The sequence below is a fragment of the Pinus tabuliformis genome, chromosome 1_2 (genome assembly GCF_031772625.1).
Source record: "Pinus tabuliformis cultivar Carrire ecotype Pingquan chromosome 1_2, CPIR1, whole genome shotgun sequence".
Taxonomy (NCBI): domain Eukaryota; kingdom Viridiplantae; phylum Streptophyta; class Pinopsida; order Pinales; family Pinaceae; genus Pinus; species Pinus tabuliformis.
The window spans coordinates 859,438,584-859,510,672 of NC_142298.1; the positions used below are offsets into that span (position 1 = coordinate 859,438,584).

General features: G+C 34.2%; 1 protein-coding gene across 1 annotated transcript; it reads left to right on the forward strand.

The window, feature by feature from the left end:
• The first annotated feature begins 26,808 nt into the window (after positions 1-26,808).
• On the forward strand, positions 26,809-33,168 carry LOC149208634 (omega-hydroxypalmitate O-feruloyl transferase-like). Its single transcript, XM_089394110.1, has 3 exons — positions 26,809-27,046; positions 29,896-30,514; positions 31,952-33,168. The coding sequence occupies exons 2-3, from the start codon at positions 30,071-30,073 to the stop codon at positions 32,810-32,812; spliced, it is 1,305 nt and encodes a 434-aa protein (XP_089250236.1). The 5' UTR covers positions 26,809-27,046; positions 29,896-30,070; the 3' UTR covers positions 32,813-33,168.
• The last annotated feature ends 38,921 nt before the right edge of the window (positions 33,169-72,089 follow it).

A 72,089-nucleotide genomic window follows, 5' to 3' on the forward strand; every position in this document is an offset into this window, starting at 1 on the left:
ATTAGTCAAATATGTTCAACCATGGTCCAATGTCACTTTGTGACAAAGATTGTCTTAATATGAAAATCAACCATTGTCAACCATGGTCCAACATCGCATTGTGAGAAAGATTGTTTCAATATGAAAATGAATCATGGTCAACCATGGTCAGATTGCGACAAAAATTGTCTCATGTTCCAATGTCACATTGTGACAATGGTCATCCATGGTCAACCATGGTCCAACATCTCATTGAGACAAAGATTGTCTCAATGTGAAAATCAACCATGGTCAACCATGTTTAATTTACGGTTTATAATATTTATCTTAAGGTTTGTATACCTTGGGGTTTATAATATTAATCCCGTGGGTTTAATATTTTTCCCTTGGGTTTTTAGTATTAATCCCTTGCGTTTATAATATCAATACCTTGGATTTATTAATCTAAGGGTTTGTATTCCTAGGATGTAATATTATTCATAGGGATTATAATATTAATCCCAATGTTTAATATAAATCCCTTCAGTTTATATGGTCGACCATGATCAACCATGGACCAATGTCACATTGTGACAAAGATTATCTCAATATGAAAACCATCCATGGTGAACAATTGTCAACCATTGTCAACCATTGTCAACCATGGTCAATCATGGTCACTCATGGTTCAACATCACATTGTGACAAATATTGCCTCAATATGAAAATCAACTATCGTCAACCATGGTCCAATGTCACATTGTCATAAATATTGTCTCTATATGTAAATCAACCATGGTAAACCATGGCCCAATGTTGCATTGTAACAAAGATTGTCTCAATATGTAAATTAACCATGGTTAACCATGATCAACATGGTCAACCATATTTATTTGAGCATTTATAATATTTATCATAGGGTTTATGTATCTTGGTTTAGAATATTTATCCTAGGATTTATCATAGGATTTTCTCAATGTGAAAATTAATCATGGTCAATCATGGTTAACCATGGTCAACAATAATCCAACGTCACATTGTGATAAAGAATGTCTCAATATGAAAATCAACCATGGTCAACCATGGTCCAACATCACATTGTGACAAAGATTGTCTCAATATGAAAATCAATCATGGTCGACCATGGTCCAACATTGCATTCTGACAAAGGTTGTGTCAATATGAAAATCAACCATGGTCAACCATAGTCAATGATGTTTATTTTAGGGTTTATAATATTTATCTTGGGGTTTATATACCTTGGGTTTATAATATTAATCCATTGGGTTTAATATTATTCCATTGAGTATATAATCCCTTGGGATTTAGAATTAATCCCTTGGGTTTATTAATCTAACGGTTCACATTTCTAGGGTATAATATTAAACCTAATATAATCTTAGGGTTTAATATAAACCCCTTGTGTTTACGATCAATATGAAAAATATTTATATGAGTGTTGTACAAGTTAATTTATATAGTGATTTCGATAAATATATTATAGAAATTTAGTAATTTATATTTATGTTATATGTAAGTTAAAATTTATATTCCTAGGGCTTAATATTAAACCTAGGGTTTATAATATTAATCTTAGGGTTTATTATCAATCTCTTGAGTTTATCATACCTTAGGTTTATAGTAATAATCCCTTGGGTTTATTAATCTTAAGGTTTATATTCCTATGGTTTAATATTAATCCTAGGGTTCAATGTTTTTCCCTTGGGTTTATAATGCCTTTTGATTTTAATATCAATCTATTGGGGTTATAATATTAATCCTGAGGTTTATAATATTAATGTTAGGGTTTAATGTTTATTTTACGGTTTATAATATTTATCTTAGGTTTTATATGCCTTGGGTTTATAATATTAATGCCTTGAGTTTGTGAAAAATATTTTTTCAATATGAAAATAAATCATGGTCAATCGTGGTGAACATTGGTCAAACATGGTTGACCATGGTCATTTATGGTCAACCGTGGTCCAACACCACTTTGTGACAAAGATTGTCTCAATATGAAAATCGACCATTGTCAACAATGGTCAACCATGGTCCAATGTCGCATTGTGAGAAAGATGGTCTAGATATGAAAATCAATCATGGTCAACCATGGTCAATAATCATGGTCACATTGTGACAACCATGGTCCAATGACGAATTATGACAAATATTTTCTCAATATGAAAATCAACCATGGTCAACCCTGTTTATTTTAGGGTTTATAATATTTATCTTAGGGTTTATATACCTTAGGTTTATAATATTAATCCCTTGGGTTTAATATTATTCCCTTGGGTTTTTAGGATTAATCCCTTGGGTTTATAATATCAATCCCTTGGGTTTATTAATATAAGGGTTCATATTCCTATGGTATAATATTATTCATAGGGTAATATTAATCCTATGGTTTAATATAAATCCCTTTGGTTTATAATCATGGTCAACCATGGACCAAAGTCACGTTCTAGCGAAGATTGTCTCAATATGAGAATTAACCATGTTCAACCATTGTTAACCATCGTCAACCATCGTCAACCATGCTTCATTGTCACATTGTAACAAATATTGTCTCAATATGAAAATCAACCATGGTCCAACATCACATTGTGATAAATATTGTTCCAATATGAAAATCAATCATGGTCAACCATGGTTAATATTGGTCAAACATGGTTGACCATGTTCAATTATGGCCAATCATGGTTAACCATGGTCAACAATAATACAACGTGACATTGTGATAAAGATTGCCTCAATATGAAAATCAGCCATGGTCCAGCATTGCATTGTGACAAAGGTTGTCTCAATATGAAAATCAACCATGGTCCAACATTGCATTGTGACAAAGGTTGTCTCAATATGAAAATCAAACATCATAAACCATGGTCACATTGTGACAAATACTATTTGATGGTCCATCATCACACTATGATAACCATGGTCATCCATGGTCAACCATGGTTAACAATAGTTGACCGTCGCATTGTGAAAAAAATTGTCTCAATATGAAAATCAGTCATGGTCAACCATGGTCCAATGTCGCATTGTGAAAAATATTGTCTCAATATGGAAATCAATCATGGTAAACCATGGTCTAACGTCGCATTGTGACAAAGATTGTGTCAATATGAAAATCAACCATAGTCAACCATGTTTATTTTAGGGTTTATAATATTTATCTTAGGGTTTATAATATTTATCTTAGGGTTTATATACCTTGGGTTTATAATATTAATCCCTTGGGTTTAATATTATGCCCTTGGGTTTATTTTTCTATTGGGTTTATAATATCAATACCTTGGGTTTATTAATCTAAGGGTTCATATTCCTAGGGTATAATATTATTCAAAGGGTTTATAATATTAATCCCAGGGTTTAATATAAATCCTTTTGGGTTTATAATAATGGTCAACTATGGTTATTCATGGTCAAGCATGGTTAATCATAGTGCAGCACCATATTGTGACAAACATTGTCTCAATATGAAAATCAACCATGGTTAACCATCGTCAATGATCGTCAACCATGGTCCAATGTCATGTTGTGACAAATATTGTCTCAATGTGAAAATTAATGGTGGTAAACGATGGTCAACCATAGTCCAATGCTGCATTATGACAAAGATTGTCTTAATATGAAAATCAACCATGGTTAATCATGGTTAGCCATTTTCAATCATGGTCAATATGAAAATCAACCATGGTAAATCATGGTCAACCATGGTCCAACGTCACACTGTGACAAAGATTGTCTTAATATGAAAATAAACCATGGTCAACCATCATCAATCACGGACAATCATGGTTAACGATGGTACAATGTCACATGCTGACAAAGATTGTTTAAATATGAAACTCAGCCATGGTCAATCATGGTCAACCATGGTCCAATGTCGCATTGTGACTAAGATTGTCTCAATATGAAAATCAACTATGGTTGACCATGGTTAATCATTGTCAATAACATTGGTTACATTGTGGCAAAGATTGTCTCAATATGAGAATCAACCATGGTCCAACGTCACTTTGTGACAAAGATTTTCTCAATATGAAAACCAACCATGTTTGTTTTAAGATTTATAATATTTATCTTATGGTTTATATACCTTCGGTTTACACTATTAATCTTTTGGGTTTAATATTTTTCATTTGGTTTCTTAGTATTAATCAGCTGGATTTATTAGTCTAAGTGTTCATATTCGTAGGGTATAATATTGTTCATGGGGTTTATAATGTTAAACTGAAAGGTTTATAATATTAATCCCTTGGGCTTATTATATTAATAATCTCTTGGGTTTAAAATATTAATTGATAATATGTATAATAACATATCAGAGTTTATAATATTAATCTTAGGGTTTATAATGTTAATCCTAGGGTTGATAATCCCTTGGGATTATAATATAATCATATGGTCTAATATTAATCATAAAGTTTATAATATTAATCCTAGGGTTAAATATTAATCTCTTGGGTTTATTAATCCCTTGCGTTTATAATATTAATCCCTTAAGTTTTTAATATAAATCTCTTGGGTTTATAATAAAAATATCTTAGGTTTATTAATCCCTTGGGTTTATAATATTAATAACACATTGGGTTTATAATACTAATTCATTAGGTTTATAATGCTAATTCCTTGGGTTTATATTATTAATCCTTTGAATTTAATATTATTCCCCTGGGCTTATAATCCCTTGGGTTTATAATATTAATCCCTTGATTTTATTAATGCATTGGTTAATAATATTAATAATTCATTGAGTTTATTAAAATTAGGGTTTATAATCTTAGAGTTTATAATAGTAATCTTAGGTTTGATATATTAATCTTTGGGTTTATAAACTTAATCTTAGAGTTTATAATCCCTTGGGATTATAATATCAATTCTAGGGTTTAATATTAATCATAGGTTTATAATATTAAGCCCAAGGTTTAATATTAATTCCTTGGGTTTATAATATTAATCTCATGTGTTTATAATATTAACCCTTTGGGTTTATAATATTAATAATTCCTTAGGTTTATTAATCCCCTAGTTTTATAATGTAAATCCCTTAGGTTATTAATTCCTTGGTTTTATAATATCAATAATCCCTTGGGTTCATAATATTAATACGAAGGGTTTATAATGTTAATCCCTTGGAGTTATAATGTTAATTCTTTGGGTTTATTAATCCTTTGGGTTTAATATTATTACGATGGGTTTATAATCCCTTGGGTTTCTAATATTAATCCCAATGGTTTTTAATTCATTGGGTTTATAATATTAATAATATTAATCCATTCAGAATATTAACCCCTTGAGTTTATAATATTGATGATGCCTTGGGTCTGAAATATTAATAATACAATGGGTTTATTATATTTTTGACAATATCAATAATATTATTAAATAATAATTTATTAATTTTATTTTTTTTGTTGATCAGGAAACTTTCATTATATTATCAAAAAGGAGTTGAGTACAAAATTCATATCCATAGGCCCCTCTCCCTCATTCCGACCAAACGTTTTGAGATTAGGGCCTCGAGCAAAACATAGACAACTGAGTTCATCCTTTATTTCTGATAGGCCTATTAGCCATGACATTCATAAACAAAACATAAGAAAAATTAGACTAGGAGGCAACGTATTAAGGAGGCGAGTTGGGAGGAATAACAGGAGGAGCAGCAAAGTAGCCTACGTGTTCATGCATGTGGAAGTCTATATGCTCCACCCTCACTTCTAGACTGCGAAGGTGATTGTTGGTGCGTCGATGTTGTCATTGAAGGTTGTCTAGATGGTCCATGATTTCATTTTGAATATGTTGGATGTTGTTGATGTAGGCTACCAATGCTCCTGCAGGATATCCATATTCACCTAAATGTTGCACAGCTGAGCTGCAAGAGAATCCATGGTAGCTGGTGAAATCACATGGCTCGGGGAGCGGGCAGAAGAGATAGCAGTTTCTTCCTCTGTTTCCCTACTAGCAGAGGTGTCTGAAGACGAATGATTTCCCATATTCTTCCGCTCTTCGTTACGGGTAATTTCTCCCCCGCAACGAGGACAACCCCGTTGCCGCGACATGGAGCTGAGCCAAGACTGCTAGAAGGCAAGAGATGTTGGGTACCAGAGACCCCAGGGGCCTAGGTGGAACTAAAAAGAATGCCTGCAGAAAGACCTTCTCCTCGAATTGAAACACTAGTCAAACCACACATACACAAGTAAATTGGTAAAGGTCACTAAATTACTGTCCCAAAGCACACCAAAGTAGAAGGTGCTCCACCGTATCCCCTTCTGGTTGTGAGAAGCACCCCCACTCGTGAACGCATAGAATTCTCCCCACCAGGTTGTTGCCGAGCTGGCCGACGTACCACATAGAGTGTTGGAGAGCACTATCTCAAAGCAGACCTCCCTGGTGTTGTGAGAGACGAAAGGAATGGCTCCCCACCTTGCCCAAAGCCTAGGACAAACCCAAGTACAAAGTTGGGCACTCTAGGGGCTTTGATGCAAATTACATAAGGAAATAGACTGAATTCACAAGCATACCCCTCCCTCGTTAACAACACATATGGTTCAATACTCGAAACAGGATTCCAGACGAATATGCAAAGAACCTCTACCACCTCACTTGTGCCTGGATCCCAAGGGAAATCCATGGCCAAGACTCCCCATCTCCCTTGACTATCTCATTACACAAATTCCCTGTGTGCCCTCTGTCGTGACCTCGACAGAGCATTCAAGAACTACGTTCTAATTCCCTCTGTAACCTCACACTTCATCGCCCGGAGAAAACAATTGTTTGAATCGTTGTGCAGCCTAGATTATTTATAGTTGTCACATGTGAAATGGGCGTCCGCCCGTAGGCAATTAGAGATGCCTCGACTCATCATTATTCGAATTAAGGATCACGTGGAGGCCAGACAAGTTCTATATGCAGCCCATCTGCGAAGTGTTGGGTCAATTGAACACCCCATCGAGTGTCCAATATTATTATAATTATATAATTATTATGATATTTATAATATAATAATATTTTCCAAAATAATAATGATGTTTATAATAATATTATTATTATAATTATATATTTATAAATATTAGTATTAATATTAAATCCATATCATTAACACTTATCAGTTTATATCGACCATATTTATTAATGTGGTTGTGTTAATTTTAATTTAACTATAAACAATCAATATCATTTTATAAAAAAAAAAAAAAAATTGGAAAATTTTAAAATCATTTTTAAAAATTTCAAATTTAATCAATTTTGTTTGAATTTTATATTTATTTCTAGAATTAAAGAAAAAATGTTTAATTTAATATTAAGTATAACTTACAACAATATATTTATTAATTTATATTTAACATTATTTAAAAATTAATTTTACATTTCTTAAATTATTTTCATATTTAACTTTTTAAAATATTAAAAAAAATAACTAATCAAATAATATATAAAGAAAAGAAAGTGATTAATCTTTTTCAAAATTAATTATTAAATAAAATATATTAAATAAGATCATATTTTATTAGAAAAAGCAAAAAAATATTAAAGGAAAATATATATTAGATAAAATATATTAATTAAGATAATACTTTATTAAATAAATCTATAAAAAAAATTATTAAAAACAGAATGTATATAAATATAAAACGTAATTTGTAAATTATTTTAAATATCGATGAAATATAAATTAATTAATTTATGTAAGCACATAAATTCATAATAAGGTATTGGGATAAAAGTTACCTATATATTCACGGCATAAATGGCATAAATTCATAATAAGGAATTGAGAATAAAGGTTACATATGTGAAAAGTAAACTATTTTAAAAATTGTTATATAGACAACATTTTTTTATTAAATCACGCTAAAGATATATCGTGAGAGACTTTTTATATAAGAAAAATGGTCTCATTCCAATTAGATTTGTTGGCCTTTAAGTATATACAAAATAAGACTGAAGTAACAGAAAACTGGTTCGATTCTATCCATAGCCCATCAGGAAAAAAATCTATCAAAAAACTGCAAAAAACCTATTTTCATCATTCCATATGTTCTACATTGGGGTCATTAGCCTCATTACATCTATCAGCTGGACAGTGGGAGGCATCGTGAACGTGGGACTCCATATGATCCATTGTTGCCTCGAATCCATCCATACAATCTTGTAGTCGTTGTTGGTTCATGTAGAGGGATGAATGGCGATCGAGAATGCACCCCTGGTTATGCAAGATGTCTGCAAAGAAAATGACTAGGTCGACATGTTCATCTTGTTGCATTTGCGTAAGCTAGTCTACTGAATGTTAGAGAAGATGAATTTGAGCCTCGATAGAGTCAAAGGTGGCCAGCAGGTCCACATGTCCAGGTGAATCTCTGCGAGGGGCTACAAGCTCCCCTTCCTCCTCTTGGTTTCCTCTGCCCTAGTGGCCACCTCCTCGTCGAGGACAACCTCCGAATTGACGAAGCATCGTAAAAGTTTTGCCAACCCATCATGGTTCTCTAATTGTTGCTCCCCACAAGGGAATATCATGGCACCACAAACTCTTCACCTCGTCACTATGCAACCCACCTCCCAGGAAGCTACGAAGAGAGGTTACCCTAACTCTAAAGTCCAATTCCACCCTAGGTGTGTTCAATCTAAACAGTTCCAGAGATGTAAAATAGTCGAGTTAGGGACTAACACCCAAGGCAAGCCAACTCTCGATTCTCACTTTCCGAAATAAACAAAATATCAAATGCACCACCATTTCTTCCCTCCAATAGCAAAGCGAGGAAGATGAGGTGCTCTCTAATCTTCTGAGAGAGGATTTGTTATAGTGTATGCATACCTTAATTACCCAAATAAAACATAACAAAGAGATATCAAATAACTGCAAGACAAGTTGAGAAGGTATCATGCCCCTGTAAACAACTCGAACCTTGCTTTTCCACCACCATCTAGGCCTTAAAGGGGGAGTCATAGACCAAAAACCTCCCAACTCTTCATGTTTCCATAAATAATTCACTCTGTGGTCCCAAATGATGGGCATGTTGCAGACTCTTGGTGCTTTGTGGGCATCAATGTGCATAGTTTCAATAGGCTGAGTCTCCCTCCACCAGAGAACTAGGTAATGGCTCCAAGTGTAGAAATTCCTTGTAGATTCAAATTGCTTATGTAATTTTCTAAAACAAAAGACTTGAATCTACTCTGCTCATCAACGGAAACAATTAATCGATCGAGAAATAATGAAGCCTACAAGAGAAAGAATTCAATCAACACATTACACAATGATTTCCCAGGGAAATCCATAGCTAAAAACCCTTGCTATATGTATATTTCATTAGTCATAAAATATGAGAAGATTGCAATGCTTTTCTCAAGCCTGAGAAACCTCTACACTATCTCTATCTGTCTCACAACTTCCTAGACAAGCCTAGGCCAATACTTAACCAAATTTTGGCTTTCCCAAGTCCCTGTTTCATTGCATTGTTTCCTTGGGAATTAGTCCCCTATTAATTAGGGAAATTCCTCAATATGAATTGTGCAATCCTCATAGGCCTTTCTCTGACTGCATGCACCACATGTACAATTCAAATGATTATACAACTGATAGTACACTGCGTTTGAAATCCAATCTCAACTAGGTAACTCTCAGATCTAACATGCATGATTTATTTATGAGTGAATCATTAGTTAACTGGTTGAACACATGAAGCATCACCCCACTGTCTAACCTCCTACTAGTTCCTCCATCAATTAGAACTAGTTTAATTGACTTTATCTTAGTTAAATTGAATTAATTAATTGCAACTCAAAATAAACTCAAAAAGGGCTCCTATAAAGTAGGATACACTGTACATGACTCAAGTTAAACCCTCAACTCGAATTAACTAAACCAACTAAGTCAAATTAACTTAGTTAACTTGTACAAGTTTTCTTGTGATGTGGAACTACAATTTTATTCCTAATTTAATTCAAGGGGAAATTAAAACAGGATTTTCTTGTTGCATTTTCAACACTCCCTCTCAATAAGAAAGGGATTCACATCTACCCTGATCCAGCACCTTTGGAATGTATTACATGCAACACTTATGATTGTTGTTTTCTCTACCGCAACATCTGCAACTGAAAAGTATCCAAAAAAAATAAAAAAATAATCATTGAATCAATCTGCAACTGTCTACTGGGAAAATTGTGTTGTTGTTGACTTTGTTGCTGAGCCTCCTGCTCCTCTGTCAACATTTGTTTTCACTCCTTAGTATCTGAATGACATTGATCCTATTGCTACTGAATATTGTGGGCTCTTGTAGCAAGGTAATGATCCATGAAACAAACACACCTCCATAGATCCTACCCAATTTTTGAAACCCTTTGACTAAGTTTTCATATCGCCCCACCTCACACCTAGAGGTATGGATGCATGAGATCCCTCTGCCCACTTAGCTCGAAATTCCCCCCCACTAGAGGTCTTTTATTGAGTGGAGGTCTCCACTCGTCCTCCTCTTTGCTTCTCCATCTGTGGTTGCTACACAAGTTGGTAAGGCTGCTTATGAGGTTGCATGTTGAGAGGTAATTCATGCTCCCTCTCAACCACCAAGTCTCTAACCTTTTCCTTGCTCCTCAAGGCTTTGCATGCATCTTCGACCACAAGTGTATACAGTTTCTTGAATCGCACACCGATGTGCTTCACCTGTCTAGTGGCGATGTGTCTAAGGAAAACCTTCCCTTTTCTAAATTTCATATCGTAGCCACAGTCTTCCAATATCGCAATGGAAACAAGATTATTCTTTAGACCTAGTACATACATCACATCCTTGAGCCCGAGAGGGGAGATAAACTTCCTCTAAAAAGTAGTTGTATCAATATCGGTCACACTATACCTCTCATCATCTCCAAACTTAATATTATGTTTGAGTTCTTTCTCCTCCAAGTCACTGAAGAGATATCTATTCCCTGTCATATGGAATGAGGCACTGTTGTTGAGATACCACATGCTTCCCATTACAATTATTTCCATGCATGCAATGAGAGTAAAATCAAGCTCGAATTATGAATCTAGAACTTCACCCGATGTTGCAACTGCAGGCTCCTTCTTGCTTTCCTTCTTCTGTGGAAATTTTGTGGCATAGTTCCCGAATTCATGACAGTGAAAGCACTTGATGTTGGACAAGCCTTTCTTCTTTCCCTCCTCACCTTTGTACTTATTTCCCTTGGCTTTCTTTCCTTTACTGACTAATTCAAAGTCCTCTTCCACTTCTTTGGATGAGGTCCCATCTCAGTTGTCCCACCTTATCTTTTCTTGCACCAAGTCAGACCACAACCGCTTCCCACTTTAGTAGATTTTCTCTCCCATTTACCGAATCCTGGTAGTTGTGTCAGCTCTTGGGAAGGCCTAGAAATACTAGGCTGACTAGATCATCTTCAGCAACTATATTACCAACACTCCCAAGCTCATCCCGACATTGGGTGAACCTACTCAAGTATTGTGGTATTGTGTCTCCCTTGTCCATATTGATCTTCTGAATCTTGTCCTTTAGTCCCAACTTCTTGTGGTCATTGTTGTTCTAAAAAAATTCTATCAAAGCTTTCCACATTGCATATGGTGTACCCTTCTGTCACATACCCCGGTAACCTCGCATGTAAAAGTAGGGAGTCAGAATTTTTTTTATACAATTACCACAAGTAATTAACCAATTCACAACTCCACAAATCATCATTAACCATTAGATATAATATTCATTAGTACATCAACCATTGCATAACCTTTAACCACCACTGTAATAACATAAACTGTCTCATGAATCTTTGCATCTATTTCTTGATATCCTTAACCATATTAAATAATCATGTACTAGGACATTATGGTTGTCACATCAAATAAAGAACCATCAACATCAAGGACTCATCATTATCAAACTGACACAAAAGGCAATCACACCATTTGAACACCAATTTACCCTGGAAACCCCGTAGGGTGAAAACCAGCAAACGTTTAATCTTATTATTAAACGCTCGTGAGGGATTTCACCCCTCACTCAATGGTTTATAAGGGATTCCATCCCTTAACCATTGTTATAAAATCATTACAATAAATTATCATTAAGTTATCACATAACTTAGCTAAAAGCTAATACAATTTCCATGTAATCTTCCACTTACATAACGCCACATGCAACATTCCTTGTGGCATAATTGTTCTAGCATTGGACAATACTGCAACTTGAACTCATCTGCATGGACCAATAATCCTTTTCCTGCCATAATGTTTAAACATCACTTTCCTTTGGCACCAACCGCCATCGTTTCCTGTCAATGTAGTTGTCAACAAGCTTTGGCAACGATATTAGATACATTATTAATCATTTATTAAGCAACCTGTAAAAGCAATCTTTTAACATCTACTCATCTACATGAGCAAGCATGACATACTAATTAACTAGTACATATATTCAAGTAAATTCTCTTTCTACTTGTCACAAAGCTTATTCACACTAATGCATATTTCTCTCTAAGAGATCTAACCATTAGTTTTACCAGTCCATATTTCCCTTTGAAACATATAACTCATTAGTTATGTTTAAATACAGGTAATAAACTATTGTTTCTGCGCCTTTGCACATGCGTTCCTTCACATAGTTATTTTTTAAAGAAATTAACATAGTTTTTCTAACATATAAAGAACACATCTCCATAACACAATCACTTTCTTTGAGCATCCATTAGCTTATCTTACTGTCCCTTCTTTAATATATGCAATGCATATCCCCTTCTTTAGAACTTCTACTATTATTTCATGTAAGCAATTACTTACTTCTTTCTTGAAAGAAGTCATCATAACCCCATTTCTCTATCTTTCTATAAGTAAGTTTCTCATGCTTTCCCTTTCAAGAAACTATTAAAGATACCCTATCTTTATGAATAAAAAATCAAGAAACCATAACAAGGTGAATCTAACCTCTTATGCGCCAAAATCAAGAAGTCATTCCTACTCATACATAAAGTATGCATACCTTCCCTAAAAAGAACCTAATGCGGTTATTGAAGGGCTTTGCATCGAGAATTCAAGCTATGCATAACGAACAGAGTTTGGTGCTGGCCGAGACCACATTTCAAACTTAAAATTCATAACCATTTCCAATGCAAATATTCCTTTAAATTCTGAACAGTTCCAACATACTGTTCATGCAAGATTAGACAATGCGCTGAGCATTTACATCACATGTTTATTTCCAGGAAGACTATCGAATGACCCAAACCCAGATCTGTAAATACTTATAACAGAAATCAAGCCGATTCAAGCAGATAAAGTTTCCTACTCGTGCCAAAATATCCATATCAAATAACACAGCAGTAGATAGTTACAAATCTGGAAAACCTGGAACAAAACTTACGAGAATTATCTTCTCAAATGCAATATTGTAATATAATAACATGCACATATTTTAATTCAAGAGAATCGAGCAAGATACTTATCTTTTTCCTGGCAGTCTCCACACCGCATGATCCCGATGTCAAAACCGCTCTGCGATCTTCCTCTTCATTCTGTTATACCACCACGGAGCTCGACGAGGGCCTCACAGCTGAGAAATCACGAGTAATGCGAGAAGGATCAATTCCTTTAAAGGACACGCCTTTTGCTTTTCCTTGCGTTTCTCCACCTTGCAGCCCGGACCATTCTCATAGTACTTAACATCCTTCGTTAGGAGCAGCTCGCTCTGCTCGTCACAACTGGCCATTCTTTCTTCAAGATCAAAAGCTCAGAAAACACTGCGATAAATCGCTGAAATGCGGACCGATTTTCGCAGGTTTCTCGAAGTTTCAGTGAGAATTTCTTTTGGAGACTAAGTAGAATCCTCACAATCTAGCCTGTTTTCATGGTGTTCAAAATTTCACTGCCGGGTTTGATCGACCGTTACAGAGGCCGCCCACTCTCTCCACGCAAAACATGCATGCAGTGCCTACCGGCTTTCGAAACTGACAACCGAGTCGATGGCTTCCCCTATTAGACAACATAGCATAACGCCAGAAACAGTTGTCTCCCCTCGTTCAGTTCCATGGAAATCAAGAATCGGTTCAATAACTGATTCGTAAGTTTTTGTAACTTAAATTTACTTTTACTCAGGGTTAGTTACAATAGGGATATTACATACTCCCCCCCTTAACAAGAACACCGTCCTCGGTGTTCATCTCTCGTTGGAACTTTAGATTGTACTCATGGTATAATCATCTAAACCAAACAACATGTGATCCTTCCTCAATATTTCATTCCAAGGAATGACAATAAACAAAATAGTAATGATATAGTCATAAGAAACATCATTAGTTATAAGCATCAATAGTCATAAGCATTCGTAATTGCAAAAATATGCAACTTTTAATTGCCACCACTTGGCCCTTATTCAAATTTTAAAAACCAAACTCTATATCAACTTACCATTACTTACCGTCTACTCTTGAAAATCACGAGCACTTCCACATAAGCATTTTAATAGTGGTTGAACAACCCATCAACCCTCCATGGTAAGCAATCTTGTAATGTTTGACAAACAAATTCAATCGCATTAGTCATAATATTGTGAGTCAAATGAAATACTTTTAACTAGCAATCAGTTGTGCAATATTAGTTGATTTTTTTAAATCACAGTACTTTTACAAGCACTTAAGAGCTCATCACTGCTCCACATGCACACTGAAGTAACTCTCACTAAAGACATCCACTAAGTACTTCTAAAAGTACCGAAAGAGCACCTAGCTCTCTAATCATCAAAACAGTCAATCACTGCATCAAGCAAAAACTGTCTTAGCTCCCACTAAGATGTTCACAAAATTAATAATACAATAATGGAATTAAAATTTCCAATTACTCCTTATTGAGCACTAAGCTCATTTCTTGTTAAATGTGCATAATGTATTTTACACAACTATATGTAAAATTCATTTTTAACATAACATATAGCTGATTAGTTAATTCCTTTAGCTATGAGACCACAATAGGCTAAAGAATTCCCAACCCATAAGAACTACTTTCCACAACCAGATTGAGTCATTTTCACATCCAGACAGTTTCTTTGATAGAGACCTTACCAGGTCTAACATGGGATTCCACTGGCCAACCAGCTCAAGAATTCCAATGTCCCCATAAAATCTTTTCCCTCATTGAGATAATTTATCTCTAGGGAGAGGAAATCTGGGAAGACAAGTACCATCAACCCCTCCGGGCAGGTAACTGCCATCAACCCAAGGCATTCCAGCCTTTCACAGTCCGGGCAGACAAGTACCATCAACCCGTCTGGGCAGGTAACTGCCATCAACCCAAGGCATATCCGGGCAGACAAGTACCATCAACCCCTCCGAGCAGGTAACTGCCATCAACCCAAGGCATATCCGGGCATACAAGTACCATCAACCCCTCCAGGCAGGTAATTGCCATCAACCCAACTATCTGCAACTATCTGGCATGTTAAATTCCTCTTTTATTACTCTTTCTCAAAGTAATTTACGTAATGAATCATTTGAACATTATCATTAACAAAGTAATCATGCATGTACACCATGCATTTACACTTATCCCCCATCATGGGTCCACAACATCTAGATTGATGGGAAACATATCTATCATACATGTTGTATGCATGCAAATTTCCCAAATAACATAATTCATGCATATCATATAACATCATTCTTTCTCATTTATGATTGCAATTCACATTGCAGCAATTTACGTGATGAGTTTTCTTGTTGCCATTAAGCTACCACTACTTAATCCCATCAGCAACGTTAGTTATAAATATGCATCAGTTATCACGTATTCAATTTCCAAGAATTTTCATGCATACAATATTGTCATGTATAAAAGCATATGCAAATATTCATCAATGTATAAATGTCAACAACAGTTGAGTTAATAATCTAAACATTTCCAATTTTGCCATAGTCTGTTGTCCTAATTCAAATCATCATTAATGGAGTAATATCTTACGTTTACTATGGCTAGCTTTGGTCATGCATCGTTAATATAATTAAACATAATCTCTCTAACATAACTCTATATCACAATGACTAATCTTTGTGCATACCATTGCTTATCATATAAGCCCTTCACTAGAATACTACCATCATTTCATACAAAAAACTACATACCTCTTTCTTAAAGGAAGTCATTTTAACCTCATTCTTCTATCTTCCCTTTCAGGGAATTATTAAATATATCCATCTTTATGCATAAAAATCAAGATACAGAACAAGATTTACTTATCCATCCAAAATCAGGAAATCACACAACTCATCTAGCAAGACAATCTCTTCAAAAGATTACTGCCTTCAAGAAAGTTAACATGATTACTTCCTCTATGTACACACAGAGTCTTAATTCCAAAGTCACAATAGCTACCATTATGCAACATGTCTTTTCCTAACACAATTACTTTACTTTAATGCACATAGTTCTTTTCATGAAACAAGTAAGGATTTTGTTTCTTGTATGAACACTATTCTAATGTGTCTTTAAAGGAAAGAACCTCTATTTTTATTTTCAAGAAAACTCTCATAAAATCCTTTATCTTCATACATGAAGTATGCACACTCTTCTAGAATGAAACTATATTTATGTATATATATAATATACTCTTTCTTCAAAAAAAGTTAGAAATGAATATCTATGTGCCTAGAAGCACATCTTTAGCTATCTTTATCATGCATGTAATGCATAATCATTTCACTAGAACTTAGAAACTAACTAGAATCATAATGCAATTAGCATACATATATTTTCCAAGAAACTTTTATCAAATAAAAATACATATTTTAATTCAAGAAAACTTGGCCACCTTTCATGCTATGTCCTCAGGACGTTTATATGCCTCATCTTCTTTTCTCAAGAAGGTACTTTGGCTATATTTAGCAAGGATTTTGTTCCAAGAAAAATGACAAGAGACAAACATTTCTCACACAAGACTCACATGTAGTCCTTCTAGGAGGAACTACCTATTTTCTTTACTAAGAAAAACATATAAAATAATCAATTTTTTACTGCAAGTATTATCATATTTTCTCTACCAAGAAAACATATAAACAATCAATCTTTACTGTAGAAATCAACCCCATGATATTTCCAACTATTTAATAAAACACAACTGATTATTCTCTATAAAGAATAGAGTTACTTATCTTTTCCTTGGTTCAACATGCATAACTAACAAATTGAACCACCCTTACCGGAAGCAATTGCTCTACTTATGCAATTAGAAGCATGATTTCCTAAGTGTCACACATGCACCAGAGTTACCACTTGATGCTAGATGCAACAACTATCATAACACTACTGTGTGTCCATTTCAGAATAATGACTTCAAGGAGACATTACGAAAATCATTAACATCAACACACTATAGTTATCATTTTCCAACTCCTTAAGCATGGTCAAGGGAATACTCACATGCACATCGAGTGCTATCTAGTCATCCCCAGACTTAGAGTCTTCTGCAAGATTCTGACACCCAAAGCTTGCGCTATCTGGTCATCACCAGACTTAGCGATTTCTTTTCCCATCTCCGTCTGTCCCTACAACACGGTCTTCTTCCTTCTCCTTGCTTCCTTTTCCTTTGGAAGCATCTATAGTTGGGGAAGGTAGTTAGAGTTTAGTGACAAATGTATTAACACAGGTAGTCTATTTATGAATAATTATCACATGTAATTCTACCGTGAATGGGTCCTAGAAATGTTACTCACTGAACATGCCTCTACAATTAACTTCACACTGGAATGCAACATGCATAAGAAATCCATCATTCCCATAGTAGAGATAAATTCAACCATCATTAAATCAAGGCTCCAATGGTTTTTATCTCCCAACAAGTAATGATTAACATAAACACATACCATGCTAATGGATTTCAATTAATTAGAGGGTAACATCATTAAATCTATTAAGACATAAGCATATACTATTCATCATGCATTCTCATGGTGAATAAAATTAAGAACTCTTCTCATAAACAACTGGAACTATAGCACAGAGAGAGTAAGAATCTTCATACACACATTCCATGCATGTGACATCAATCAACCTTCACTTGTTTACGAATTGTAACAATCTTAGTCCAATTCAATTAATGCATATAAGTTCTATGGGTTAGTCATACAGCACTAACCAATCTAAACTACCAATCATCTTAATGAAACCATGGAAAAACTTAATCAAAAATTAGTTATGACAATCAAGTCTCGCTGCTTGACTCATTGCATGTTTTCAATATCTAAGGGGTTCTTCTAATGTCCTTTTTAAACAATTTTTCATCCTATTCAAGGATGTTCCCCATAATTTATGTTTATGCATTGACTCATTAAGTTTCGTTCATTGTAACTTCAATTTTGTTTAATAAATGAATCATTGTTATTGCCATATTTGCAAAGCAAAAGTTGGTAGTTGATTGTCACTTTCCTCAATGAGTGTTCAATATTGTTCTTAAGTGTAATGAGTGTTCAATATTGTTCGTAAGTGCGACAAAAGTTTCATTGTCTTTTATCCTCATCAGGAATCTAACGTTATGAACGTAGTTATGCAACAACTTATTACTTACTACTCAAAGCAGTTATAAACATGAATCACACCTATCATGCCAAAAGTAGTGTACTACATAAATGAATATGTGAATGATTAAACTCATACCTGAGTTAATGCCTACTGATGGCGTACCTCAATATCCTTTCCGCTTACCAATTCCCAAAGGCGCCAGTACTGCAACCTTTAGCTCTGATACCACTTGTCACATACCCCGGTAACCTCGCATGTAAAAGTAGGGAGTTAGAATTTTTTTTATACAATTACCACAAGTAATTAACCAATTCACAACTCCACAAATCATCATTAACCATTAGATATAATATTCATTAGTACATCAACCATTGCATAACCTTTAACCACCACTGTAATAACATAAACTGTCTCATGAATCTTTGCATCTATTTCTTGATATCCTTAACCATATTAAATAATCATGTACTAGGACATTATGGTTGTCACATCAAATAAAGAACCATCAACATCAAGGACTCATCATTATCAAACTGACACAAAAGGCAATCACACCATTTGAACACCAATTTACCCTGGAAACCCCGTAGGGTGAAAACCAGCAAACGTTTAATCTTATTATTAAACGCTCGTGAGGGATTTCACCCCTCACTCAATGGTTTATAAGGGATTCCATCCCTTAACCATTGTTATAAAATCATTACAATAAATTATCATTAAGTTATCACATAACTTAGCTAAAAGCTAATACAATTTCCATGTAATCTTCCACTTACATACCGCCACATGCAACATTCCTTGTGGCATAATTGTTCTAGCATTGGACAATACTGCAACTTGAACTCATCTGCATGGACCAATAATCCTTTTCCTGCCATAATGTTTAAACATCACTTTCCTTTGGCACCAACCGCCATCGTTTCCTGTCAATGTAGTTGTCAACAAGCTTTGGCAACGATATTAGATACATTATTAATCATTTATTAAGCAACCTGTAAAAGCAATCTTTTAACATCTACTCATCTGCATGAGCAAGCATGACATACTAATTAACTAGTACATATATTCAAGTAAATTCTCGTTCTACTTGTCACAAAGCTTATTCACACTAATGCATATTTCTCTCTAAGAGATATAACCATTAGTTTTACCAGTCCATATTTCCCTTTGAAACATATAACTCATTAGTTATGTTTAAATACAGGTAATAAACTATTGTTTCTGTGCCTTTGCACATGCGTTCCTTCACATAGTTATTTTTTAAAGAAATTAACATAGTTTTTCTAACATATAAAGAACACATCTCCATAACACAATCACTTTCTTTGAGCATCCATTAGCTTATCTTACTGTCCCTTATTTAATATATGCAATGCATATCCCCTTCTTTAGAACTTCTACTATTATTTCATGTAAGCAATTACTTACTTCTTTCTTGAAAGAAGTCATCATAACCCCATTTCTCTATCTTTCTATAAGTAAGTTTCTCATGCTTTCCCTTTCAAGAAACTATTAAAGATACCCTATCTTTATGAATAAAAAATCAAGAAACCATAACAAGGTGAATCTAACCTCTTATGCGCCAAAATCAAGAAGTCGTTCCTACTCATACATAAAGTATGCATACCTTCCCTAAAAAGAACCTAATGCGGTTATTGAAGGGCTTTGCATCGAGAATTCAAGCTATACATAACGAACAGAGTTTGGTGCTGGCCGAGACCACATTTCAAACTTAAAATTCATAACCATTTCCAATGCAAATATTCCTTTAAATTCTGAACAGTTCCAACATACTGTTCATGCAAGATTAGACAAAGCGCTGAGCATTTACATCACATGTTTATTTCCAGGAAGACTATCGAATGACCCAAACCCAGATCTGTAAATACTTATAACAGAAATCAAGTCGATTCAAGCAGATAAAGTTTCCTACTGCGTGCCAAAATATCCATATCAAATAACACAGCAGTAGATAGTTACAAATCTGGAAAACCCATAACAAAACTTACAAGAATTATCTTCTCAAATGCAATATTGTAATATAATAACATGCACATATTTTAATTCAAGAGAATCGAGCAAGATACTTATCTTTTTCCTCGCAGTCTCCACACCGCATGATCTCGATGTCAAAACCGCTCTGCGATTCTTCCTCTTCATTCTGTTATACAACCACGGAGCTCGACGAGGGCCTCACAGCTGAGAAATCACGAGTAATGCGAGAAGGATCAATTCCTTTAAAGGACACACCTTTTGCTTTTCCTTGCGTTCCTCCACCTTGCAGCCCGGACCATTCTCATAGTACTTAACATCCTTCGTTAGGAGCGGCTCGCTCTGCTCGTCACAACTGGCCATTCTTTCTTCAAGATCAAAAGCTCAGAAAATACTGCGATAAATCGCTGAAATGCGGACCGATTTTCGCAGGTTTCTCGAAGTTTCAGTGAGAATTTCTTTTGGAGACTAAGTAGAATCCTCGCAATCTAGCATGTTTTCATGGTGTTCAAAATTTCACTGCCGGGTTTGATCGATCGTTGCAAAGTCCGCCCACTCTCTCCACGCAAAACATGCATGCAATGCCTACCGGCTTTCGAAACTGACAGTCGAGTCGATGGCTTCCCCTATTAGACAACATAGCATAACGCCAGAAACAGTTGTCTCCCCTCGTTCAGTTCCATGGAAATCAAGAATCGGTTCAATCACTGATTCGTAAGTTTTTGTAACTTAAAATTACTTTTACTCAGGGTTAGTTACAATAGGGATATTACACCTTCCCATGGAGGTTCAAGACAATATGATCTCTAACTCCTTCTAGTATGATCCTCCTTCCCTTTGTAACACATTTCTTCCACTCTGCAAGATCTTGTGCATCTGTTGTTAGAGGCTTAGGAATATCATTGTCTATGAATTCCTTCAGCCTGTTGTCTTCCAACACTGCCTCCATCCTATCCTTCCAAGCAATATAATTTGAACTACCCTCAAGGGCATATTCGAGTCTCAATCCATAGAATGACATCCCACTGGCTCTGAAGAATGATACTACAAATTTTATTTCACCTGCAAAGACAAACTCATATTCTTCTCTTCTAAAATGATTTATGTTCTGATACCATGTAGAAATTCCTTGTAGATTCAAATTACTTATGTAATTTTCTAAAACAAAAGACTTGAATCTACTCTACTCATCAATGGAAATAATTAATCGATCGAGAAATCACGAAGCATACAAGAGAAATAATTCAATCAACACATTACAAAATGACTTCCTGGGGAAAGCCACTGTTAAAAACCCCTGATATCTGTACATTGCATTAGTCAAAAAATATAAGAATATTCCAATGCTTCGCTCAAGCCCAAGCAACATATGCACTATCCCTATATGTCTTACAACTTCCTAGACAAGCCTAGGCCAATAATTAACCAAATTTTGGCTTTCCAAAGTCCCTATTTCCTTATGTTGTTTCCTTGGGAATTATCCCCCTATTAATTAGGGAAATTCCTCAATATGAATTGTGCAATCCTCATAGGCCTTCCTCTAACTGCATGCACCACCTGTACAATTCGGATGATTATACAACTGATAGTACACTGCCCTTGAACTCCAATCTCAATTGGGTAACTCTCAGATCTGACATGCATGAGTTATTTATGAGTGAATCATCAGTTAACTGGTTGAACACATGAAACAACACCCCACTGTCTGACCTCCTACTAGTTCCTCCATCAGTTGGAACTAGTTTAACTGACTTTAATTTAGTTAAATTGAATTAATTAATTACAACTCAAAATAAACTCAACTAGGGCTCCTATAAAGTAGGATACACTCTACATAACTCAAGTTAGACCCTCAACTCGAATTAAATGTACCAACTAAGTCAAATTAACTTAGTTAACTCATACAAGTTGTCTTGTGATGTGGAATTACAATTGTATTCCTAATGTAATTCAAGGGCAAATTAAATCAGGATTTTCTTGTTGCATTTTCTAACACCTAGGAGACTCTCCACAACAAATGAAATTACCCCTGCAATTCCTAAATTTATCTCCTGGCTCGCCAACTTTGTTGTCATTCCCACTGCCCTTACCAATATATCAAGCATTGCATCAAGAAGGTTCTTTGAACCTCCTTCCAACGTCCATCCGTTATCCCTCTCTTGCATTATAATCAATGTGTGTGGGGAGAGTAATACTCCTTGCCATTTGATCATTCTCGGGACCCACCCCATTGAGGATATAAAATTATACTTTAAATAAATAAATAAAAAGCATTGAAAACAAATAATAAAAAAACATATACTTATATATTATTTCCAATATATTTAGATATATTTAAAAATATAAAAGTAAATACTTTTATATTTTTTAAAAAATTACATTTTAAATAAATAAATAACATGAAGCATGTTAATGTGTATCACTTTTTCCCTTTTTGTGGAAAAGAAGTTTTATAAAAATAAATGGAGTTGGAAAGTTTACTCTTAAATTTCCAAAATCATCAAAAATTAGGTGGTGGTAAAAGAAGACAGAACATGTCAATTTAAATTCAATTTCATGTCATATTTTTTCTAAAATTTAATACATGTTTTTTATCTAATTTATTCATTTTCTTTAAAAGATATCATTAATATTTTACATAAATTTTAAATAGTGATAAAACTGCGACCCCCCATTTCTCTATTGATTTATGTTTTTCAATTCCAATTTCTTTAAGAGATGTGTTGTAAACATTCTAAAGATTGCTAAACAAATTAAAAAATAAAAAGTAAGCATATTTTTTAATTATTATTAAAATACTAGTAAAAATGATCATCTTTTCGTATATATAAAACCGAGACCCAAGAAACTATCTTTTCAACTTTATAAAATCAATTTTTTTTAATAGAAATTTGAAAATAACATATAACAAAATGTTAAAATTATTTTTTGAAAAATTTTAAAATATATTTTAAATTTTTTATAATAAAATTTTTAATTATGATTATAATAACATATTTTATATTATTCAAAATATAATATATAAAATTATTTTTTTAGAAATTCTAATTCTATTTTTATATATGTTTTTAAAGAGTTTTAGCATTTCATTTAACTTTACATAAAGTCATTTATATTTTGTGAGTGACTAACCATAGTTTTTACCAATATTTACTATCAGTTGTCTTATTTGCAAATTTAGTATTTACTTTTTATAACATTATTTATATTTTCTAAACCCATTAAATAGGTTCACTATAGCTTTTACTAAAATTCATTGTGAGTTAGCTTTGTTACAAATTTAGCATTTATTTTTTATAATTAACAAGTATGAAACTCAACTCATTTAATTGATATTTTTATATTATTATTTTTTTATCTTTCTTCATTTGAGTACTTTTTTGCTTTTGCCATATCATGAGACACATTAGCATGCCTTTACTTCAGAACAAAGAAAAACATATACTTATAAATTTTTGTTCTAGCTTTATTTCTAGAAAATCATACCATCCATAACTAAAGATGGGATTTGTTTTAACTTCATATTTAGACAATCATATTACCCATTGTTAAACCTTTGATTATGGCATTAGAGAACTAATAAAATAGCAAAATCAAAATTACGATTTCAAGTCAAATGGATGTCTTTGTATTTTCTCCATGTAGCTTACAAGTGGAAAATATATTTATATAAAATAAATAAATAAAACAGTGACATTGTCACCACTTGGCTCTTATTAATAATTTAGTAGTGAATTTTATGTTTTGTTATTCATTAAGAGAAGTGTAGTACAGCATGTCATTATGCATATGGAGATAATTTATTATTAATTTAATAATAAAATTTTATGGTGTGTGCATTTATCAAGAAGTTATATAATTAAAGTAAATATTTAAATTATTGAAAATCTTAAAGTGATAAATTGTTACTTTACATTATCTTTACATTATCACACATAATTATAAATATTTAAAATTATTTATGTGACCTCCAATTAACACTTGGGGCTTTACTAGCAATTACTTTCTCTATATATATAAATTTGACGTAAAATTATATTATTTAAGGTAGACATTAAAAATATATATATATATATATATATATATATATATATATATAATTTGGCTGATGAAACATGTTCATGGAGATTGAACCAATTGTGTTATCACCTATAAAGGAATTTTATATATAATTGACATTAAATTTTATTATTATTATTATTATTTATATTTAATATTATTTTTTGGTTATTAACCTTTTTTAGTTTTTCTATTATTATGATGTTATGTGAAAATGTTTTTTTCCAAATTTAATTATTATTAATATTTATATTCAATATTAGAAAAAAAATCCAATTCAATTATTAATAATATTTATATTCAAGATTAAAAGTTTTTCAAGATTAAAAGTTTGTTTTTATTATTAACATTTATTTTTCTAGTGTAGACATCACTATTAATTTTTTAAAATTTAATTATTATATTGTTATGGCAAGACATTTTTAACGATATATAATAAAATAAATTTTTATTAATTTTTTTATATACTTATCAATCGTTATAATGAATATAGATATTTAAATTATTGAAAATCTTTAAATGATAGTTGAGAATTATAATTATTTAAAATCATTTCATACAATTTTAAATTATACATAAGGTTAATCTATCTTATTTAGGATATTGAATTAATAAATTTTAATTATTTAAAATCTTAAATATATACAACATTTTGTTAAAAATTTAGTAATAAAGTTGTATAATTTACGTATTTATTGTTAACTTGACAATAGATTTTTATGTTCGTTCTATTCATTAAGAAAAGTGAAATAAGGAGTAAAGTGGGTAGAACTCTTATATGGTGAAACAATTTATTATTTATTTAATATTAAACAATTATGATTAATATATGGCATAACTAAAGTAGTTATTGAATTGGCAGATAGAGACGTAGAGATCATTATAATTATTATAAATTAATTTATAATTGTATGAAAAGTATTGAATTATGAAATTTTATTATTTAAAATAGATATAATTAAAAGTAATTATTTAAATTGTTTATTGAGCATAGAGTAGATGGTGATGTGGTGTACTTTTAAGACATTTTGTGACATTTGAAAATTTTGTGGATAATAATCAATCATGTTAGGAGTTGGTGTAGCCCATACGAGGTGTTCTTGCTTAGATGCTCAAAGATTAAGCATGCAGTTATCAAGACTTCACACAACTTAATAAACAAACAAAGCAATTATTTAAATTATTGAAAATCTGGAAATGAACTTTAAATTATTCTATATAGATTTCAATTTACAACTTCTTACAATTTTAATCAATCTTCTAGCAAATATTGAATTATTAAATTCTTATTATTTAGGATTCTACATAAAATAATAAGAACTTACACATAAACAACATTAAAACTTATTTATCACTTATTTAATAAACAAAAAAATTTAGTTAAAAGTATATTTTTTGAAATGGTGAGAAAATCTATGTCAAACCGACACTAGGGACAACCATCATTGGGTGGTATGCACAAATGCAGATTGACACATCATTGTTATCCAAGGAAAACCAAGCTATCTGTTAGTGATGCAAATCGACACATCACTGTTATCCAAGAAAAACCACCCTAGATATTGGTGATCTTGCTATATGCCTAACATATTTCCTTAAGTCCAAGAAATATTAGTTCTTAACCAAGCGATAAATTTAAAAATATGTCTTTACCAAAAAAATTTGTCAATTTAAAAATAAATTCATTAATGAAATTTGAAAAATATACCTTTACAAAATAAAATGTTTTTAATTTATTTAAAATTTAATTAAAAATCTTAATTTTAAATAATTAAATCTAATAAAAATTAACTATTTAAAAATTTATAAAATTTCCCCATCAAAAAAATATCATATCCATTTTTATATTTGAGAACACAATTTAACCAATAATATAACAATCTCACCAACCCCGAAAACAACCTTAAACCTGAACAAATAAACAAACATTTTGGACTTAAAAATACATATGATAAAGAGAAAATTATATGTTATCAATCACTTTAGCAGTACACTCAGTGATGCTATTGGCATCTGAACGTTACATGCTAACAAATACTGCCAGCTATATGAACATATCTCACCATGTGCAGCATTAATGAGGGTATTATTCAGATGCTTGATGTTTGTCTGCAAGCAGTGGGCATTGTTCGGTGCTTAATGTTTATCAGCTGACTTGTAAAATCCTTCATTGGATCCTTCATGCTTGTCGGCGGGAGTTAGGTATTGTTGGTTGCTTAATGCTACTCCGCTGGCTTTTAAATTCCCCAACTCCCTGCACTTACCAACCGGTGGTTATGCGTTTCAAACGACGACGACGACTCCACTCCATGCACTCTCACCCTCAGGTTCTGTCGGCTCTGGTTGTACTGTTTCTCGCTTCGCCATTACAATTTAAGGACTGCCCATTCATTCCACAGCACAGCAGTTTCTATTTCTACGTAGAGCTTTGAAGACTCCAAGAGTGAAGCAATCTACTGAAGGTGTCATGATTTGTGGGTAGAGCCAGTTCACATCAGCCCAATCTTATTCAGGGATTTGAAATTTTGGGTGAGTATTTTCAAATAAATTATAATTTTTCAAAGAGGTATGGATGGATGGCTGGCTGGAGTGCCTGATTTGACAGTGTAGAAGTATCTTTGTAGGTGAGGTGAAGATGTTTTTATATTTTTTTACAAGTATCTCTGTAGGCGAGGTGAAGATGTCTCTATACTCCTTTACAATTTTGTTTATTTCTTGTTCGATGATTTCTGTTTCAAATTCAGTAAATTCTGATTCTGGTTATAAATTCAATTTTGATTACAGATTTCAGAAATATTTCAAAATTAAATACTAGATATCTGTTCTTCAGTATATGGGGTCTGCTCGGACATCTGTCATCTGTCTTTTGCTATTTTCTCGAATGTCCTGGATCGTGGCTTCTCTCACCACTTTTTATATCTTATGTCGAGTTTTATATTGTCTCAATATAATCCATGATGCTTTTTTTCTCTGGAAAAAAAAACTAAATTAACTAAATTCAACTTCTTCATAAAATTTGATCAAACTGATCAGGATCTGATAATTCAGTCAGACCCCTTGTGATCAGGTTGTGTTCTTAATCATTTTAATGTTATTTAGTTTTTCTTTCCTCTGAAGATGATTCACCTGAACATTAAAATAATGGTTGATAATAGGGAAGAAACTGCATCAAATTTGCCAGTATATTATGTAAACTTTTACCAATATGGGAAATAACTCTGAATATAATCTATAGACCGATCTGATACTTCAGTCAGACCCCTTGGGGTCAGGTTGTGTTCTTAATCATTTTAGTGTTATTTAGTTTTTCTTCCTCTGAAGATGATTCACCTGAACATTAAAATAATGGCTGATAATAGGGAAGAAACTGCATCAAATTTGCCAGTATATTATGTAAACTTTTACCAATAACTCTGAATATAATATATAGACCTTTTACTTTCGAGTGGAAAACAACTCTGAATAACATACCTCAGCATAAAGGCTGATCTGTGTAATCCTATTAAATTTGCATTTTGCCCTAACATAATTGTTGAAATTTAGTTTTAATGTCTTATTAAATGTGTACTTTAATTATTATAATTGGTTTCTATTCATTTGAGTTTGTTTTTGTTTTTATTATTATTATTATTATTATATGAAAAAACATATTTATTTTGAAATAGAGTTTTCATAATTTTAATTTAATTTTAAATAATTGTTTTATTTTATTTTAAATAACATAAATAATTGTTTTATTTTATTTTAAATAATATAATCATTGTCGTTATGGTTATTTTATTTTATTTTATTTTTTAAATAATTAAGTTTTAATTTTTTTTAATAAGCAAGAAAAATGAGTTTTAATGTGTAATGGAAAATCATATTAAATTTGTAGTTTATTTATTGTGTTGTGTATGTTTTTTTTGTTCTTTTCTTAGATTAAATTTATTTGTATTTTAATTGTTGTGATGTGTTTGTTTGTTATTTTTTTTTTATTATTATTATTATTATTATTTTATGAAAGACATATTTATTTTGGAATGTAGTTTCTATCATTTTAATTTAATTTTCAATTATTATTAGATAGATAAATTGTAGAAATTTAATCTCTATAGAATATTTTAGAATATTTTTAGTAGTATACACAAATCAAAGACTTTCTATTTATTTCAAAGTAATTATGCATTTTTTACCTTTTAATTAAATTCATTAATTAAAAAAAATGTCATATGATGGAGTGTTATATGAAATGAGTTATGATTTTTAAAACATGTGGTATTGAGAAGTCATAAATATTTTTCATGTCTGCTATGAATTATCTCGTATACCTTGAATTTCAAAAATTTTGGAATTTCATCATCTAGAATTTTTTGTCAAATATCATGATCTTCTTAGGTAAGCATTTTTATTTTTATTTTTTAAGTCTATAAATGCATGGAAAAGGAAAAGAATATAAAATAAATTATCTTATAATTTCCGTCATGGTATCCATTTATAAATAGATCATTTTTCCATTCAATATTTAGATTAGTTTTTACTTGAATTCAATTTAACTAGTCCATCTATATAAATTAAATGGTTGTTAAATACAATTAAATAACTAATAAATACAATTTAACTAGGCAAACCATATAAATTAAATAACTTATAAATACAGATAAACATTAATAAATAATAAACATCAAAATATTTCATCATACATTTGTTAAAATTTAAAATCATAAAAATTAATTGAATTATAACTTTATTTAAATAATAATAGAAACTATTAATGATAAAAAAAATTAATATATATCCATCATAGTATCCACTTATAGATAGATCATTTTTCCATTCAATATTTATATTAGTTGTTACTTAAATTCAATTTAACTAGTGCAGTTATATAAATTAAATGGTTGTTAAATGCAAGTAAACAACTAGTAAATATAATTTAACTAGACAAACCATATAAATTAAATTACTGATAAATGCATATAAACATCAATACATAATAAACATCCAAATATTTCATCATATATTTATGAAAATTTTAAAAACCATTGAATTATAACTTTATTTACATAATAATAATAATTATTATTTATATTGAAAATAATTAATATATAAACTAAGCATATATTTAATTATAATTTTATTTAAATAATAATAATTATTATTATTATTTATGATGAAAATAATTAATATAAACCATATATATATATAGTAATTTTTTTTAATATGTAAATAAATTTTGTGACAGTAACATGGATTAATAATCATTTTAATTTAAAAACTGTTCAAAGTGAAACTTAAATTTTTTTAGAATTTTTTCAGAAATCGTATTTCTATTACGTACTCTTTTTCTTGCTTTAATCTGAATCTGATGACATTATATTTGAAACATTGCGATGCAGACAAAGCAAATTCTGTAGGTGAATGACAGAAGAGTCTGAGCGTTGGGGACTCTGCAAATCTACGTAATAACGTGCCTGCATAGACATAAGTTCGTTCCATAAGGTCTACTGATTCCTGAAAAACTTTAACGTTTGAACTTTTCAGCAGTGCAAAGAATTAATTTGACCCATTTCCATGGCTGCCAAGTTGACGATGCAGGCAAGGTTGCCAGTGAAGTTGCAGAAGACAACTCTCATTGTACCAGCAGAACCCACCAAGAATCACGCATATTTTCTATCGAATCTTGACCAGAACGTAGCGGCTGCTGTGCAGACCGTGTATTGCTACAAGGCAAGCATGGAGAAGGGCGATGAGGAGCCAGCTGGAGTGATCAAGGAAGCACTCCGGAAGGTGTTGGTGACCTATTATCCTTTGGCAGGGCGGCTTGGGTTAAGCCCGGAGGGTAAACTGTACGTCGAGTGCAATGCCGAGGGCGCTGTCTTTGTTGAGGCAGAAGCAGATTGTCCGCTTGAAAAGATTGGGGATTTGAGCAAGCCAGATCCTGTTATGCTTGGAAATCTTGTTTATAGCGTGCCTGGTGCTAAGAATATTCTCGATATACCTCCAGTCGTTGCTCAGGTTTCAGTAAAAATCTTTATTTTATTAGTGTAATGTTATTTTCATTAAAGAGTTTGGGAATATTGGGGACTTTTATTAATGGAGGTAAGTCAAATAGTTGGTCAGAATCTTAAAAATAACACAGAGGTCACACTGGTTGTCTTTGCCAGGGTTAGATTTCAAAATATTTCCAGAATCCGCAATTTAGATAAATTCAGTATTCATACAAATGATTTTTTGATTTTATTTTTCAATTACTTATTTTAATTAACAAATATACATGTAGTCTAACTAATAAACGAAATGGTTTTTTTGGGGTAATTTTCGTGGTCAATCTTGCCCAAAATCAGACCATGATTTTTAAGAATCACAAGTTTAGGTTGTTTAAACTGGGAAGTTCAAGTGCTTGGTTTTTTAGAGTGTTGAATTCACTCATACATTCATAAGTGCATCTTAGATAACAAGAAATCACAATATTGTTAGAAATTGTATAAAAAAGTCATTTCATCTATTAGTTAGATTGTATGGTTTAGTCTAATTAATAAGATAAATGACTTTTTTGCTAAAATCGAGCAACACTATTTTTAGTAAGATTTGTGATTTCTTATTATTTAAAATGTACTTTTAAATACATAAATACAACTAAGGTACGTGATCTTTACAAATTAAACAAATTAAATTTATGATTTCTAAAAATCTGTCTAATTTTAAACAAAATCCATCAAATAAAATATTTGGAAAATAGTTATTTAATCTATTAGTTAAAGTAAGTCATAACTATATAAAAACAATAAAATTAGTTTTATCAATTCAACAAAATGTAACCCAATTTTCTGTGACCCTGTTATAATTGATTCCATCTCAATCTCCTTGACTCTGTTATAATTGACTGATTCTAAATTTAGAGAATATTTTAGACTCCCATTGAGAGAACCGAAATCAATTGTTTGATGTTGACTTTCCACCTTTTGATGAGATTTCAGAATATTTGGAAAACCTACAATAAAGATAATCATTTTTTTTGTGGATGGAGATGAATGAAATCAAGTGTTTGACGTTGACTTTCCACCTCTCTATGATATTTCAGAATATTTGGAATATTCTGAAAACCTGCCATAGAAATAAGAATCATATTTTGTAGATAAAAAGTCATCTTATTTTCTGGATGGAGATGAATGAAATCAATTGTTTGACGTTGACTTTCCACCTCTCCATGATATTTCAGAATACTTTGGAATATTCTGAAAACCTATCATAAAAATAATAATCATATTTTGTAGATAAAGAGAAGTAAAATCAACTGTTTATCATTCAGATTTCAGAATATTTGAAAACCTGCAATAAAGATAATAATCATTTTTTGTAAATTTACCTTTTGTGATAATTTCATTAGCAAGGATTAATCCAGTCCATTGCAATCGTTCATGGTTTTCTTCCCTGGTTTGTGATAATTAACAGGTAACCAAATTCAAATGTGGAGGATTTGTGCTAGGCCTAACCATGAATCACTGCATGTTCGACGGGCTGGGAGCCATGGAATTCGTAAATTCATGGGCCGAAACAGCACGAGGGTTGCCATTATCACTTCCCCCTTTCATGGACAGGTCAATACTTCGAGCCCGGTCCCCTCCAAGAGTTGAGTACCCCCACAACGAATTCTCTGAACTATTCAATGTCTCTGACCTTCTGGACACCTCCTGCGACGAGTGCCTGTCCTACAAATCCTTTTGCTTCACCCCAGAAAGACTGGACCGACTCAAAAAGCAAGCAACAGGGGACGGAATTCTGAATCGCTGTACCACATTCGAAGCTCTCTCGGCGCAGGTATGGAGGTGTCGCAGCAAGGCTCTGGAAATGGCGCCCAACCAGGAAACAAAGCTTCTGTTTGCAGTGGACGGGCGCAACAGATTCGAGCCACCGCTGCCCAAGGGGTACTTTGGGAACGGGATTGTTTATGCCCATTGTTTGTGCAGGGCAGGGGATTTAATGGAGAAGCCCCTGTCCTTTGCAGTGGGGCTGGTCCAGAAGGCCATAGCCATGACCACAGACAAATATATGAGGTCCGCCATCGATTACATTGAACTGAATCGTGCCAGGCCTTCGCTGACTGCAACTCTGGTGATAACTACATGGACTAATTTGTCATTCCATACTGCAGATTTCGGATTGGGGGAGCCTGTGCAGACGGCCCCTGTTACTCCTCCTGAGAAAGAAGTTGTGTTGTTTCTGTCTCATGGGAAGGAACGAAGGAGCATCAACGCTCTGCTCAGTCTTCCTGATCGTGCTATGAAGCGCTTTGAGGATTCCATTCATTCTTGATTATGCTGCATTCATGCTGTTGCAGGGAGAAGAAACTGATTGGCCTCAATAATGGTGAAAATCCATGGGTGCAAGAGTAGCTAGAGGTTATAAAAAAATGTAAATTAGTTTCCTTTCTAAGAAGGTGGTTAGATTGGGGTTTAGTTTTCAGATGGTTTACATTGTGTGGAGGTTTTTAATTTATTTGTCTGAGATGTAGGTAAGCTTTTTAATGGTTGTAATAAAATAGGCAGCTATGGCCTAGGTGAGGCATTTTGACTGGCTATGGCATTTTGATTTTTTTGTATTAACCATGTAAATATATGTAATATGTATTGTTTTATGAATTAAAATAATGAAGATATAAATTTTATATATTTTATTTTTTAAATGTATAAATTTATAAGTGGTTAGTTTACAATATATATTTTTAAATGTTAATTTATTTTTAAATATAGAATAGTTATAAATATAATTATATGTGAAATTTTAATGGTATTATATATATTTTATGGTAGATTTATTAAAATAATAATAATAATATAGTTTTAAAATTATGATTAAATTATAAGTTAAATTGGTATATCAAATTCCATTATTTATAACATTACTAGTATCATATATATTTTATGGTAAATTTATTAAATTAATAATAATAAAATTTTAAAAGTATGCTAAGTTATATGCTAAATGGGTAGATCGAATTTTATTATTTATAACATTCATTTTCACTAAAATACCTTAAATTATTAATTTATAATAAATTAATTAACTATAAATAAATAATGTAATCTCAATATTATTACTATAAATATAATATCACATTATAAATTGTGATATTTTATTAGAAAAATTTTACATTAATTTATAAAAGACCAATAATATAATTTGGAGTGTCTTCAATATCTTTCTTGATTCGAGGTAGATATATAGTTTTTGCAAGTAAAATCAGAGTGGATGCACTCACGTCCCTGCTACACATATATATGGGAGATATATTGAATATGTTAGCATATACGTGGGAGTTATATTGAATATGTTTGTTTTAAAAAGTATAAATATTAAAGGAGGAATTGCTTTATTCAGTAAATTCTAAGTTGTTTAAGTGAAAACTTTTATATTTATGGTTGACAATTTTTTATTAAAATTTCATGTAAATAAAATGAAATTATTTAATTTTTTTATATACTTCAATTTTTTTACTAAAATGCATTCATTTTTCATATCAAGAAATTAAATATTCTTGACCATTACTAATAATATCTACATGGTATAAAGAAGTGGTTTTAATCGGTAGTTTAATGGGTAACCCTAGGTCCTTGGTATTTGCTCATAGTGAAAACTCATTAATTATTTTGTTTATTCTGTTTCATGTACACCAATCAACAGTATAAAGAAGTGGTTTTAATTGGTGGTTTAATGTGTAACCCTTGGTCCTTGGTATTTGCTCATAGTGAAAACTCATTAATTATTTTGTTTATTCTGTTTCATAATACACCAATCAACGTCGTTTTCTATTTACAAGGGCACGGATATCAAGGTGGAAAATGAGATTTTTTGGAAGTTTTTCCGGTGGGTTTTTTGGTCAAATTTCTCTAAAATCCGGTAGCAATTTATTGAAATCGCAAGTTTGATAGCTAATTTTTGCACAATCAAAGAGTCTCACAGGTTTTTCAGGGTGCTGAATCCAAATATGCAGTTAAAAAACTATTTTAAATAATGCAAATCAAAATTTAAGCTCAATTTTTTCCGCCGGATTCCGTCACCAAAAATCACACTAAAAACAACTCCGTGGAAAATGACCCCAATAAGTGAATCAAGGGTGGAAAATTACACGAAGAGGGAGGGCATTATTCGGACAAACTTTAACTTAAAGAATGTGGAACCTAGTTCAACTTTACTTAACTTTCCAACCGGTGGTTATCGGTGTCGCACGACAACGAGGAGTCCACTCCATACAGTCTCACCCTCACGTTCTGTCCGTCCTGGTTGTACTCTTTCTCGCCTCGCCATTACAATTTAAGCACTGCCCATTCATCCCTCAGCACAGAAGTTTCTACGTAGAGCTTTGTAGATTCCAAGCGTGAAGCAATTTACTGACGATGGCATGATTTGCAGGTAGAGCCAGTTCACATCAGTCACAGCCAGTTCAGAGATTTCAGATCTTCCGTGAGTATTTTCAACGAATTTTATACTTAAATTCTTCTCAGGTGGCTCATTTTCTTGATCTTTGGCTGTCAACTGTAATGGTAGATTTTAGAAATATGATTTTAGAGATATTTTGAAATATGGTAGACAGGGGAGAAGTTTTAGAAATATGATTTTAGAGATATTTTGAAATATGGTAGATAGGAGAGAAGTTTCGGAAATTATAAGGCTTCTGTATGATGAGAAATGAATTGAGTTCTATTTTCCAAATGTATCACATTAAGAATTTGGTGTGCCACAGTTTCAAATTTTGAAATGAAATTAGTTAGAACTTTTAAATGAAGTTTATGTTTTTTTATAGGTTAGAAAATTTATTATAATTTAATTGTCAAATTAATAGTGCGGACAGTTATTTTTAGTTGTTATCTGTAAATGTAAGCAAAGTTATTACGGTTATTTAAGGAAAATCATGTCACTTGGAATAACTTAAGGGGCAGGCTTTCGCTCTTTCACTCTTGCCAGATGCCTTCTTGGGTAGTTAACCTGTTTCCTTAAGACAAGCTCCTAGCCAAGCAGAAGAAATTTAAGGCATACTCCAGGCCCAAAATGAAGTTCATTATCATTAACTTAATTGTTTGATTACACTCCTATATATTCAATATAAAATATTTTCAAAATTTACAATTAAAATCAAAATCTTCAATTTAAAATATTTTAAAAATTTACAATTAAAATCAAAATCTGCAATAAAAATAGTCATTATTTTAGATGATATTTCTTTTTAATAATAGTGGAAAACTTATCATAATTCAGTTGTCAAACAAGCAGCAGTGAGGACAACCATACTCCTATCCTTAAATGCAAACTGATTCATCACCCTTATTCAAGGAAAACTATGCCATTTAGAATTACCTGTGGCTGGCCCCTAAGGGGACAGGCTTTCACTCCGACCACATGTCTATAGGCATTGAGTTATTAACCTATTTCATTTCACTACTTCCTAATAAAATAAATTTTTAGCCAAACAAAAATAATTTTGAGAAATACTCCAAACCATTTAAATTTAAATCCACTCACTTTAAAATAATTAAAAATTAAATCAAAATTTTTTAGTGCTGCAATCCAGAAATGTGATAAAAAGAAATTTCATGCTCTCCTTGGGATTTGGTGTGAGAAAACCAAACAGATCAGGATCTGATACTTCAGATCCTTTGTGTTGTTATAATTTTAGAGCTATTTCGTTTTCCTTTTCTCTGCAATGATTCACCTGAACACGAGAATACTGGCTGATAATAGAAAATAGATCGCTTCAAATTTAAAAGGGTATTCTGTAACCTTTTTATCCATGTGGAAAATAACTCTGGATATAATCTATAAGTATTAACTTCTTTCTATTGGGACTCTGGACACCACATATCTCCACAATGGTATGATATTGTCTATTTTGGGCCTAAGCCCTCATGGGTTTGTTTTTGGGCTTTACCCAAAAGGCCTCATTCCAATGAAGATATTTGTTCATCCTTATATACCCATGATCCTTCCCACTTCTACCACTTCTAATCAATGTGGGACTTTGTTCATATACCCAACACTTTTAAGTGGAAAATAATTCTGAATAACATACCTCAGCATAAGGCTGGTTCTGTGCCATCATATTAAATTTGCATTTTGCCCTCACACCATTTTTGTTAAGTAATTGTAATTTTTTGTGGGTTAAATAATAATAATTATATAATTTTTAAAGCAGAGAATAGTAGGGAGTAGTAGTTTCAATGTTGAATAATAAATCATATTAAATTTGCATTTTTGGCAGAAAGCGATTCTATATGGACCCCACATGGATGTCTTTGGTCCCATTACAATTTCTGATTCAAGATCAAACATTTTGAATTTAGCTTTTAGACTTTTGACCCATAAAATCATCGTACAACTGTTGTATGAACGCAACTGATCATTGTAGATATGTTGTATGAACGCAACTGTTGTAATAAATTTCTTGTAATTTGCGGTTGGTGCAGGTTGCAGGTTCGAACTTAAGAGTCCAGGAAATTACAGTCCGTGATATTTTCTAATTAAATAAGAGATTTTCAACAGTACCTTGATATTGTCTTTTGGCTCCAGGCTTTTGGTTTTTTGCAGGTATCCTCTGAAGAGAAAATTTTCACTATCTAGGAATTTTCTCTTTCGGTTTTCTAATTCTATTATTGCAGATCCTCAATTATGCCTCTGTGTCTTATCGTTTGGCCAAAAGTTTTCCATATGATTTTGTTTAAAGACTGATGCATCTTGTGAACTTTTTTATGTAAGATTTCTTATATATGAAACGATGCCTCCTATGCCAATGCTATGGTCATCATAAAGCTGGTGGCAGGATAACAGTTTATGAGCTGTAGTTTTTCCTGGCAAGTCTGTCTTGCATTTTTTTGGTTTATGCTCCTCGCTCATACAGCTCTTGATAGACCTCTTTGGATATTTTTTCAGAATTATATGCAAATATAATACTGTGACTCTTTATATACCTTATATAATACAATCTTGCTTTTTTTGTCCTGGAAAAAAATGATTAACTAAAATGTAAAATTATATTGGGTTGCAAGCCCATATATAATTTAAATTTAAATTATTATAATATTTAATATGATTGGTAGGTATTATAAGTTGCAAATGAGTATAGTTAAGTAAAAAGAAAAATTGTTAACTTATTTTTTTTTTTTTCAAATGTTGTATGAGTTTTGCTCCCGTTCCAATGCTCCCCTGAACGAAGGAACTGTTATAATGGGTTCCCTAAATGCTGAGAGTGGTTTCCGGGTAACTAAGTTTATTTTTAATAAAAAAAATTAGTATTGGTGTTTTTAATATATTAAATAAATTATTTATAATTATATTAATATATTAAATAAATTATTTATAATATTATTAAATTATTTAATATATTAAATAAGTTATTTATAACAATATTAAATTATGGGTTCCCTAAATGCTGAGAGTGGTTTCCGGGTAACTAAGTTTATTTTTAATAAAAAAAATTAGTATTGGTGTTTTTAATATATTAAATAAATTATTTATAATTATATTAATATATTAAATAAATTATTTATAATATTATTAAATTATTTAATATATTAAATAAGTTATTTATAACAATATTAAATTATTTAAAATAATTTTAAGTAATATTTTTTTTAATATTTATTATCATAATTACATTAGTAAATTTAGTGAATATATGTCAATCATATTCACAACCACATTAATAAATGTGGTTGATATTCCCTAAAAGCTTATTATTATGATTAATTAAATCTAATTAATAAATATTAATAATAATTCATTCATTATTAATTAATTCATTAAATATTCAATTCATTCATAATTAATTAATAAATAATAATAATATTTAATTAATTATAATTATTATTTATTAATATTATTTTATTAATATAAATATTATTAATTAATTAAATAATTTGTTTCTTATTTAGTTCCTTATTAAGTTATTCATTAAATAATTTATTCATTCACTATTAATAATTAATTTATTCATGGTTCCGGAGAAAAATTTCGGCGCTGCAACTTCTCATGGAGCTAGGGTTTGGACTCTGCCTTCGCTTCCCACAGCTTTCGGCGTCAGATTCAAGCTCAGGAAGTGACTGTTGGAAGGAAAGAACACATCGACGCGTCCTCAGGAATGAACATTTGCGGCTGCCTCCCTCAATGGCTCTGTATTCTGCAAGATTGAGCGCAGCCGCGCGAGATTTGATGTGGAACCCTGACAAGCCAGATCTGATGCAGTGGATAAGAGACGAGGGCGGTTTCGTCTGCGTGGGTTTGAAGCTGGAAAAAAATGATCCTTCAGGCTTAGACCTGGTATCTTCAAAAGCTATATCCGCAGGTGCAGAGATAATATCGCTGCCGCGCCATATTCCCTTGGCTCTGCCGCCCCTAAATGCAGGTCCAAATCAAACTGATGCTATTCTTTTCCATCTCGCAGAGGCCGTGCCCTACAGGGAGGCGGACAATCTTCATCTGCAGGTCGTTAGCAACCTCGCGGTGAGGATAAGGAAAGCCCCCAGCCTCGGAAGACTTCTGCAGGCGGCCACGACTCTGGATGCTTTGAAAGGCAACAAATCAAATCTAAAGGGATCCAGTCTAACCCTGCATCCCAATAGCTTTTGGATCCAGCACGACTTCGCCAGGAACTCACGAGCAATAACAGTCATGGAGCAAGGATGGGATTTCTCTAGCCAGCCCCGGCTCCTCAACAGTCCATTGTTCCAGAGGACTACTAGGAACCCACGCGCAATATCTGTCATGGAGCAAGGCTGCGATTTTTCTAGCCAGCCCCTGCACCCCAACAGTCCATTGTTTCAGAGGGCCACCAGCTTCCTCTCGTCTCAGATTTGCAGAGGAAAGCAGAAGTCTGATCACTCTGCCTCGTTCTAGATCCAGATCGTGCTCCTTTCTGGCAAAACTCTGCTACAATGGGTGAGCTCTTCGGATCTAGTGCAGGACCTCAAGCAAATCCTGGAATTTAGGCTAGGGATTCCCTTTGCATCTCAACGACTCCTCCACGAAGGTAAACAACTTGAGGATCTTTATCCCCTTTCTTTTTACAGCATTAAGAGAAATTCCTCCATCATTTCTTCGTTTAAGAGGGGGAGTTGTTGGACAGTCATCTTCAACTGTGGCTTTTTCATACAAAGATGTTGTCCATGCTCAGATGCCCAAGAAAACAACTCCACCAGCTCAGGCTCCCAAACCTTTTTTGGTGGACAAACTGGAGGAAACCCCCTCCATTGAAATAATGCATCCAACGCTGGATGAGAAAATCCAAAAGTATGCAGAGCATGCCATTATTTGCAGGTTCAATGGGCTATGGCCATGCACAGCAGATCTCTACCAATGGATTCACTCTAACTGGACCAACAATTGCAAGGTTCTTCTCTACTCAAAGGGTTTCTTCATTGTAGTGTTTGCTTTCAGTGAGGACTACCAAAAAGCATTAACAGAAGGCCCATGGTTTTGGGGCTCAGCAGGTCTATTCCTCACCCCTTGGTTCCCAGATTTCGATCCCTCTACAGCAATCATCACCAAGCTCCCCATCTGGGTCAGACTTCCTAATCTCCCTGCGCATCTATGGCACTTTGTTGTATTCCAAGGGATCGACAATACTCTAGGCCGCTTTCTAGCCACAGACACCTCTAGAGGGGAAAAGGGCATATACACCTTCGCCAGAATCTATGCAGAAATAGACATGAGAAAAGGTCTACCTGATCAGATTAATCCCAAAATTGGAGACTTCCATTGGACTCAGACCCTGGATTACGAGAACAAGGCCTTTCGCTGCCGAAATTGCCATCATACATGGCACCTTCAGAGCACTTGTCCCTCGATGCCTGCTTAAAAGAAGAAAGCCAATCCTAAGCCAAAATCCAAAAGCTGGAAACCTCATGATCCTCCCCCCATGGATGATCCAGATGATTTTGATTCCAGCTTAGATGAAGAGGAAGGGGATGCGGAAGGAATGGACGCAAAGCTAGCATAGGATCCACCCTCGACTAGTCCTGAGGAATCTATTGGCCCACCTAACTCACAGAAAAGAACTCATGAGTCCTCTCCCTTGGATTCAGACAAGGAGACCTCTCCGTCAACCCAGCTCAGTTTGCAAATCATGCCAGCTCAACAGAGTCATCTTGGTTGGGTCAAAGTTGGTAAAAAGAAAGGAAAAAAATGCCGAATAGTTGATTCCACAAACGTTGGGTAGAATCCTTTGTTCTGCTCTTGTTACGTTGTTCTTCTTGTTACTTCTTGCTTAGCACTGCTCTCGTCTTGTTTTCTCTTAGGGGCCGAGGTGGATAGTCTATCCTTTCTGGCTGCCCGTTTTCTTGCTTCTCTTGGCTGTAACTTCATATTGTACCATACGTCCTCTTAATAGAATTAGTTTTACGGAGAAAAAAAATAATTAATTTATTCATTATTATTAATAAATAATAATAATAATAATAAACTTATTATTATTATTATTATTATTATTATTATTATTATTTGAGTTGTCTTTAGTGAGACTTTTTGGAAGTTTTTGTAGTGAGTTTTTATGGTCTACTTTCTCTAAAATCCGGGAGGAATTTATTGAAATCACAAGTTTGTTGGGTAGCCCCTACACAATCCAAGTGCCCTAAGAGTTTTTCAAACCAGTTTAAATAACACAAATCAAGATTTCACTTGAATTTTTTCCACCGAATTCCAACACTGGGAAGTCCAAAAAGTTGCACTAAAGACAACTCCTTTATTATTAATATAAAAAATATTTTTTTTATAATTTACATTAATTATTATTAATTAATTAAATTCAAGGATTTATATTTTCATATTCAAAAAATCTTTGTCACACTGTGACGTTGGACCATAGTTGACCATTATTATAAACTCAATGGATTTATATTAAACCCAAAGATTAATATTATAAACCGTATGAATGATATTATATCATAGGAATATGAACCCTTAGATTAATAAACCTAAGAGGTTGATATTATCAATCCAAGGGAATAAAAAACCCAGGGATTAATACTAAAAACCCAAGGGAATAATATTAAAGCCAAGGGATAAATATTATAAACCCAAGGTATACAAACCCTAAGATAAATATCATAAACCCTAAAATAAACATGGTTGACCATGTTTTACCATGGATGATTTTCATATTGAGACAATCTTTGTCACAATGTGACATTTGACCATGGTTGATTTTCATATTGAAACAATCTTTATCACAATGTGACATTGGACCATGGTTGTGCATGGTTGACCATGATTATAAACCTAAGGGATTTATATTAGACCCTAAGATTAATATTATTGACATTATGAATAGTGTTATACCCTAAGAATATGAAATCTTATATTGATAAACGCAAGGGATTATTTTTAAAACCCCAATGCATTGAGACAATCTTTGTCATAACGTGACATTGGACCATGGTTGTGCATGGTTGAATATGGTTATAAACCCAAGGGATTTATATTAAACCCTAGGATTAATATTATAAACCTGATGAAAAATATTATACCCTAGGAATATGAACTCGTAGATTGATAAACCCAAGGGATTGATATCACAAACACAAAGGATTAATTATAAAACCCCAAGGTATTATAAACCCATATTTATTTTAAGGTTTATAATATTTATCTTAAGGTTTTTATACGTTGGATTTATAATATTTATCCCTTGGGTTTATAATCCCTTGGGATTTTAGTATTAATCCCTTCCTTTTATTATTCCCTTAGGTTTATTAATCCAAAGGTTCATATTCCTAGGGTATAATATTATTCATAGGATTTGTTATCACTTTGTAATTTTTGAGACTATCGAAAAAATCACAGAGGTAACCACAAAACCACTTTGGAAACTAGGAATCTGGCCCTTCCAGATTCAAAGTGGGATCTCTCTTTATGATTTAGCTTTGTTTGACTCAAGGTATTAGGCTAGCTATTAAGTTTAGGTTTGGGTTTTTTGTGTTGTTGGGTTGAAGCTAGGAAGAAAAGGCATTGAGAAAATGGGGTCACGGGTTTGAGGTGATCAAATACAGAGTTTACAGGATAAACTTACAGGGTAGGTTAGGAAAATTCATTAGATCCTTTAAGATCTATGGTGTGAAGGAGAGGAAAAGATTTAGAGATCCAATAAAAAATAGAGCAGTTAAGAATTCTGATTTTAATCTTCAGTAGAAAACATAAAAAATATTCTTAAGCCAGAGACAAAGTGTGCATTCAAACAAATTTTGTTCTTTATCTTCTTAGAATAATTCAGATTTTAGATTCACATATGATAATAAAATAAAACAAATTGACAAAGCGAGATGCACTTCACTAATAAAAATGACACAAGAATCCTGTAATGATTGCACTGTATTATTGAAAGTCTGATCAATGGTGGCTCTGTGAGCTTCTTTATAATACAAGTCCTTTTCTTCAAACAAGTCCCAACACCTATTGCTTCAATTGATGAATTATTTATACAAATTCTTCACAAAGTATCAAGATTTATTACAAATATCTTAAAATTGTTTACAAAAATAGGACTAAAATATACGACATTCAAAACTAATGAATCTGCTTGGCACTATCTTTGATGACTTATGGTGGTAAGGAACAACAATTTGAATTTGATAGAAGTCTTATTTGATGAGGTGGCATCCAAGTCACTAACTGTCCATGCACATTTTCCACACGAAATTCTGAAAAATAGGGTCTAGTGATCCCTTTGAATATCTCAACCCATGACAGTTGTGCAAAAACTGAGAGAGGTTTTGTAAGGGAGGATGTTTCCAACAAAAATCTCTTTCAGTTTTTGAAAATTCATTTTCATTTGTTCAGAAACCACATTTGAAAACAGTTACTTAAAACAAGAAATTTCTGGAAAATATGCCTTCAAATATTCATGTTAATATCCTAAACCATAACAGTTGTTAGAAAACTGAGACACAATTTTTTAAATGGGCCCGTTCTGGATAAAAACCTCTTTCATTTTTGAGAAATTTGTTTTTATTTGTTTGGAAACCATGCTCTAAATCACTGTAGTTTATAGGAAAAAAACATAGTTTTAACTGACCATTTTTTTCCAACTTGGTGCTAACTTTAATTTGCCAACATTCATTATTGATCTGGCAGAAGTGGTATGAAATGGATATATGACATGGAAGTGGGAGGTGACATGGAGGCAGGGGATGATGTGGAGGCACATGGTTGGTGGAAAGGAAGTGGGGTTTGTCGGTGTGAGGTGGCGAACAAACAATGGGGCAAAGGTTAGTTGAGGTGGCGAGTGATCGTTGGCATGGGAGTAGGTGGTCAACGTTGGATGACTTTTAGGAGGGGGGTCACGAGGAGTGAAAAGAAAAGGGGGGGGTGTGAACTGTTGGGGGGGGCGACACGTAGTGCAGTGGGTTCATCATTGTAAGAACCCCACCCCACCCCCCGCGTGGACACAAGGGCGATGGAGCTCAGAAGGGCTTGAAAACACTCCCTCGCTGTTGATCTGGGCAAAGTAGATTGTGAGAGTTGGATCATGCACCTGATATGCCATAAGTCAACAAATCAATTTCACCTTTTTTGACTTTATAATAGAACCCAAACTTTAGTGCCAGTCGCCTTATTACAAATTGTTAATCGTGTTTAAATGACACGATTAATAAATCTACCTATGATTAATTAATTCTAATGGCGCATTTTGTATTGAAAGTATTATTTACTTTTTCTATTTTCTTTTTCTTGAAATAATTTTCAAAATAAAACATTATCTACAACATCTCATATGCAAAAATTACAGCTACAATCAAGTCATCCTATACAATATAGGACACTAACAGTGGCTCCAATGGGGATGGCACCTCCTTATGAGTTGTTAAGAACAATGTAGATTAGTAGCCTGATCCATTGGGATGATCCCAAGTTTGCAACATGCTCTGTCATGAAACCTCTACAACTGAAAATCAATTGATAATCTATTTCTAATCCTCAAACTAAATCAAATCCATTCTTCAAACTGAAATCAGAATTGTATGTTGAAAAACTACAAACTTTATAGCAAACTGAAACTAAAAATGTTGCAAAGATGCTCAGAGTACTGAGCTTATTTGCACACACCTACCTACCCTACATTACTAAGAAGTTGTTGAATCAAATGACACAAAAATGCCAATGAAGCCAATCAAGTAGTTGTTGAAATAAGTGGACTGCTTGATTGCATGTCAAAAAAATTGAAGTTGGCAAATGTAATAACAATGGAAAATGATGATGGATGTGGTTCTTATATTGCAAACATGGTTTAAAACTCAAGCTGAAAAAACCCTTCATGTAGTCTGCTATGGGAGCAATAAAGACATAATCTATTAGTTGATCCTCCAAGTATTCAATGACTAGTTTAACATGGGTGAGTTTCCCAGTTGTATCCTCAATGTTAAACCCAAATTTTACCTATAAAGTGTCAGTCTTGTGTTCAAAAACATAACATTTATCAATCTAAAAATAAAAGGGAAGCACAATCTCCTCTCGTTTTGGCAAAGGAATATTTTCAAAGAACTGTCTTGGATCTTGGAAACTGTAGGACTGAATCTGAGTATTTAAGAGTTCAATATCCTTCTCAAGTCTTTTAGCAAATAACTCAAGAAAACAAAATTTAATTTCGGATGAAAACTTACATGATTTCAAACAATAAAACACGCTTGTTGAAAAAACTTCATCAATTTGATAATTTGCAAACTCATCCCAAAATTGTTTTAAAGCTTCAATCGAAAGAGAAACTTCTACATATCCTAACATTATGACTAATGCAGCAACCAGTTGTCCAATTTAAGCTCTGGATCCTTCGGTCAGTGGAGTCACCATGAAAGATTTGAGCTCTAGATTCTTGAACATGGAGTCGTCAAGTGAATGTTTCAGCCTTCATATGTTCGATTGTTGTCCACCATCAGCAATGAGATCTGAAATTTGACAATATTTCCTGGGGAAGATGAAACTGTTTGTCCCGAGTATGGTCGCAAGGATATTATCACTCCGTAATTTTTGAGGTAGCGGAAAAAATCACAGAGGTAACCAGAGAACCACTTTGGAAACTGGGAATCTAGCCTTTCCATTTTCAGAGAGGGATATCTCTTTATGATTTAGTTTTGTTTGATTCAAGATATTAGGCTAGCTATTAAGTTCAGGTTTGGGTTTTTTGTTTTGTTGGGTTGAAACTCGGAAGAAAGGCATTGGGAAAATTGAGTCATAGGTTTGAGGTGATCAAATACAAACTTTACAATCTAAACTTACAGGGAAGGTTAGGCAAATTCACTGGATCCTTTAAGATCTATGGTGTGAAGGAGAGGAAAAGATTTAGAGATCCAATTAAAAATAGAGCAGTTAAGAATTCTGATTTTAATCTTCACTAGAAAACATAAAAATTATTCTTAAGCTAGAGACAGAGTGTGCATTCAAACAAATTTTATTCTTTATCTTCTTAAAATAATTCATAGTTTAGAATCACATATGAGAATAAAAAGAAAACAAATTGACAAAGAGAGTTGCACTTCACCAATAAAAATGACACAAGAATCCTCTAATGATTGCATTGTATTACTCAAATTCTAATCAATGGTGGCTCTGTGATATTCTTTACAATACAAGTCCTTTTCTTCAAACAAGTCCCAACACATATTTCTTCAATTGATGAATTATTTATACAAATTTGTCACAAAATATCAAGATTTATTACAAATATCTTAAAATTGTTTACAAAAATAGGATAAAAATATACAACGTTCAAAACTAATGAATCTGCTTGGCACTACCTTTGATGATTTTTGGTGGTAAAGAACAGCAATTTGAATTTGATAGCAAATCTTATTTGATGAGGTGGCATCCAAGTCACTAAATACCCATGAGCTTTTTCCTCACAAAATTCTGAAAAATAAGGTCCAGTGATTCCTTTGAATATCTCAACCCATGACAGTTGTGCAAAAACTAAGAGAATTTTTGTAGAGGTGGATGTTACCAACAAAAACCTCTTTCATCTTTTGAAAATTTATTTTCATCTGTTCGAAAACCACATTTGAAAAAAATTACTTAAAACAGGAAATTTTTGGAAAATATGGCTTCAAATATTCATGTTGATATCCTAAACCATAATAGTTGTTAGAAAAATGAGACATGCTTTTTTAAATGGGCCCATTCTGGAAAAAAACCTCTTTCAGTTTTGAGAAATTCGTTCTTATTTGTTTGGAAGCCATGCTCGAAATCACTGTAGTGTATAGGAAAAAAACTTAGTTTTAACTGACCATTTTTTTCCAACTTGGTGCTAACTTTAATTTGCTAACATTCAATATTGATCTGGCGAAAGTGGGATGTAATGGATATATGACATGGAAGCGGGAGTTGACATGGAGGCAGGGGATGATGTGGAGGAACATGGTTGGTGGAAAGGAAGTGGAGTCTATGTGAGGTGGAGAACAAACAATGGGGGAAAGGTCAGTTGAGGTGGTGAGATATCGTTAGCATGGAAGTAGGTGGTCAACGTTGGATGACTTTTAGGACAGGGGTCATGATGAGTGAAAAGTAAAAGGGGGTGTGAACTGTTATGGGGGCGACACATAATATAGTGGGTTCATCGTTGTAAGACCCCCCCCCCCCCTGTAGGCACAAGTGTGATGGAGCTCAGGGGGGCTTGAAAACACTCCCCCATCGTTGATCCAAGCAGGTTAGATCGTGAGAGTTGGATCATGCACCTGATATTCCATAAGCCAACAAATCAATTTTTCCTTTTTCGACTTTATAATAAAATCCAAACTTTAGTTCCAATTGCCTTATTACAAATTGTTAATCATGTTTAAATGACACGATTAATAAATCTAGCTATGATTAATTCATTCTAAGGGCACATTTTGTCTTGCAAGTATTATTTACTTTTTCTATTTTCTTTTTCTAGAAATAATTTGCAGAATAAAACATTATTTACAACATCTCATATGCAAAAATTACAGCTACAATCAAGTCATCCTATAAAATATAGGACCCTCTCACTGGCTCTAATGGGGATGCCACCTCCTTGTGAGGTGTCAAGAACATTGTAGATTAGTAGCCTGATCCATTGGGTTGATCCCAAGTTTGCAACATGCTCTTTCATGAAACCTCTACAACTAAAAATCAATTGATAATATGTTTGTAATTCTCAAACTGAATCAAATCCATTCTTCAAACTGAAATGAGAATTGAATGCTTAAAAACTGAAAACTTTGTTGCAAACTGAAACTAAAGATGTTGCAAATATTCTCAGAGTACTGAGCTTATTTGGTACACACCTACCTACCCTACATTACTGAGAAGTGGTTGAATCAAATGACACAAAAATGCCAACGAAGCCAGTCAAGTAGTTGCTGAACTAAGTGGATTGCTTGACTGCGTGTCAACAAAATTAAAGCTGGAAAATGTAATAACAATGGAAACTAACAATGGATCGGGTTCTTATATTGAAAACATGGTTGAAAAGTCAAGCTGAAAAAACCCTTCATGTAGTCTGCTATGGGATCAATAAAGACATAATATATTAGTTGATCCTCCAAGTATTCAATGACTAGTTTAACATGGTTGAGTTTCCCAGTTGTATCCTCAATTTTAAACCCTGATTTTAATTGTACAGTGTTAGTCTTGTGTTCAAAAACATAACATTTATCAATATAAAAATCAAAGGGAAGTACAATCTCCTCTCGTTTTGGCGAAGGAATATTTTCAAAGAACTGTCTCGAACCTTGGAAAATGTAGTACTGAATCTGAGTATTTAAGAGTTCAATATCCTTCTCAAGACTTTTAGCAAATAACTCAAGAAAACAAAATTTAATTTCAAATGAAAACTTACATGATTTCAAACAATAAAACACACTCATTGAAAAAACTTCATCAATTTGATAATCTGCAAACTCATCCCATAATTCTTTTAAAGCTTCAATAGAAAGAGAAACTTTTACATATCCTAACATTGTGACTAATGTAGCAACCAGCTATGCAATTTAAGCTCTTGATCCTTCGATCAGTGGAGTTGCCATGAAAGATTTGAGCTCTAGATTCTTGAATATGGAGTCGCTAGGTGAATATTTCAGCCTTCATATGTCCAACTGTTGTCCACCATCAGTAATGAGATCTGAAATTTGATAATCTTTCCTAGGGAATATGAAACTGTTCATCCCTAGTATGGTTGGCAAGTTGTTGTCACTCCATAATTTTTGAGGTTGCGGAAAAAATCACAGAGGTAACCACAAAACTACTTTGGAAATTCGGAATCTAGCCCTTCCATTTTTAGAGAGGGGTCTCTCTTTATGATTTAGCTTTATTTGACTAAAGGTATTAGGCTAGTTATTAAGTTCAGGTTTGGGTTTTTTGTGTTGTTGGGTTGAAACTGGGAACAAAGGCATTGGGAAAATTGAGTCACGGGTTTGAGGTGATCAAATACAAAGTTTATAGTATAAACTTATAGCGAAGGTTAGGCAAAGTCACTAGATCCTTTAAGATCTATGGTGTGAAGGGGGGGAAAAGATTTAGAGATCCAATTAAAAATAGAGTAGTTAAGAATTCTAATTTTAATCTTTAGTGGAAAACATAAAAATTATTCTTAAGCCAAAGACAAAGTGTGCATTCAAACAAATTTTGTTCTTTATCTTCTTAGAATAATTCAGATTTTAGAATCGCATATGAGAATAAAAAGAAAACAAATTGACAAAGAGAGATGCACTTCACTAATAAAAATGAAACAAGAATCCTATAATGATTTCACTGTATTACTGAAAGTCTAATCAATGGTGACTCTGTGAGCTTCTTTACAATACAAGTCATTTTCTTCAAACAAAGCCCAACACCTATTGCTTCAATTGATGAATTATTTATACAAATTATTCACAAAATATCAAGATTTATTACAAATATCTTAAAATTGTTTACAAAAATAGGACTAAAATATATGACATTCAAAACTAATGAACTGTTTGGCACTATCTTTGATGATTTCTGGTGGTAAGGAATAACAATTCGAATTTGATAGAAAGTCTTATTTGATGAGGTGGCATCCAAGTCACTAACTGTCCATGAGCTTTTTCCTCACGAAATTCTGAAAAATAGGGTCCAGTGATCCCTTTGAATATCTCAACCCATGATAGTTGTACAAAAAATGAGAGAGGTTTTGTAGAGGAGGATGTTACCAACAAAAACCTCTTTCAGTTTTTGAAAATTCATTTTCATCTGTTTGGAAACCACATTTGAAAACAGTTACTTAAAACAAGAAATTTCTGAAAAATATTTCTTCAAATATTCATGTTAATATCCTAAACCATAATAGTTGTTAGAAAACTAAGAAATACTTTTTAAAATGGGCCCGTTCTAGACAAAAACCTCTTTCAGTTTTGAGAAATTCGTTCTTATTTGTTTGGAAACCATGCTCAAAATCATTGTAGTGTATAGGAAAAAAACATAGTTTTAACTGGCCATTTTTTTCCAACTCAGTTCTAACGTTAATTTTCCAACATTCAATCTTGATCTGGCGGAAGTGGGATGTAATGGATATATGACATGGAAGCGGGAGGTGACATGGAGGCAGGGGATGATGTCGAGGAACATGGTTGGTGGAAAGAAAGTGGGGTCTGTTGGTGTGAGGTGGCGAACAGACAATGGGGGAAAGGTCAACTAAGGTGGCAAGTGATGGTTGGCATGGGACTAGGTGTTCAATGTTGGATGACTTTAAGGAGGGCAGCCGCAATGACTGAAATTTAAATGGGGGCAACACGTAGTGCAGTGGGTTCACCGTTGTAAGAACCCCCCACCCCCTCTATGGGCACACGCGCGACGGAGCTTAGGGGGGCCTAAAAACACTCCCTCGTCTTTGATCTAGGAAGGGTAGATTGTGAGAGTTTGATCATGCACCTAATATACCATAAGCCAACAAATCAATTTTTCCTTTTTCGACTTTATAATAAAACCCAAACTTTAGTGCCTAGTAATGGTGGAAAGTATGGTCGAAGGCGGTCCACATTGAACACTTGGTGCAAGCCAAGGAATGGGGGAATGTTGAGCTCAAATGCATTGTCTCCCACAGCCTTGGTAATGGTGTAAGGACCATATCAGAGTGTTCTAAGTTTCTGATAGGCTTCAGTAAGGCGTTCCTTTTGCAAATGCAACCAGACTTTGTCGTCCACCTGAAACTTGTGTGGCACCTAATGTTGATCATGTCGCTGCTTGTACCTGGCATTTGATTTCTCCATAATGTCGTGGACCTGCTGGCAGATATGTTGGATGTGCTCAATGAATTTGTTTGCCTTATCTGTTTTGGACTGGACATGAGTTGAATCTGCCTGAGTAGTTGCAAATGGCATGGCCACATCAATGGGACATAGTGGCTAGAATCCCAAGCCCTCCTGAAAAGGGTTGTGTCCAGTCGAGCTGTGGAGAGCCCAGTTATAGTTGTGCTGAACATATGGGAGACTCTCATCCCATGTGCATGGATACTTTGATTTGTACATGCACAGAATATGTACGATCATCCTATTGACAACCTCTTTCTGACCATCAGTTTGGGGATAGAAGGTTGTGAACTTAGTGAGTTTGGTGTCCAGCATCGACCAGAGACTGGACCAAAATGTATCGAGGAACCTGTTGTCCCAATCTAAGATGATAAACTATAGGATCCCAAAGTGTACCCACACTCATTCAAAGAAGAGTTTAGCAGTGGCTTCTGCTGTGATATTCTTCTTGCAGGTCGTCATAATGGCCATCTTCAAGAACCTGTTGATGACCACAAAAACACAGTCATTTCCATTCTTAGTAGAAGGAAGGTCTGACATGTAATCCATTGAGATGGATTCCCAAGAACGACTAGGGTAGGTGGCAGGGTATAGAGGCCTTGCTTCTTGATGGTCAATTTGGCAATGGCGTAGGCAGTGCAAGATCTAATGCACTTCCCGACATCCTGTCGAAGATTCGAACAATAGAAATACTTTTCTAGTACTACCACCATTTTCTCGACCCTGAAATGTCCAGCAGCCCGACTGTAGTGTGCTTCCCAAATCATCTTAGCATGCTTGCTTGAAGGAACACAAAGGTGACCAAGGTGGCATAACAGGGCATCCTAGAGGTGAAAATCTGGAACATGCTGACCCTCTAAGAGTTTCTGGTATGTGTGGCCAAATTCTAGGTTGCTTTTGCAGAGAAGTGGTCAATCAGAAGTCTTGTGCCCACAAGAGTTGCGAACAGTGGTTAACGCCATGATCGATGGTTGATTGAGGCAAGTTGTGACATTATTGGTGCTTCCCTTCTTATACTTGATATTCAAATGGAATTGTTGCAGGTATGTGGACCACTTCTAATGGCGATCATTCTGCAACTTCACTTGGGTTTGTATGAACTAAAGGGGTCGGTGGTCTATGTGGATGACTGTTTCCTTCCCCAAAATGTAACGTTGCCATTGTCAGCAAGCCTACACAATGGAATACATCTCTTTGTCATAAGTGGGATACTTACAGACTATGTTTGAAAGTGTCTCACTATGATATGCCACTGGATGCCCGTGTTGAGTAAGGACTGCCCCAATAGCATAGTCAAAGGCATCTGTCTTGACCTCAAATGGTTGTTGCAAGTTTGGTAATGCGAACACTAGTTCCAAGCAAAGGAAACATTTCAACTATGTGAATACTTTCTGTTGAGGTTCAGACCAAAATAATTTTTCTTTCACTCCTCCCTTGGTGACTTGACTCAAGGGCCAAGTGATATGAGAAAATCCCAACACAAACTTGCGGTAGAAGTTGGAAAGACCCAAAAAGCTGCGGAGCTCTCTTAGAGTGGTTGGAGATGGTCAATCCTGAATGACTTGGATCTTGGCTAGATCCACATGCACCCCCCGTTCATCAATAATGTATCCCAAATACTGAACATGGGTCATGCCAAAAGTGCATTTCTCCAAATTGGCACATGACTTGTGTTGCCGCAATGTTTGGAGAACCTGTTGGTTGTGGTAGAGGTGCTCTTCCCAACTCTAGCTGAAGATCAAGATGTCATCCATTAGCCTCATGAAGGTTGCAAGAGCATTCGTCAACCCAAAAAGGCATAACCAACCATTCGGAAAGGCTCTCCTTGTCTTTGAAGGCAGTCTTCCACACATCGAAGGGTTCGATTGGTACCTGGTGATATCCTGACTACAAATCGATCTTGTTGAAATATTTTTCCCCCTTCAGTTGGTCCAGAAGGTCATCAATCCGTGGGATCGGGTACCTATTCCGGACAGTGATATTGTTCAGCACCTGATAGTCAATACAGAATCTCCAAGTCCCATCCTTCTTCTATACCAACACAATCAGGCTCCCACAGGGTGATGAACTCGGTCAGATGTGACCTTTCTGCAGTAGCTCCTGAATCTGCCTCTTGATTTCATTATTCTCTAGAATGGAGCACCGATAGATTAGTCCAATGGGCAGCAGCGCACCTGGGGTCAGATCGATAGAGTGCCTAACCTGACAGTGTAGAGGAACCCCTGCGAGGGAGGTGAAGATGTCCTCGTACTCCTCCACGACCTTGTCCATCTGTAGTTATCATGTAGAGGGGCCCTGTCTAGAGGTCGTGGCCACCATCTTCTTCTTTCCTTGAGGGCATATCCTTAGGAAAACAAATTTCCCTGTTTTGGAAATGAGCTTATTGCATTGTTTTGCAGTAACTAAAGAGATGGCGGTAAGCAGTGTTACCTCCGGTATCCTGTACAACGTATTTCCCAAAGTAATAATAACAACACGAGACCTAGATTCATACACATCATGTCGCTTCCACAAGTACAGTTGGCCTAATAATACATCACAAACATCAAGGGGATCAACGTCACACAATACCTCATCCGTGAAGGGTTTGATGGTGTATGGAAGGTGACACTACTAGCTCACGCGAAGATCCCGTCCTTGGTGAAGCCACCATATGGTGTACGGTTGTGGATGTGTTGTGGTTGGTAAGCCCAGCCGCTTCACGACCTCTATCGAAATGAGGTTATTTTGGCTCCCGTTGTCGACAATGAACTGTAGCGGGGAGCCCTTTACCCACATCTAGGAGCGGATGAGGTGCTCCTCCTCCTATGGATCTTTGGGTTCCTCCTTTTGGATCTTCATGGTGGCAACAGTGGTGTTGGGCTCCACATTGATAATCAACTTCCCTTTGTCATTCCCCTTGTCGAGTTTTGACTCAGATTCTAAACATGCATTTGATTCTGAAGCCTTTAGCTCAGCCACCAGTGATTTCTTGGCCCGGCACTCACTTGTGTTGTGAGTGGAGCTCTTATGGAACTCACACCACTTTCCTGTGTCATTTTTCGGCTTCACGGTGTTTTTCTTTGCTTGCTGCTTTTGCGAGTTGTCCTGGGTCACTCTGCCTCGGCTTTGTCCTTTGTTCTACAGTTTGGGGGCACCTTTCCCTTGCTTCGGATTCGTATATCCAAAGTCTCACTTCTTCTGTTTAAACTTTTGCTAGATCTTAACGGCATATTGATATGCTATGCCTAGCGAGGGGATTTTCAAGAATTCTGTTTTGTTCTAGATGTACTTGTGAAGGAAACCATGGTATTTGAGTACCAAATGCTGCTCTGAATCCTTGATACCCAACTTTTTGCAAAGGATATGAAAAATATTGGTAAACTCTGGCACGTCTTGGTCCCTTCCCTACCGCAATGCAATCCACTTTATGTATTGATCCTCATAGCATCCAATGGGGTAGTACTGCTCCTTGATGGCAGCTCAGAATGAATTCCAAGTGGGTGCGGCCAAAACAGTGAGGTCGTACATTCATCCTTCTTCTCGCAGTAGGTTTCCTACGAGTCCTTGACGTGGGGGGCGGCTTTGAGAAGAGCGAAAGTAATCTTTTCCTGGCTGGAAAAATCATGAACAGAAAAATACCCTTCTAGCATATTCAACCATTTATCTACAACGTCTGCATCTATCTGAACCTCCAATATGTGAATGTCAAAGTTAACTTGTACCTTAAAGGGTGTGGCGCTTCCAGAGTAACTGTTGGAAGTAGATGTGTCGCCCCTGGGTAGCCGCTGAAGGATCTAGGAAAATTTGTCCATCATCACATTCCTTTGTCACTCGAGGGCCTCTTCGAGCAAGATTTTGATAGGATCTCCTGCCCCCTCATCTTTCTTTTCATCCGCCACAAGGGGCCATTGGAATTTTCGAGGCTGGTCTTGCAAAGGTTCGACTAGTTCAAGCCCTAACTCCTTATATCTCGACCTTGATGGGGACATGCAAAGAAAGATAGAGAAAGAGCAGATCACTCTGATACCACTAATCTGGATTTAAATAGGAACACAACAAATTACATATATAATTATACACATAGATATGCAGCAGAACTTCATTTCATTACTATAAAATATTGAAGATGCTTACAAAAATAAATGGAAATAAACTAGCTAGGGTGATGGTAACTTATCTCTGAGAAGAGATGTGGCAGCTACATGCCTCTGAAATGTGTTACAATGAGGCTTGAAGGCCTATTTATTGTTTAGAAACAATGGAAAACCTTAAACATCCAAAAACATAACCCTAGGAGATGAGATGCCAAACTGTTGGCCCTGTTCGGGTAAATTGGTACATCAACTTCCTGGGTCGTAACTTTGGCATACGATCTTCGTTTAACGCATACGATACCTCGTTAGAAACCTATATCCATTCACTACAACTTTTGGATGACAAAAATCAGTCCACAGACCCATGTTGCTCCCAATTTTCGCAAAACACGTTGTTTAGGGCCTCAAAACGGCTCTGGAAGTTTAGGGCCTGAAAAACTGCTAAAAATAGTAAATTGTGCTACAAATAAGGAAAATGAAAAACTGAAAGATATAGTTGTGGGGGTCCAAGTGGGATAGGTGGGTGGCCACCAACATCCACCTGGATCAAAAACATAACATTTATCAATCTAAAAATCAAAGGGAAGTACAATCTCCTCTTGTTTTGGCGAAGGAATATTTTCAAAGAACTGTCTCGGATATTGGTAACTGTAGGACTGAATCTGAGTATTTAAGAGTTCAATATCCTTCCCAAGTCTTTTAGAAAATAACTCAAGAAAACAAAATTTAATTTAGGATGAAAACTTACATGATTTCAAACAATAAAGCACACTCATTGAAAAAACTTCATCAATTTGATAATCTGTAAACTCAACCCAAAATTCTTTTAAAGCTTCAATAGAAAGAGAAACTTTTACATATCCTAACATTGTGACTAATGCAACAACCAGCTGTACAATTTAAGCTTTGGATCCTTCGATCAGTGGAGTCACCATGAAATCTTTGAGCTTTGGATTCTTGAACATGGAGTCGCGAGGTCAATGTTTCAGCCTTCATATGTCCGACTGTTGTCCACCATCAGCAATGAGATCTGAAATTTGATAATATTTCCTGGGGAAGATGAAATTGTTCGTCCCCCGTATGGTTTCCAGGATGTTATCACTCCGTAATTTTTGAGGTTGTGGAAAAAATCACAGAGGTAACCATAGAACCACTTTGGAAACTGGGAATCTAGCCCTTCCATTTTCAGAGAGGGATCTCTCTTTATGATTTAGCTTTGTTTGACTCAAGGTATTAGGCTAGCTATTAAGTTCGGGTTTGGTTTTTTGTGTTGTTGGGCTGAAACTCGGAAGAAAGGCATTGGGAAAATTGAGTCACAGGTTGGAGGTGATCAAATACAAATTTTACAATCTAAACCTACAGGGAAGGTTAGGAAAATTCATTGGATCCTTTAAGATTTACGGTGTGAAGGAGAGGAAAAGATTTAGAGATCCAATTAAAAATAGAGCAGTTAAGAATTCTGATTTTAATCTTCAGTAGAAAAAATAAAAATTATTCTTAAGCAAAAGACAGAGTGTGCATTGAAACAAATTTTGTTCTTTATCTTCTTAGAATAATTCAGATTTTGGAATCACATATGAGAATAAAAAGAAAACAAATTGATAAAGAGAGACGCACTTCACCAATAAAAATGACACAAGAATCCTGTAATGATTGCACTGTATTACTGAAAGTCTTATCAATGGTGGCTTCGTGAGCTTCTTTACAATACAAGTCCTTTTCTTCAAACAAGTCCCAACACCTATTGCTTCAATTGATGAATAATTTATACAAATTCTTCACAAAATATCAAGATTTATTACAAATATCTTAAAGTTATTTACAAAAATAGGACTAAAATATACGACATTCAAAACTAATGAATCTACTTAGCACTATCTTTGATGATTTTTGGTGGTAAGGAACAACAATTCGAATTTGATAGCAAGTCTTATTTGATGAGGTGACATCCAAGTCACTAACTGCCCATGAGCTTTTTCCTCACGAAATTCTGAAAAATAGGGTCCATTGATCCCTTTGAATATCTCAACCCATGACAGTTGTGCAAACACTGAGAGAGGTTTTGTAGAGGAGAATGTTACCAACAAAAACCTCTTTCAGTTTTTGAAAATTCATTTTCATCTGTTTGGAAACCACATTTGAAAATAGTTACTTAAAACAAGAAATTTTTGGAAAGTATGCCTTCAAATATTCATGTTAATATCCTAAACCATAAAAATTGTTAGAAAATTGAGACATACTTTTTTAAATGGGCCTGTTCAAGAAAAAACCTCTTTCATTTTTTAGAAATTCGTTCTTATTTGTTTGTAAACCATGCTCGAAATCACTGTAGTATATAGGAAAAAAACATAGTTTTAACTGACCATTTGTTTCCAACTCAGTGCTAACTTTAATTTTCCAACGTTCAATATTGATTTGGCGGAAGTGGGATGTAATGGATATATGACATGGTAGGGGGAGGTGACATGGAGGTAGGGGATGATGTGGAGGCACATTGTTGGTGGAAATGAAGTGGGGTCTATCGGTGTGAGGTGGCAAATAGACAATGGGGGAAAGGTTAGCTGATGTGGCGAGTGATCGTTGGCATGGGAGTAGGTGGTCAACGTTGGATGACTTTTAGGAGGGGGGCCGTGATGAATGAAAATTAAACAGGGGGTGTGAACTGTTGTGGGGGTGACATGTAGTGCAGTGGGTTCACTGTTGTAAGAGCCCCCCCCCCCCCCCCCCCCTCCGTTGGCACAATCGCAATAGAGCTCAGTGCGACTTGAAAACACTCCCCCACCATTGATTCGGGCATGGTAGATCGTGAGAGTTGGATCATGCACCTGATATACCATAAGCCAACAAATCAATTTTTCCTTTTTCGACTTTATAATAAAACCCAAACTTTAGTGCCAATCACCTTATTACAAATTGTTAATCGTGTTTAAATGACACGATTAATAAATCTAGCTATGATTAATTAATTCTATTGCCGCATTTTGTCTTGCAAGTATTATTTAATTTTTCTATTTTCTTTTTCTAGAAATAATTTGCAGAATAAAACATTATTTACAACATGTCATATGCAAAAATTACATCTACAATCAATTCATTCTATAAAATATAGGACCCTAACAGTGGCTCCAATGGGGATGGCACCTCCTTGTGAGGTGTCAAGAACATCATAGATTAGTAGCCCGATCCATTGGGATGATCCCAAATTTGCAACATGCTTTTTCATGAAAGCTCTGCAACTGAAAATCAATTGATAATTTGTTTGTAATCCTCAAATTGAATAAAATCCATTCTTCAAACTAAAATCAGAATTATATGCTGAAAAACTGAAAACTTTGTTGCAAACTAAAACTAAAAAAGTTGCAAAGATGCTCAGAGTACTGAAATTATTTGCACACGCCTACCTACCCTACATTACTAAGAAGCTGTTGAATCAAATGACACAAAAATGCCAACAAATTCAGTCAAGTAGTTGCTAAAATAAGTCAACTACTTGACTGCATGTTAACAAAATTAAAGCTGGCAAATGTAATAGCAATGGAAACTAACGATGGATCTGGTTCTTATATTGAAAACATGGTTGAAAACTCAAGTTGAGAAAACTCTTCATGTAGTCTGCTACGGGATCAATAAAGACATAATCTATTAGTTGATCATCCAAGTATTTAATGACTAGTCTAACATGGCTAAGTTTCCCAGTTGTATCCTCAATGTTAAACCCCCATTTTAACTATACAGTGTTAGTCTTGTGTTCAAAAACATAACATTTATCAATCATTAGGGTATTTTGAGGTCCAAAATGGGCCTCCTAAGGAAATTATAAAATAATAGTAAAAATAATAAAATAAGATTAGATTACATGATCAAATTTTAGAGGGAAAAGAGAAAAAACTATTTTTTTTCAACTCGTATTTTCAACTTATCTCTCTATGGGTTTACTCAAATTTCAAGTAGAAACACTCATTGGATGAAAAATGTGATTCTTCATCCAATGAATACCCATGTTCCATACTTTTGATGGACCCTACTACACAAAAAATGAGAAATGCATGAAAAATGTGATTGCAATCATGTTTTTTCATGTATTTCTCATTTTTCGTGTAGTAGGGTCCATCGAAAGTATGCAACATCGGTACTCATTGGATGAGGAATTAATTTTTGCATCCAACGAGTACTCCCACACGAAATTTGAGTAAAACCTTAGGGGGATAAGTTTAAAATACGAGTTGAAAAAATAGTTTTATTATTTTATTATTTTTTAATCTTTTTACTTTTTTACTCCAAAAATGGTGAATCATCTCCCATGGTTGACATCATCATCTTGAATCCTATTGGTTCTTATAAAATTTATTTTGGTTGTACATTTTTCTTAGGAGGTCCATTTTAGACCTCAAAATTCCCCTAATGCTAAAAATCAAAGGGAAGTACAATCTCATCTCATTTTGGCGAAGGAATATTTTCAAAGAACTATCTCGGATCTTGGAAACTATAGGACTAAATCTGAGTATTTAAGAGTTCAATATCCTTCTCAAGTCTTTTAGCAAATAAATCAAGAAAAAAAAATTTAATTTCGGATGAAAACTTACATGATTTCAAACAAAAAAACATGCTCGTTGAAAAAAATTCATCAATTTGATAATCTACAAACTCATCCCAAAAAAAAATTTAAGCTTCAATAGAAAGAGAAACTTTTACATATCCTAACATTATGACTAATGCAGCAACTAGTTGTGCAATTTAAGCTTTGGATCCTTCAGTCGGTGGAGTCACCTTGAAAGATTTGAGCTCTAGATTCTTGAACATGGAGTCGCTAGGTGAATGTTTCAGCCTTCATATGTCTAACTGTTGTCCACCATCAGCAATGAGATCTGAAATTTGATAATATTTCTAGGGGAAGATGAAACTATTCATCCCCAGTATGGTCGCTAGGATGTTATCACTCCGTAATTTTTTAGGTTGCATAAAAAAGCATAGTGGTAACCACGAACCACTTTGAAAACTAAGGATCTAGCTCTTCCATTTTCAGAGAGGGATCTCTCTTTATCATTTAGCTTTGTTTGACTGAAGGTATTAGGCTATCTATTAACTTAAGGTTTGGGTTTTTGTGTTGTTGGGTTGAAACTGGGAAGAAAGGCATTGGGAAAATTGAGTCACGGGTTTGAGGTGATCAAATACAAAGTTTACGGTCTAAACTTACAAGGAAGGTTAGGAAAATTCACTGGATCCTTTAATATCTATGGTGTGAAGGAGAAGAAAAGATTTAGAGATCCAATTAGAAAAAGAGCAATTAAGAATTCTGATTTCAATCTTCAGTAGAAAACACAAAAATTATTCTTAAGCCAGAGATAGAGTGTGCATTCAAACAAATTTTGTTCTTTATCTTCTTAGAATAATTCATATTTTAGAATCACATATGAGAATAAAAAGAAAACAAATTGACAAAGAGAGATGCACTTCACCAATAAAAATGACACAAGAATCCTGTAGTGATTGTAATGTATTACTGAAAGTCTGATCAATGGTGGCTCTGTGAGCTTCTTTACAATACAATTCCTTTTCTTCAAACAAGTCCCAACACCTATTGCTTCAATTGATGAATTATTTATACAAATTCTTCACAAAATATCAATATTTATTACAAATATCTTTAAAAAAAATTAAAAATAGGACTAAAATATACGACATTCAAAAGTAATGAATCTTATTGGGACTATCTTTGATGATTTCTGGTGGTAAGTAGCAAAAATTTGAATTTGATAGCAAGTCTTATTTGATGAGGTGGAATCCAAGTCACTAACTACCCATGAGATTTTTCCTCACGAAATTATGAAAAATAGGGTCTAGTGGTCAATTTAAATATCTGAACCCATGACATTTGTGAAACAACTGAGAGACGTTTTTGTAGAGGAGGAGGTTACCAACAAGAACCTCTTTCAAGTTTTGAAAATTCATTTTCATTTGTTCGGATACAAAATTTGAACACAGTTACTTAAAACCAAAAATTTATGGAAAATATGCCTTCAAATCTTCATGTGAATCGCCTAAACCATAATAGCGGTTATAAAACTGAGATAGGCCTTTTTAAATGGGTCCATTTTGGACAAAAATTCCTTTTAGTTTTGAGAAATTTGTTCTTATTTTTTCGGAAACCTTGCTCGAAATCATTGTGTTGTATAGGAAAAAACACAGTTTTAACTGACCATTTTTTCCAACCCAGTGCTAACTTTAATTTGCCAACATTCACTATTGATCCGGTGGAAGTGGGATGGAATGGATATATGACATGGAAGTGGGAGGTGACATGGTGGTAGGGGATGATGTGGAGGCACATGGCTGGTGGAAAGGAAGTGGGGTCCACCGATGTGAGGTGGTGAACAGGCAATGGGGGAAAGGTCAACTGAGGTGGCGAGTGATTGTTGGTGATGAGTGAAAAGTAAAGGGGGGGTGTGAACTGATGTGGGGGTGACATGTATTGTAGTGGGTCCACTATTTTTGGACCCCCCCTTGGTGAGAACAAGCGCGATGGAGCTCAGGGGGCCCCAGAAACACTCCCTCGCCATTGATCTGGGTAGGGTAGATCGTGAGCATTGGATCATGCACCCGATATACCATAAGCAAACAAATCAATTTTGTCTTTTTCAACTTTATAATAAAACCCAAACTTTAGTGTCAATTGTCTTATTACAAATTGTTAATTGTGTTTAAATGACACGATTAATAAATATGCCTATAATTAATTAAGTCTAATGGCGCATTTTCTCTTGCAAGTTTTTTTTTTCTCTGGACATAATTTGCAAAATAAAACATTATTTACAACATATCATATGAAAAAATTACAGCTACAATCAAGTCATCCTATAAAATATAGGACCCTAATAGGGTTTATAATATTAATCTTTGGTTTTAATATAAATCCATTGGGTTTATAATCATTTTCATCCATGGTCAAACATCACATTGTTTAAAACATTTTGTCAATATGAAAACCAACCAATGTCGCATTGTGACAAAGATTGTCTCAATATGAAAATAAATCATGGTCAATCATGTTCCAACGTTGCATTGTGTCAAATATTGTCTCAATATGTAAATCAACCATGGTCAATCATTGTCAACCATGTTCACATTGTGACAAAGATTATCCCTTGGTCCAACGTCACATCGTGACAAACATGGTCATCCATGGTAAACCATGGTCCAAGATCACATTATAACAAAGATTGTCTCAATATGAAATTCAATCATGGCCAACCATAGTCCAACATTGCATTGTGCATAAATAAATGGAGCATGGTCAACCATGGTCCAATGTCACATTGTGTCAAAGATCGACCATGGTTAATCACAGTAAACCATGGTCAATAACCATGGGTGACAAAGATTGTCTCTTGCTCCAACGTCACATTGTGGCAACCATGGTCATCTATGGTTAACCATGGTCCAATGTCACATTTTCACAAATATTGTCTCAATATGAAAATTAATCATGGCCAACCATGGTCCAACGTCATATTTTCACAAAGATTGTCTCAATATGAAAATCAACCATGGCCAATGATGTCCAACCATTGTCCAATGTCACATTGTTCCAAAGGTTCTCTCAATATGAAAATCAATCATGTTTCACCATAGTCCAACGTCACATTATGACAAAGATTGTGTCAATATGAAAATCATCCATGGTCAACCATGTTTATTTTAGTATTTATAATATTTATCTTAGGCTTTATAAACCTTAGGTTTATAATATTTATCCCTTGGGATTTTAAAATTAATACCTTGGGTTTATTATTCCGTTAGGTTTATAATATTTATCTTGGGGTTTATATACCTTAGATTTATAATTTTAATCACTTGGGTTTAATATTATTCCATTGGGTTTATAATACCTTGGGGTTTTAAAATTAATCCCTTGTGTGTATACTATTAATCCCTTAGGTTTATCAATCGAAGTGTTCATATCCCTTGGGTTTATCAATCCCTTGGTGCAACATCACATTGTGACAACCATGGTCATCCATGGTCAACCATGGTCCAACATCGCATTGTGAGAAATATTGTCTCAATATGAAAATTAACCATGGTCAACCATGTTTATTATAGGGTTTATGGTCACATTGTGACAAATATTGTCTCTTGGTCCAACATTACATTGTGACAATCATGGTCCAATGTCATATTCGGACAAAGATTGTCTCAATATTAAAATAAACCATGGTCAACCATGGCCAACCATTGTCCAACATCACATTGTGCCAAATTTTGTCTCAAAATGAAAATCAATCATGGTCAGCCATAGTCCAATGTCGCATGGTGGCAAATATTGTGTCAATATGAAAATAATTTGTGGTCAACCATGTTTATTTTAGGGTTTATAATATTTATCTTAGGGTTTTTATACCTTGGGTTTATAATAGGATTTTGTCAATATGAAAATCAATCATGGTCAACCATGTTCCAATGTCGCATTGGGACAAAAATTGTCTCAATATGAAAATCAACCATGGTCCAATACATTTATAATATTTATCTTAGCGTTTATATACATTGGGTTTGTAATATTTATCCCTTGGGTTTAATATTATTCCCTTGGGTTTATAATCTCTTGGGTTTTTAATATTAATCCCTTGGGTTTATTATTCCCTTGGGTTTATAATATTTATCTTAGGGTTTACATACCTTTGGGTTTTTAGTATTAATCCCTTATGTTTATTATTCCCTTAGGTTTATTAATCTAATGGTTCATATTCCTAGGGTATAATATTATTCATAGGGTTTATAATATTAATATTTGGGCTTAATATAAATCCATTGGGTTTATAATCATTGTCATCCATGGTCAAACATCACATTTTCTCAAAGGTTTTCTCAATATGAAAACCAACCAATGTCGCATTGTGACATGGATTATCTCAATATGAAAATCAACTATGGTCAACCATATTCCAACGTCACATTGTGTCAAATATTGTCTCAATATGTAAATCAACCATGGTCAATCATTTTCAATCATGGTCAATAACCATGGTCACATTGTGACAAATATTGTCTCTTGGTCTAATGTCACATTGTAAATTCATAAATTCATGGGTTGAAACAGCATGAGGGTTGCCACTGTCACTTCTGCCTTTCATTGACAAATCAATACTTCAAACTCAATCCCCTCCAAGAATTGAGTACCCCCACATCGAATTATATGAAGTATTCAATGTCTCTAACCTTTTGGACACCTCCTGGGACAAGTTCTTGTCCTACAAAACATTTTGCTTCACCACAGAAAGACTAGACCGACTGAAAAAGCAAGAAACAGGGGACAAAATTTTGAATCGTTGTAGTACATTCGAAGCTCTCTCGGCCCAGGTATGGAGGTGTCGTAGCTAGGCTTTGGAAATTGCACCCAACTAGGAAACACAACTTTTGTTTGCAGTGGACGGGCATGTTGTAGATTTTTCTTGTCAAGGAAAAGTTACAAAATTTTTAAGAGAAAAGTAGCAATTATTTATTCGCCAAACCTTCTGGCATATACAAATTTCTATCACAAAATGATCTTTAAATAGACTATTGGGTCATTTTTAAAATAGTTTTGATTTTATATATATATATATATATATATATATATATATATGAAATTTTAATAAAAAATAGTAGGCTTGGGGCCCAATCTTGAAATCTTATTTTAAATGCTATTGTTCATGAAGGGTCAAATTTTGATACATATCAATCACAAAGCTAATGAGATGAACCCCATGTGGGATATATATCCTCCGCAAATAAAAAATATAGGAATTGGCAATTCAAGCACCCAAGTGCTAGTTTACAAGAAAATCCCATTCTCAAGGTCATCATAAGCCAGTTCATCGAGAAATCAACATATCAAGCGCTACACATCAAACGGTCATCCAAGTCAAATTCCAACACAAAAAATACTAATTCAAGGAAGCAAGGGTGCAGGTTTTAACAGTGGTAATTGTTCTAAAGAAAATCAATGGTTTGGAAAAATTGTGGACCCCCTCGTTCAAAAGTTTCTTGATAAGATGGGGGGTCCCGTAATAGTTTTTTCTCAAAACCACTTTGTCAACATGGAAATTATTAATGATTTTCGGACACCCTAGGGAAAAAACCACAAACTATAGAGGCCCATCCCTGCATACCATTTATGGTTTATAATGAAAATGTAGAATTTAAGTCTACTATATAAGGCGACAGGTGGGAATAGATTGATTATGTGATTGCCTTATTGTCAATCTTAATGGAGGTGAAATTACATTGCAGGATTATTTTACTTTATATGTCCTCCAGGCATAAGTTCGAAGGAGAGAAATGAACTACATATGTGCTTTGAATGACTCCAAGCAGAAGGAATTTTATTGACTTCTTAGTGATGTGAATTCTCTTAATGAAATTATACATATCAATATGAAGTGAATTCATGATTCTTATAATTATGGTGGATCTAAACACAAGAATAAATGTAATTGTTGGCATAGAGTTTCCATCAAATAATGTTGAATTAGCATTGCAGTTTTACAACCTAGCTCAACATTTGAACAAAAACTTGATCTAAAGGAGGATCAACTAGGGTCCTCTCTATGGAATTAATGTGTGGTTTTGTTGGACGATAAGGATTATCAATTTTTTTCTCATCATTTGCATAAACATTTTCTCCTTGTAGATTTTCATTCACTTCGGTATGTTTCCAAAGGACATAAGGGTCACTATGACTGAGTTTTGTGGGATCTTTTCCATATGTTGATTTGAATATGTCATTGTTTCTTTTGATGAATGTGAGGCTATTTTCACAAGGAGAGAGGATGGTGAAGATAGGCTGCTCAATACACCTTTGATGAAGAATCTGGCATACTAGCATTCATACTTTGATGTGTCCCTATTTTGAATAAATGTCAAAATGCCAAAGGAGCAAGGGTTTCTATAGACAATGTCCATTTCATGGTATTTATAGCTAGGAAGTGTATATATCTCTAGAATTGTCAGCTTCAAAAATGACCAACATGTGGACAAATTATGTGGCAGTTTACAGACAACAAATTTCAGATGTGTTTTCTAGGAAATTGGAGTCAATTTCAAAAATATGGAATGCAGGTTTTGTGAAGAATGACATCAATTAGATCTCTCTTGAGAATTTTCGCAAAATTGTTAATGGTTTGAGAAATTTCATGGTTTCTTTGAAAGGGAAACACTCAGATTTTATGAATGGTCAATTTCAATTCTTTCAGGGAATCTGAGCAATAATATAATGAAGTCTATCGTGGTAAAGGATCTGATTGCCATGAAAGGGTTCTTGACATACACCCACAAGAGTTTCATCAAATATTACTCTTCTACATTGGAAGTGTTGAAAAGGTTGAGAAGATGGAAAAATATTTAAGTTGATTTTTATATAAGCAACAACTAAGCTTTGTTTCAAATCTTCATATGCAATATTTATGTTTTACCACATATATTTTATCGAAGCAATATATGCAGGGTTTCATAAGTAATGGTCATCTATTTATTTATCAAAAAAATTTGTTTCAAATTGAGCATAAGATATTATCCATGGGGTAATGGTAAAGTGCTAATTTTATGCCCAGAATTCGAGTAAATTTTGAAATCTTTATTGGGATCAAGCTTAGAAGTAATGTTTTGTGTGAGATTACAAAATTCCCAGCTGAATTTTTACAGATATTAAAATCACAAAAGCCAAGTTTTGATCTTGAGTATTCTGTATTAGAGTTGGCTAACATTATCTCTCATAACAGTGAGGTAAAATTATACAGTGAGAGGTTGAAGCAGTTTATATGCTTTTCTATGTTACCACTCTCTTCGCTTATTTTCATTTGTTCCAGAAGGATGGATTCCGGGGTTTGAAAAAGTGTATCTCTACCTTGAGGAAGAAGTCGTTACAAGATCCTACAAGGTATCTGAATATTTATAGTAAAAAAATGGTTATGTTCTGGAATACATTTATATGGAAGCTATAATTTCTAACATAGCTATGGAAATAAACATAGAAAAGGAAGTATTCATTATGGTTATTTGACAATATGAATCTATGTATGATATTCATAACACTTTGGAACACTCAGCTCTTTATAGGCATGTTTTCTTGAAGATGATTACTGGAATTTGATCAGCAAAGCGAGGTTCATTCTTGTAATTTTTCTCATTCTTTATACCAGCGGGAAAACTCTTCCATAAAAGTTAGTTTTGAACCTATCTAAATGATTGATTGATGATAGTTGGCTATAGTGTTCTAGATATCCAAATCAGCCTTCAGTTACTTGTTTTTTTTTCTCACTCTGAATAAGATGTTTCAATCATCCATTACATCAAAAAGGCATAATTCATCATCAAATTTCAATTACAAGTATATATTCCTAGGTGTATCCAAGTTCCAAGATCTATCAACAAATTAGCATAATAAATCAGTATCCTTTTTTTAAACTTGATGAGAAGAGTATACTACCTCCTTCCATCATGATTCAGATTTGATGACTAGAATTTGAAAGTGAAAAAATGAGAACGTATTTCATCTTAAAAAAGGTTTTAAGGTATCAGTCAAAAGTTCCAAGGCGTGTATTCACCAAGGGAGAAGGGTGGTCCATTTATAGAAGCATCCAAATTTTTCTTTATGATGAAGGATCAATAGCATATCCTCCGAGGTTATGGTTGCTTATCAGATGGTCCAATATATTTACACATGCTTTGAAGCACACAACAAATTCCCATTTTGCACAAGTGACACAATATTGTAAAAATATTTGTGGTAAAAATCAACAGACGTAGTAAAAGGGCAGTTGGAAGATTTTGGGAGACAAATACTAAAAAACCCCAAATTTCCACGCAAAATGTCAGCAGTTAAAAGATTATTTCCACATTTGGAGTCAGAAGAATTTTTATCAGTTCCTGATTTCCTGCAAACAACTCTAAGTTTCTGGAAATGTATTCAAATATTGTTTTTTATTTTAGTATATTATTTATATTTTCATTCCATAAATATTGTAACAGTTAGCTTGATGTATTTTTCTATATATTTCATCATTTGTAATGTAAAAGGGTTGGCTTTTGATGCCAAAACCTTTCCATTTTTGCAAATACTTCTATTGCAAAAATTTTAATTGAAGTATTTTAGCTTTAGTTTCATTACAGAATTTGTTTCTCATGTATGTCTTTCCCTGTTATTTCATAATCTAGTTATGCATATGTTCAAGATAACATAGGAGCTAGGGCAAGGCTAGGTTTGAGTATCAACCTCCCTTATATCTCACTACAAAGTTATCATCAGTATGGTGACTAGCTAATTGAACAGTTTGTTTAAAACAACGCCTATGCATCATTTAATTGTTTCCTGTTGTCATCTCTTGAATGTATATTTATCTGGATGTATAATTCTTCTACACGCATATACTATATATGGTTGATTAAATATTCACTATGAATGTTTAATTATCATATATTCTCTTCTATTCCTATACCAAACTCTTTAAAGTTATGTTATTCTATCAGAATTGGACGCTGGCACTTTGATCAAGTTTCGACAAGAGAGGGCTTTATTTCTAAGGAGAGATTGGATACTCATTAGCAAACACCTACAACAAATAATAGATCTGGCAATTATGATTTATAGGTTGTTTTCCAGTTATAGTGAGCAACGTTAAAAAAGGCCTCGTAACACTTGAGGGATCCCCCTTTGGTTCGAGGGCCAGTGTGAACCTAAATTTTGGTCGAGTTGGTTTCTCGATAGGGTTTTGTAGTCAATAATTTCCTTCAAGAAATAGATACAACATTTGGCGTCGTTGTCGGGGAGCTAAGTAATGAAGAAATATTTCCCCGAAGACTGATCAAGACTAGATATATTCCTTGTTGGTGAACAAGGAGTAGGAATTTGATATTGGTTGCAATTCCTTTAGTTGGTCGCTCCTCTTTGTCTATATGGTCATTCCATTGGGTTACCAATTCCCTTGGTTCAAAATGTCAGTTGCATTCAACAACATATATTTCTTCCTCTTTATGACGACCAGAAGCTTAAAACATCAAAAAAGGATGCAGTCTTCAATTTTAAGTTTTAAGTATCAGTTACCTATGAAGTTTGTCTTTAATATTGTAAGTATCTTTCATATCTTTAGCTGCATGCAAGGTGTTCTGCTAGTTAATCCAATGCTCACATGGTTTCACTGGAAGCATATGTTAGAAAATTATATATTACAGAGCAATGGAACACATAAAATATTGCAGAAATATAAACACAAAAAATGCATAAAACAAGAGAGACATAGATATATGTGGTTCACCCAGTTTGGGCTACGTCCACGGAGAAACAGCCAGTCCTTATTTTATTATATTATCCAGCAAACTGAAGAGATACAACCTACAGCAGATCCGTTGTAACACCCTCTTCACTCTCAATCTCCTCTCTCTTCCTCACTCAGAATACAGATATACATAGACGCAATACAATTCCCTCATATATAGCGAGGGGGTGCCTTTTAGGGAAAAAAACCCTAAATTAAACATAACTTCTACGATCAGATCTTTGCCTATTGAACGGCCAAGATTGACTACGAATTTACAACATTTGACAAGGTAATTTTACATCTATTCTTAGCTTCGGGGGCACTGCCCCCGAAACCCCCCGCTAGGGGGGGACTTCCCAAAGGTCGCAATGCCCCCCCACCCCCCCTGGACCCCCCCTGTAACGAATATTTTACGGGTGGCGTTGCCTCCCCATTTCGAACCGGGGTCCAATGTGGTGATACCTTTGAATACAGAGGATAATCAGGCTCCACACCCAACAATCTCCCACATGGAGACTGATTATAGCAACTCCACCGCTACTTCATTTGCTAGACAATGAGTCCACTTTAGACATGGTTGTTTCTCATCTTCTTCATCATACTTGAAGACCAATTGAAATTGAGTAGATTCTCAATTTCTCCCTGGTTACAACTTTTGTTTACATATCTGCAGGATTCTGGCTAGTGTGTATCTTTTCCAGCTTCAACTATCCATCTTCCAATGCTGACCGTATGAAATGGTACTTGAGCTGTATATGTTAGTCTTGGAATGAAATGCAAAGTTCTTTGCAAGATGTATGGCACTCTAGCTGTCACTGTATAACCTGCCCAACTCCTGCTTCTTACACAATTCATCCAAAAACCTTTGTAACCAAATCATTTCTTTACTAGCCTCTATAGCAGCAACATACTCTGCTTCTGTTGTTGAGAGTGCAACAACACTTTGTAGTTTTGAAACCCAACTGACAGTTGTTCCACCTACAGTAAATACATATCCTGTAGTGCTCCTCCTATTATCTGTATTGTTTGTTGGCATTATGATTCAAGTGTTGTCCTTGATGGCAACTCACTCAGAGGATGGTACAGGTGCTCAGAGGTTGGTACAAGTGATGGCATCTTAATCAGAAGACAGATCTCAGTACAGCATGCCAAGGAAGCTCATACACGCCGTTTCGTTAAGCCCAAGTCGCGTGTACACGCTAGTTCGATTCATAAAAAGCGCGTGTATGTGGAAAGGTTCCTTTGGTCCATGGTGGTTAGTCCTTGGAAGTTGTGCCTATGATTTCGGACCATTGTGTCTCGACGGGCGTGTCGATCCCTAGTTTTGAAGTTGATGGTATTGTGTTACTATGGTTTTGGCTCTTGGTATTGAGCTAGGCCTAAGACTATATAAGGAGAAGAAGATCATTAGGCAATATCATCTTTCGACAAGGGCTTGAATATCTAAGAGTGAAAGAGATCTGATTTGCAGGTGCTGGGTTGCTTAATCTAAGCCAAGGAGAGATCACATTGGTTGATGGAAGACTAGATCTAAGGATAGATCGGGATCTAATGGTTTGAAATGCACTATCATGATATGGTTGATTATGCTTATTTCTAGATCTGGATATTGTCGCAATGCTATGTTCTGGGTCTAACTAATGTCTGGTACTGCTGCAAATTGAGAAAGTTTATTTTTAGATCTGTACGCAGGTTGGCTTCGGTAAAAGAGCGTGTATACGCGGGTTTGGCTCCTTGAAGTAGCGTATATCTTTTGAAGCTTGTTTTTGGGTTTACAGTGGGGTCTGACAGTTATTGCAGAGTTCTGTAGTCTGCTCTGTGTTCTGATAACTGGTGATTGACAGGGTTCAGTGGTTCAGTGATTCAGAGTTTGGTTGTTTTATGCTTCAATGATCTGTTGTGGAAATTGAATGAATTGTGGTCTTCAGATTGTAATGTTGTGCTTCAGGAATATTCAAGTCTGAAAATGTATGAAAGGTGACACCTGAAGAAAAGAAGATTGTAGGTCAGCACCTATGTACTAGTATCTTGGCTAGTACAAGAACAAAGGGGGTTGGAGCTCCCTTCCAAGGAAGTTTGGAGAACGAGAGAAGGTTGTAGCCTTCTGCAGGTTGTAGCCTGCGTACTGGTATAAGGCTGCACCAATACAAAAGATTGTAAACTGAAGTTTCTTAAAGAAAGATAGAGGTAACTTGCAGCAGGTGGTTTTCACCCACATTGGGTTTCCACCTTATATCTTGGTGTTCATGTGTGTGGCTTTTGATCCGTTCTGTTATACTGCATCTGCTTACTGTTAATGTGCTGAATAATGTCCTGATGAACTTAACTGAAGAATAAGCTAACTAAGTTATGAGTTTTCTGCTTATACGCTGTTTTATTTAGTCACAGTAGCGTGTACACGCTGTTTTACTTAACTGAAGTAGCGTATATGTTTCTGAGCATTGAAAAGGTTTGATTGATCTGATAATACTGATTCACCCCCCCTCTCAGTATTATTTCCAACAATTGGTATCAGAGCGGGTCCTTCAGGGAAGCTTGATCGCTTGAAGGTAGATCATTCATCATGAGCAACTACGAGAAAGAAGCATCAATCAGGCCACCGGTTTTTGATGGAACAAATTTCAATTATTGGAAGGTAAGAGTTACTGCATATCTTCAATCTCTTGGTACAGAAGTTTGGAACATTGTAGAAACAGGCTATGCTTTTCCTTCAGTTACTCCTACAGATCCAGCTGAGAAAAAGACATATGAAACAAATGCAAAAGCAGTCAGTACTCTATTAGGAAGTATATCCCAAACAGAATTCATGAAGGTCATGCACTTCAAATCAGCAAAAGAGATATGGGACAAAATGATCACTAGCTATGAAGGAGATGAACAGGTAAAGGAAGCTAAACTTCAAACTCTCAGGATTCAATATGAGACTCTCAAGATGTATAATGATGAAAGTGTGGCAAATTATTTT

Bases quoted from the DNA above. Each gene is read 5' to 3' on its own strand.
- LOC149208634 (XM_089394110.1), top strand. From the start codon at position 30,071: ATGGCTGCCAAGTTGACGATGCAGGCAAGGTTGCCAGTGAAGTTGCAG. The intron at 30,515-31,951 runs GTTTCAGTAAAA...GATAATTAACAG, and splicing joins TACCTCCAGTCGTTGCTCAG to GTAACCAAATTCAAATGTGG.